The sequence below is a fragment of the Microcaecilia unicolor genome, chromosome 1 (assembly GCF_901765095.1).
Source record: "Microcaecilia unicolor chromosome 1, aMicUni1.1, whole genome shotgun sequence".
NCBI lineage: Eukaryota > Metazoa > Chordata > Amphibia > Gymnophiona > Siphonopidae > Microcaecilia > Microcaecilia unicolor.
In genome coordinates this window covers 6935497-7007585 of record NC_044031.1, presented here as the reverse complement: position 1 = coordinate 7007585, position 72089 = coordinate 6935497, and the positions used below count along the sequence as shown (strand labels likewise).

General features: G+C 44.8%; 2 protein-coding genes and 1 long non-coding RNA gene across 3 annotated transcripts in view; 1 reads left to right on the top strand and 2 right to left on the bottom strand.

The window, feature by feature from the left end:
* LOC115460651 (oocyte zinc finger protein XlCOF6-like) overlaps positions 1-8520 on the bottom strand; it is a 493082-nt gene extending 484562 nt beyond the window's left edge. The window contains exons 1-2 of the mRNA XM_030190417.1: positions 8492-8520; positions 7201-7233 (exon numbers count right to left, since the gene is read on the bottom strand). Of these exons, the coding sequence (XP_030046277.1) occupies positions 7201-7233; positions 8492-8520 (62 nt within the window). The remainder of the gene's footprint in view (positions 1-7200; positions 7234-8491) is intronic.
* A 5732-nt stretch (positions 8521-14252) lies between these two features.
* LOC115462649 lies at positions 14253-36753 on the top strand. Its single transcript, XR_003940912.1, has 4 exons — positions 14253-14449; positions 18153-18155; positions 18758-19362; positions 36687-36753. It is a non-coding gene; the product is annotated as an uncharacterized LOC115462649 (long non-coding RNA).
* Positions 19357-45830, bottom strand: LOC115462601 (zinc finger protein OZF-like). The gene is made up of 4 exons (XM_030192603.1): positions 45795-45830; positions 37875-38928; positions 37470-37697; positions 19357-20226 (listed from the first exon to the last, which is right to left on the bottom strand). Exons 1-4 carry the CDS (start codon positions 45826-45828, stop codon positions 20004-20006), a joined length of 1539 nt encoding a protein of 512 aa, XP_030048463.1. The 5' UTR covers positions 45829-45830; the 3' UTR covers positions 19357-20003.
* Between the last annotated feature and the right edge of the window lie 26259 nt (positions 45831-72089).

The window sequence follows — 72089 nt, the reverse complement described above, 5'->3', positions numbered from 1 at the left end:
GTGTAAGGTCACCGGCTGGAAAAAAATATTTTGGCAGTTGGAGTCAGGCTAAGGTAAAGCCCAGATGTGTGCCTGAATATTGAGATAATTTAATGGGAAATTGTGTGAAAGTAGATTATTTGGGAGGTTTCAATGTTTTGTTTTGGCTACATTTGTACCCTGCGCTTTCCCACTCATGGCAGGCTCAATGTGGCTTACATGGGGCAATGGAGGGTTAAGTGACTTGCCCAGAGTCACAAGGAGCTGCCTGTGCCTGAAGTGGGAATCCAACTCAGTTCCTCAGTTCCCCAGGACCAAAGTCCAACACCCCCTAACCACTAGGCCACTCCTCCACTGTTGCTACTATTGGAGATTCTACATGGAATGTTGCTATTCCACTAGGTCGGCCCTTGCAGATCACCAATGTGGCCGCGCAGGCTTCTGCTTCTGTGAGGTTGACGTCCTGCACGTACGTGAACACGCGTTTTTCCGAGAAGGCCGAAGCCGGGCCCTAAATTTTGGGCCAGGCTTCGGAAGTGTTTTTTGTTTTTGTCTCCGGTTTTGGCTGAGGACATCGGGGACCGGAACCAGGGGAAGTCTACATGTGTGGGGAAAATCTACAATCAGGTAAGGGGTTTTTTAACCCAAAATTTAAATTAGTTTATTTTTAAATTGTATTAATATGGTTTTTGATTTTTAGAAATTAAACGGTTAATGATTTTTAAATTCTGTTTTTGGATTTGGGGTCGGGGGATTTCTGGGGATTTTTGTGGTATGTTAATTTTTGAATTTGAATATTTTAAGGGGATCATTTGGGAGGGGTCTAGTTTAAAGGGGTTAATTAAGGGTTAATTGGTTAAATTCGATGGAGTAGGTTCAGAGGAGAATATTAACATTTTTGAAATAGGTTTTAAATTTTTTGGGAATTTTTACAGGGATTTTTAGAAGATTGTTGCGTGGCGGGGGTTAAATGTTGGGTTTTTTAAATTTAAAAAACACAGATTAACAGAGGATGGGAGGTTTAATTGGCATGGGAAATTTGGGGTAATTTGATGAAAATTTATAGGTGTTTTAAATTAATTGAAGAATTTCCCATTGATTTCTATGGGGATTTTCCAATTAAAATGGGGATTTAGCAATGCTGCTCAACATTCCGCTTGTCAGCAGGAGGATTCGGAATGTTGAGCAGGACTAGGGATTGGCTGGCTGGGTTCGGAATCCCAAGCCAAGCAGCTGTCTCCCAGGTAACGGTCAGTTGGACAGTTGGCAGAGCGCTGGTGACTGTGGAGCTGAAAGGTAGTGTTTTTGTTGGTGTGGCTGATGTGGTGAGTCTGGAGTGGTCTTGAGAAGGTTGGAAGTGGTAGATGGTTGAGTTTGGTGATAGCAGGGGCGTAGCCACGGGTGGGCCTGGGTGGGCCCAGGCCCACCCATTTCTACCCTAGGCCCACCTAAAAACAGTGGATCGCAATCGGGCATCATGCGTGGCCAAGATGAAGCTTTTTTTTTCCCTCCCTCACCCCCACCGCGAAGCGTCTAGTAGTTTAAATTAAGGGCGCTCCGGCGCTGGCCAGCAGAGATTCAGTGAGATCAACTCCGGAGCCTTCCATGATCCGCGTGGTGGCCCGTGGCTGAGGTGAATCAGCTTCTCCCTCCCTCACCCCCGCCAAGCACCTAGTCTAAATTAAGGGCACCAGCCGACAGCGATTCAGAAACGGAGACCCACTCCAGGGCGTTCCCTCTGCCGCGATCCGCCCTCTCGGAAACAGGAAGTTGTAACAGAGAGCGCGGATCGCGGCAGAGGGAACGCCCTGGAGTGGGTCTCCGTTTCTGAATCGCTGTCGGCTGGTGCCCTTAATTTAAACTAGAACTTAGCAGCGCAGAATGAGGGAGGAAAAAGGACAGAGTAGTGCTGACCTGCTGTGGGGCGGGCTGGGAGACAGTGGCTGCACCGAAGGGAAGGGAGAGAGGTTCAGGACTTGCAAGGGGGGGAGAAGGCTAACTGGCTGGAGGGAAGGGATAGGGTTTTGGACCGTGTGTGTGGGTGGTGGTGTGTGTGTGTGTGTCTGTGTATGGGTGGTGGGTTGCCTGCCTGCAGCGAAGGAAGAGAGGTTCTGGACCTGCAAAAAGGGGGGGGGGGGAGTAGCAGACTGGAGGCAAAGCTGGACTTATGGGGCGGGGCCGCTGGAAGCAAGAGAGAGAGAGATGCTGGACCTGTAATAGCAGGAGGGCGATGGAGGGAAGGAAGAGAGGTGTTGGACCTACAAAGGGGAGAGGCTGGAGGAAAGGGAGGAAGTTGCTGGACCTGCAAGGGGGGCAGGCTGGAAGGAAGGGAGAGAGGTGCTAGACCTGGGGGGGAGGGCTAGAGGCTGGAGGGAAGGAACAGAGGTGCTGTACCAGGAGGAGAGATTAGAGGGAAGGGAGAGAGATGACGGGTCAAGGGGATGAAGAAAGAGGGAGACAAATGTTTACCTCACAGTTGAAGAAAGAGCCCAAAGTTGGAAGGAGAGAAGCTGGATAGGTGGGATCGCAGAAGAGAGAGAGACATTGGTGTGGGTGAGGGAGAAAGGGACAATACAGAAACAGATGTGAGATGCTACATGGGGATGACAATGCTTGACCGGGGGGGGGGGGGGTAGGAATTTGGGAATAGAGAGGCTATGATGGTCACTGGGAGGGAGGGGCATATGCACACGGGGGACAGATAGTAGACATAGGGGAGAATAGGAACTCAGAAGGGAGGTACTGGACATGGGAGGGCAAAGGGACACAAGGGATGATGCTGGACACAGGGGTAGGGGATAAAAGGGTGATGGATGCAGGAATTTGAACATAGTGGAGATACTGGACGAGGAACCATGGGGACACAGAGAAGGGAGATGGATGGTGGACATGGAGAGAAAAGACATGACAAATAGACAGAAGACTCTGGTGAGTAAGTTAAGACAGAGGAAAGAAGAGACTAGGACCAAGCTGATTTGAAAAGTAAAATAGCCACACAACAAAAGGTAGAAAAAAATTTATTTTCTATCTTCTGATTAGAATATGTCAGATTTGGAATGTACATCTTGCCAGAGCTGGTGTTAGACATGGCTGGAGCCCAGGCCATAAATTTGGGAGGGAACCCCAAAGCCAATCACCAGGCTTTACTGCCTTCACCTTCCATCATGCTTGTGGCTCTCTGGTCAGGGGACCAACAGCAATTGCTCCAGTTGCACTCCTCTAACACCATCCCTGGCACGTACTACCTCTATATTTTGCGCAGGAGGAAATGCATTTCATTCTGTTTTTCTGGTATTGTATTGCATGCAAGGTCTGACTTCCTGGGGTTTTGGTTATTTTTATAATTTGTAGTCAATTATTCTATATTTAGCATTTTTGTTCCATGTGTGTGATCGAGGTATTCTGTTAGCATGAATTTTCTATGTAGCCTTCTTGTAGTAAGTTTGGTTTGTTCAGTTTTCCCAATAGATGTATTGATATTTTAGGGCCCCTCCGTAATATGTAAGGCAATGCCTTTTTCATTGGTAGGATCCTTGTTTTGGATGTTAGTGCTGGCATCTTAAATTTGCTCTAGGTTATGTGACATTTTGTTTTAAAGATTGTTTTATTTACTATATGGTGGCTGTTGAGATTACGGTGAGTTTTATGGGGAAATGTCCTAACTCTGCTCTGCACCCATTGGGGGAAAGCCAGGGGGTTCTAGGGATGCAGAATTTATTTGCAGAATTTAATACTAGAGTAGACTATACTTTTTGGCATCATTTCTACAGCGTGTAACTGGAGAGATATGCTGAAAAGTGTTTGGTCTTGCTATACAGGCTAAGTATGTGTGTTAGGGGACCAAGGCTGAAGAGTGCAATCTCTTGTACTTCCCTCTAGCCCTCAATGTGGCCTGCAGTCACTGAAGCCTGCACTGCTACCCTCATTGAAGTTATTGGCAGTGGGGTAGAGGTGGGGCATCAGGTGGCAAGTTTCCACCCATCTGACCTGTTGGCCCACCCAAAAATTGCCTTCTGGCTACGCCACTGGGTGATAGGAGGGCATTGTGTGAGGTTGGATGCTGGGGAGTGGTGAGTTGGAAGTATTTTGTGTTTTTTTGGTGGAATGTGGAAGGTGTAAGGAGGTGTATATATGTTAGTGCTCATTAGTTTAGGGGAAAATAAGTAAGGTTAGGGGGTTTTAGCGAGGGTATAGTTATTTTAATTTTCTTAGTTAAGTGTTGCCCGGTGTTTTAAACTGTATATATTTAAGTCATTTAGTGTGGGAAAGGGGTTTGTTAGGAAGATAGGGTTTTCCTTCCAGTTATTTTTGTTAAGAGCGAGGTGTAGGGTGACAGTGACAAGGAATCCTAGAAAACACCTGGGCCCCTACGAAAGAAAGACCGCGGAGGATACTGCACCAGAATCAACCGCAGCTAAGTGACAACACAGTGACAGGACAGAGTAACACAGTAACATAGTAAATGATGGCAGAAAAAGACCTGCATGGTTCATCCAGTCTGCCCAACAAGACAAACTCATAAGTGCTACTTTTTGTGTATACCCTACTTTGATTTGTACCTGTCCTCTTCAGGGCACAGACCGTATAAGTCTGTCCAGCACTATCCCCGCCTCCCAACCACCAGCCCCGCCTTCCACCACTGGCTCTGGCACAGACCGTATAAGTCTGCCCAGCACTATCCTCACCTCCCACCACCGGCTAGCTCTGCCACCCAATCTCGGCTAAGCTCCTTAGGATCCATTCCTTCTGAATAGGATTCCTTTATGTTTATCCCACGCGTGTTTGAATTCTGTTACCGTTTTCATTTCCACCACCTCCCGCGGGAGGGCATTCCAAGCATCCACCACTCTCTCCGTGAAAAAATACTTCCTGACATTTTTCTTGAGTCTGCCCCCCTTCAATCTCATTTCATGCCCTCTCGTTCTACTGCCTTCGCACCTCCGGAAAAGGTTAGTTTGCGGATTAATACTTTTCAAATATTTGAACGTCTGTATCATATCACCCCTGTTTCTCCTTTCTTCCAGAGTATACATGTTCAGGTCATCAAGTCTCTCCTCATACGTCTTGTAACGCAAATCCCTTACCATTCTCGTAGCTTTTCTTTGCACCGCTTCAATTCTTTTTACATCCTTCGCAAGGTACAGCCTCCAAAACTGAACACAATACTCTAGGTGGGGCCTCACCAACGACTTATGCAGGGGCATCAACACCTCCTTTCTTCTGCTGATCACACCTCTCTCTATACAGCCTAACAACCTTCTAGCTACGGCCACCGCCTTGTCACACTGTTTCGTCGCCTTCAGATCCTCAGATACTATCACCCCAAGATCCCTCTCCCCGTCCGTACCTATCAGATTCTTCCCGCCTAACACATACATCTCCCGAGGGTTTCTATTCCCTAAGTGCATCACTTTGCATTTCTTCGCATTGAATTTTAATTTCCAAACCTTAGACCATTCTTCTAGCTTCCTCAGATCCTTTTTCATGTTTTCCACTCTCTCCCGGGTGTCCACTCTGTTGCAGATCTTAGTATCATCCGCAAATAGGCAAACTTTACCTTCTAACCCTTCGGCAATGTCACTCACAAATATATTGAACAGAATCGGTCCCAGCACCAATCCCTGAGGCACACCACTACTCACCTTTCCCTCCTCCGAGCGAATTCCATTCACCACCACCCTCTGGCTTCTGTCCGTCAACCAATTCCTAATCCAGTTCACCACTTCGGGTCCTATCTTCAGCCCTTCCAGTTTATTTAAGAGCCTCCTGTGGGGAACCGTGTCAAAAGCTTTGCTGAAATCTAAGTAGATTACGTCCATAGCTCGTCCCTGATTCAATTCTCCTGTCACCCAATCAAAGAACTCAATGAGATTCATTTGGCACGATTTCCCTTTGGTAAAACCATGTTGTCTCGGATCTTGCAACTTATTGGCTTCCAGGAAATTCACTATCCTTTCCTTCAGCATCGCTTCCATTACTTTTCCAATAATCGAAGTGAGGCTTACCAGCCTGTAGTTTCCAGCTTCTTCCCTATCACCACTCTTGTGAAGAGGGACCACCTCCGCCGTTCTCCAATCCCTCGGAACCTCTCCCGTCTGCAAGGATATATTAAACAAATCTTTAAGAGGACCCGCCAGAACCTCTCTGAGCTCCCTCAATATCCTGGGGTGGATCCCATCCGGTCCCATGGCTTTATCCACCTTTAGCTTTTCAAGCTGTTCATACACACTCTCTTCCGTGAACGGTGCTCTATCCACTTCAATCTCATTTATACTTTTTGAAGTCCATCGCGGTCCTTCTCCAGGATTTTCTTCTGTGAAAACAGAACAAAAGAATCTATTTAGCATATTTGCTTTTTCTTCATCATTATCCACATAGCGGTTCGCAGTATCTTTTAGTCTCACAATTCCCTTTTTAGTCATTCTCCTTTCACTTATATACCTGAAGAAATTTTTGACACCCCTCCTTACATTTCTAGCCATTTGTTCTTCCGCTTGCGCTTTCGCCAGACGTATCTCTCTCTTGGCTTCTTTACTTTCCTTACATAAAGGTTTGTGGCCCTATTTATAGCTTCTTTCAGCCTGGACCACTGACCTTCCACTTCTCGTACTTCCTCCCAGCCCATCATCTCCTTCCTCAGGTATTCCCCCATTTTACTAAAGTCAGCACGCTTGAAATCCAGAACTTTGAGTTTTGAGTGGCCGCTCTCCACTTTAGCTATACTATCAAACCAAACCGTTTGATGGTCACTGCTGCCCAGGTGGGCACCCACTCGGATATTTGACACGCTATCCGCATTTGTGAGCACCAGATCCAGCGTCGCTCCCTCCCTCGTGGGTTCCGTCACCATTTGTATGAGCAAACCGCTTTGTAAAGCATCCACGATCTCTCTACTTCTTTCCGATTCCGCAGACGGAACCTTCCAATCTACATCCGGCAGATTGAAATCTCCCAGCAACAGCACCTCTCTCTTGTTTCCCAACTTTTGAATATCTGCGATCAGGTCTTTATCTAGTTCCTCCAATTGTTTCGGAGGTCTGTAGACAACACCCACGTGTATAGAGGTTCTATCCTCTCTTTTTAAGGTGATCCATATCGCTTCTTCCTTTCCCCAGGTCCCTGTCATTTCGGTCGCCGTGATATCATTTCTCACATATAGAGCTACTCCTCCACCTTTACGACTCTCTCTATCCTTCCTAAACAGAACTAATTCATACTTACCTGAGTTGGGTTACTGGGGTTGCCACCGAGGTCCTGTGTGAAAAGGGAAAAAAAACACAAAATATCAATTCTTTAAAGTTAAGATATAACGGAAAGTTAAGAAAGAAATTAGTTAAAAAGAAAGGTTTAAACCAAATACTTATCTGATAAAAGTCTTGGTATCGATACCAGTAGAATTCTGAAAGAGAGAAAAGAGTTATATAATTGTAAAATAAATTTGTCATTGCACTTAAATATAAAGATTTAGCTATTGTTGAAAGTTGGGAAGATTGGGATATTAGAAAGGGGTCATATTATTGCATTTAAATGTTGGTATTTTGATGGGTTATGGACTGATAGTAATTGATTAATGTTTATCTTATTTATTCTGAATAAAAATATCGTATTTGTTAATCATTATCTTGTTTGGTTCATTCAAAGGCAGGATTAATCCAAAATTAGTTTATTTTTCCCCTCATTTTCTTTGAGAATATGAGGCGAGGTTAGTGAACTGTCTGCTTCTCCCGTTCTTGGTGAGGTGGACCTGGATGCCGAAAGTAATTTTGGGTATTCAGAGACACTGCGCAGTAAAGCACGAGGGGGAAGTAACGACAATAGTCTTTAGGATTCCGGAATCTTGCTACTCTTTGGGATTCCACATAGAATCTTGCTACTGTGGGATTCTGGAATCTTCGTACTCTTTGGGATTCCACACAGAATCTTGTTACTCTTTGGGATTCCAGAATCTTGCTACTCTTTGTCCTTTTCCCTTATTTGTCCTGTTTGTCTGTCCTAATTAGACTGTAAGCTCTGTCGAGCAGGGACTGTCTCTTCATGTTCAAGTGTACAGCGCTGCGTACGTCTAGTAGCACTATAGAAATGATAAGTAGTAGTAGTAGTAGATTTAGCATCTGCTTTTGATTGGTTGACCAGTGTTGTAGTGATATCAGAACTCAAGGTGATGCTGGTTGAACGGTTAGATTTGATAGGATTTTCATATGTTCCAAAGTTCTATAAACATCACAAAAAATCGCACATGCAAATATGAGCCTGTGCCCTCTTTGCATGTGCAATTTAATTGAACGAGTGTGTTAGCATCAATAGTTGGATTCTTAAGCAATAATTGTCACTAATATACACATGTAAATATGGACGCGGGATCCGTGCCTAAATTTTACACACGAGTTAAAAAAAAAGGGGGGGGGGGTGCGAAAATGGGAGGGTCATGGACAGAATGGGGGCATTCCTACCATTTATGCTCGTAGTTATAGAACAAGGGGGTTATGCACCTAATGTAGGCTCGAGGATTTACATCACGTTCCATTTGGTGCAAATGGCCATGCTTAAAGTTAGACGCGATTCCTGGGCATAAGCGCTATTCTATAAACCACGCCTACATTTAAGCACAGTTTATAGAACAGTGCTTTTATGGGCACCATATATTTATTTGTTACATTTGTATCCCACATTGTCCCACCTATTTGCAGGCTCAATGCGGCTTACATAGTACCGTAAACGCGTTCGCCAATTCCAGTGTAAACAGTTACACGGTGATGCTATGGTAGAATCAGTTTCAAGTAGAACAACATATTAGGAATCGTATAGTAAACATAGTAGAAGACGGCAGAAAAAGACCTGCACGGTCCATCCAGTCTGCCCAAGAAGATAAATTCATATGTGCTACTTTTTTATTTGTACTGTCCTCTTCAGGGCACAGACCGTATAAGTCTGGCCAGCCCTATCCCCGCCTCCCAACCACCAACCCCGCCTCCCAACCACCAGCTGTGGCACAGACCCTATAAGTCTGCCCAGCACTATCCCTGCCTCCCACCACCGGCTCTGGCACAGACCTTATAAGTCTGCCCAGCACTAGTCCCGCCTCCCACCACCGGCTCTGGCACAGACCTTATAAGTCTGCCCAGCACTAGTCCCGCCTCCCAACCACCAGCCCCAGCACAGACCGTATAAGTCTGCCCAGCACTGGCCCCGCCTCCCAACCAGCTCTGCCATTTATGCGGGATGCAAGGAACAACTCATAAACTTCAGACCGCTCAAAACATGGTAGCCAAACTTATATTTGGAAAAACACGATTCAAATGGTCCGTATAGAGGAAGAGTTACCTTGTGTCCATTACGTTCTTTGGTTTCGTAGTGTTGCAGTGTACAGGTATTTAAGTAGGGTCGGTAGGGTATGCCTTTTTGAACAGGTATGTTTTTAGTGATTTCCGGAAGTTTAGGTGATCATAAGTTGTTTTCACGGCTTTTGGTAGTGCGTTCCATAGTTGTGTGCTTATGTAGGAGAAGCTGAATGCATCAGTTGTTTTGTATTTGAGTCCTCTGCAGCTTGGGTAGTGGAGGTTTAGATATGTTCGTGTTGATCTGGATGTATTTCTTATTGGGAGGTCGATGAGGTCCGTCATGTATCCCGGGGCCTCGCCGTAGATAATCTTATGAACCAGGGTGCAGATTTTGAAAGCTACACGTTCTTTGATTGGGAGCCAGGCAGTTTTTAATGGAGGGGTTTGGTGCTTTCGAATCGTGTTTTTCCAAATATAAGTCTGGCTACTGTGTTTTGAGCAGTCTGAATTTTCTTTATGAGTTGTTCCTTGCATCCCGCATAAATTCCATTGCAGTAATCTAGGTGGCTTAGTACCATGATGTTCATATTTATCTGCCTTGGAAGGAGGAGGAAGAAGAGTTACTTATCCTATATAATAATTTGTACCTCCAACGTTCTCTGGCTGGCTTCCATTCCACTCGTAACATCCTGACGTCAGCTCGCCTCCAGCGTTCCCTTCCCTCTCACTGTCCCGCCCTCGTGTAATGACGTAATGACGTCAGAGGAGGGCGGAACAGTGAGAGGGAAGGGACCGCTGGAGGCGAGCTGACGTCAGGATGTTACGAGTGGAATGGAAGCCAGCCAGCCAGAGAACGTTCAGGTACAAATCACTGGACATGGGAGGGGAGGAGAGAATCGCGGGACATCAAGGGGAGGGGAGGGCAGGGCAGAGGAGAATCAATGGACATGGATGGGATGGGAGAGGAGAGAATTGCGGGACATGGATGGGAGGGCAGGGAAGAGGAGAATCGCTGGACATGGAGGGGATGGGAGGGGAGGGAAGAATCGCTGGACATGGAGGGGAGGGCAGAGGGAGAGAAAAAAACACTTACACAAGAGCCTTCCTAGGGCCCATTTCATTGTTGACGAAACGGGCTTGGTTCCACTAGTGAAGAAATAAATGATAGCTTCCAAGCTATTGAACATAGTAACATAACATAGAAACATAGTAGATGACGGCAGAAAAAGACCTGCACGGTCCATCCAGTCTGCCCAACAAGATAAACTCATATGTGCTACTTTTTGTGTATACCTTACCTTGATTTGTACCTGTCCTTTTCAGGGCACAGACCGTATAAGTCCGGCCAGCACTATCCCCACCTCCCAACCACCAGTCCCGCCTCCCACCACCGACTCTGGCACAGACCGTATAAGTCTGCCCAGCACCATCCCCGCCTCCCACCACTGGCTCTGCCACCCAATCTCGGCTAAGCTCCTTAGGATCCATTCCTTCTGAACAGGATTCCTTTATGTTTATCCCACGTATGTTTGAATTCCGTTACCGTTTTCATTTCCACCACCTCCCGCGGGAGGGCATTCCAAGCATCCACCACTCTCTCTGTGAAAAAATACTTCCTGACATTTTTCTTGAGTCTGCCCCCCTTCAATCTCATTTCATGTCCTCTCGTTCTACTGCCTTCGCATCTCCGGAAAAGGTTCAATGAACAATGACTATGTGACAATAGTTTGGTTCTCAATACACAAAAAAACAAAAACAGATTTTTTTTCATGTCAGTTATATATTTAGATACCTGTACTGGGACTGTCCCTACTGGGCTTAATGTCTAAGTAGAATATTTTTCTGTTGTACCTGGGGCAATGGAGGGTTAATTGAGTTGCCCAGGGTCACACGGAGCTGCAGAGGGAATTGAACCTGGTTCCCCAGGATCTCAACCCACTGCAGGCCCTCAGGCAGCACTGGGAACTGAACCCAGTTTCTCAGGTCCACAACCATTGGGCCACTCCTGATAATAGGAGGGGAGATTCCCCGGGATCCCTGTGTGATTTCTTCAGAAGTAAGAGATTTGGGCTGGTTGCGGGATTGGTCTTTCATGGGAGAAAGTCAGGTAACCTGCACAGTTAAGAGCAATATTTTGCAGATTGAAAAACTTTGCATAGGTTACTGCCATCTCCACGGTTGATTTATTTAAATTAGTATCTCAGCTTTCTGTTTTCCCAAGACCGGATTGGATTTATTGACTTTAAATGCTGCATTTATGCTTAGTGTCAAAGCAGTTTACAAATTAATGACACGGACTACAATAGAAACGTAGAAAAACATAGGAAGATAAAGACCAGTCTGCCCATCCATGCCATCTACTCTCCCTATCAGAGATCCTATGTACTTACTACTACTACTACTACTTAGCATTTCTATAGCGTTGCCAGGGTTACGCTGCGCTGTACAAGTTTAAACATGGGGAAGGACGGTCCATGCTCAAAAGAGCTTACAATCTAAAGGTTACAAACTATGTAGTCAGTGTAGGTAACATGAATGGAGAAGGTGGTTAGGCGCCAAAAGCAAGGGAGAAGAGATGGGCTTTGAGTAAGGACTTGAAGATAGGCAGGGAGGGCGCATGGCGTATGGGCTCGGGAAGTCTGTTCCAGGCATAAGGTGATGCAAGGCAGAAGGGGCGGAGTCTGGAGTTAGCGGTGGTGGAGAAGGGTACAGATAGGAGTGATTTGTCCTGAGAGCGGAGGTTACGGCTGGGAACATACGGGGAGAGGAGGGTAGAGAGGTAATGGGGGGCTGCAGATTGAGTGCACTTGAAGGTACTTATCCCAAGCTCTCTTGAATTCGGGTACTGTTTTCATGTCCACCACTTCTACTGGGAGCCCGTTCCACGAATTCACCACCCTTTCGTGCAGAAGTATTTCCTCAGGTTATTTCCGAGTCTATCCCCTTTCAACTTCATCCTATGCCCCCTGGTTCCAGAGCTTCCTTTCAATTGAAAGAGACTCACCTCCTGTGCATTTATGCCACGTGGAGGGGCATAATCGAACGTCGCCGGCGATCTATTTTGTGGGCGGCGCTACAGCTGGCCAGAACCGTATTATCGAAAAAGATGGCCGGCCATCTTTTTTTTCGATAATACGGTTTAGCCCGGCCAAATGGTTGAGATGGCCAGTTTTGTTTTTCAGCGATAATGGAAAAAAATGCCGGCCATCTCCAACCCGGCAACATCCAAGGCATTTGGTCGTGGGAGGAGCCAGCATTTGTAGTGCACTGGTCCCCCTCACATGCCAGGACACCAACTGGGCACCCTAGGGATCAGTGCGGTGGACTTCAGAAAACGCTCCCACATGCATAGCTCCCTTGCTTTGGGTGCTGAGCCCCAAAACCCACTACCCACACATGTACAACACTACCCTAGCTCTTAGGGGTGAAGGGGCAACTACATGTGGGTACAGTGGGTTTTGGAGGGCTCCCATTACCAGCACAAGTGTTACAGGTAGGGGGGGATGGGCCTGGGTCCGCCTGCCTTAAGTGCACTGCGGTACCCACTAAAAGTGCTCCAGGGACCTGCATACACGCAGGCCTCTAGGACTTGTTGCTGCTGTATAACCTTGGCACACCAGTTGACACCTGAAGACTAATCTCTTTGAAAAAGTCCTTTATTTGAATAAGCACGTTTACTCACAGTTAACTGCAGATCAGAGGTTGTGCCCCACTGGCAAAGAGTCTCCCTGGTACTGAGATTAGCAGTAGGTCAGAGCTGGCAGAATGGTGTACAATGCCCTCTTTCAGCACCATTCAAGGTAAGAACTAAGGTCTATAACGTGGGTAACACATGAAAGGGATCTAAAACTGGCTTACAAAAATGGCCACTACCTCATGGACTACCAGAAACAAAACAGGGCACGCTCTGACCCAGTTACAGGGGGAAAAGCACCATGGGAGTACAGCCCACTACCCTACACCCACCACAATGCATTGCTGATGTGACTCTGCAGTGCACCTAACAGAAAAGGTGTCACACTCACCCGAGAGCCACATCACAACCAGGGAAAGGCTATCAAAGGATAGAACACATTCTGCTGTCATGGAGGTGGGTACAGCATTTGAGGCTGGCAAAATATGTTTATAATTGTGTTGTTTTTTTAGTGTGGGAGGGGGTTGGTGACCACTGGGGGAATACGGGGAGGTCATCCCTGATTCCCTCCGGTGGTCATCTGGTGGAGTTGGGGCACCTTTTTGAGGCTTGGTCGTGAAAATAAAAGGACCAAGTAAACCCGGCGAAATACTGCTTAATGCCGCTTTTTTTTTCCATTATCGGCGAAAGCCGGCCATCTGGTAGCCACGCCTATGCCTGCCCATGTCCCGCCTTTGCTAAGCTACCGACATGCCCCCTTGAACTTTCCGAAGCGACGGGAAAGCGGCGATGCTGTAAAAAATGCCGCTTTCGATTATACCGATTTCACCGCTTTTAAGAAATTGCCGGCCATCTCCTGATTTATGTCGGGAAATGGCCAGCGATCACTTTCGAAATTAAGCTGGATAGGTATTTAAATGTCCATATCATATTTCCCCTATCTCGTCTTTCTTCCAACGTATACACATTGAAATCTTTAAGGCTGTCCCCATATGCTTTATGAGACCACTGAGCATTTTAGTAGCCGCCCTCTGGACTGACTCCATCCTGTTTAGATCTTTCTGAAGGTCTCCAGACTTGTACACAATATTCTAATGAGGTCTCACCAGAGTTTTATACAGGGGCATCATCACCTCCTTTTTCCTACCAGCCATTCCAATGAAAATACAATTCCATAAAATAGCATATCAGAAGACATTCATTAAATCTCACCTCCCCTAATTCCCCAGGAGGGATCTTAGGCGGAAGGCTGCAAGGGCTAAACCTTCGGGGTGTTTCTCCCCGGATAAACTCTCAACAATTTCACAGGAAAACTCATAACGAACATCACTCCAGTTTTTTTTAGAATTTCAAATGCTTTTATTAAAATCATATTACTGGGAGATTAAAAATAGAACAAGATGCCTCTCTAGCCCAACTAAAGGTAATGATTAGTTTTCCTGTGAGAAGAAGTTGAAAGCAGACAGCTGCAAGACCTTAAGCCTGACTACTGACATAGTTCATACAAACTTTTATACAGTTTCGCTTAGCATCAGCCTGTTTTTTATTGAAAAATTTTGTGAAAATAATATTTTTATTTATTTGTTTGTTACATTTGTAAACCACATTTTCCCACCTTTTTGCAGGCTCAATGTGCGATTCCGGTCTGAACAAATACATGGTGTGGATTAATTCAAGGCGGTTTTGTGGTAGAATGAGGTACATATGTGGTAGTACAGCTGGGGGAGCTTAGAGAGGGAAAGGGTAGGAAGGGTCTGGTAATGTCCAATACGGTCTTTGGGTCCATTGTGTCATAAGTGTCCAGGTATTTTATATTGGATCGGTGGGGTATGCTCTTTTGAACAGTTCTGTCTTTAGTGCTTTCCGGAAATTTAGGTGGTTGAGCGTAGTTTTTACTGCTTTTGGCAGTGCGTTCCACAGTTGTGCGCTTAAGTAGGAAAAACTGGATGCATAGGTGGATTTGTATTTGAGTCCCTTGTTGCTTGGGCAATGGAGGTTTAGGTATGATCGTGTAGATTTTATGGCTTTCCTGGTTGGCAGGTCTATGAGGTCTGTCATGTAACCCGGTGCTTCGCCATAAATAATTTTATGAACAGTCGTGCAGATTTTGAAAGTGATACGTTCTTTTATTGGTAGCCAACGAAGCTTTTCTCAGAGTGGTTTGGCACTGTCAAAACGTGTTTTCCCAAATATAAGCCTGGCTGCTGTATTTTGGGCAGTCTAAAGTTTCTTTATGATTTGATCTTTGCATCCCGCATAGATTCCATTACAGTAATCTACGTGGCTCAGTACCATTGACTGTATCAGGCCACGAAATATTTCCCTCGGGAAGAATGGTTTCACGCGTTTTGAGTTTCCACATTGAGAAAAACATTTTCTTTATGGTGGATTTCGCTTGGGACTCTAGTGATAGGTTTCGGTCGATTGTAACTCTGAGGATTTATAGGCTGTCTGAGAATGGGATGGTGTATCCTGGGGTGTTGATGCTTGTGGGATTGTATGTATTGTATTGGGATGAGATGATGAAAGAAGCCAAGAGAGAGATACGTCTGGCGAAAGCGCAAGCGGAAGAACAAATGGCTAGAAAGGTAAGGAGGGGTGACAAAAATTTCTTCAGGTATATTAGTGAAAGGAGAATGACTAAAGAGGGAATTGTGAGACTAAAAGATACTGCAAACCGCTATGTAGATAATGATGAAGAAAAGGCAAATTTGCTAAATAGATACTTTTGTTCTGTTTTTACTGAAGAAAATCCGGGAGATGGACCACGATGGACTGGCAAAAGTTCATTTCAGAATGGAGTGGATATAGCACCGTTCACGGAAGAGAGTGTGTATCAACAACTAGAAAAACTAAAGGTGGACAAAGCCATGGGACCGGATGGGATCCACCCCAGGATATTGAGGGAGCTCAGAGAGGTTCTGGCGGGTCCTCTTAAAGATTTGTTTAATAAATCCTTAGAAATGGGAGAGGTTCCGAGGGATTGGAGAACGGCGGAGGTGGTCCCTCTTCACAAAAGTGGTGATAGGGAAGAAGCTGGAAACTACAGGCCGGTAAGCCTCACTTCGATTATTGAAAAAAAGTAATGGAAGCGATGCTGAAGGAAAGGATAGTGAATTTCCTGGAAGAAATGAGTTGCAAGATCCGAGACAACATGGTTTTACCAAAGGGAAATCGTGCCAAACAAATCTCATTGAATTCTTTGATTGGGTGACCGGAGAATTGAACCATGGACATGCTATAGACGTAATCTACTTAGATTTCGGCAAGGCTTTTGACACGGTTCCCCACAGGAGGCTCTTAAATAAACTGGATGGGCTGAAGATAGGACCCAAAGTGGTGAACTGGATTAAGAACTGGTTGACGGACAAGCGCCAGAGGGTGGTGGTGAATGGAGTTCACTCGGAGGAGGGAAAGGTGAGTAGTGGAGTGCCTCAGGGATCGGTGCTGGGGCCTATTCTGTTTAATATATTTGTGAGTGACATTGCCGAAGGGTTAGAAGGTAAAGTTTGCCTATTTGCGGATGATACTAAGATCTGCAACAGAGTGGACACCCGGGAGAGAGTGGAAAACATGAAAAAGGATCTGAGGAAGCTAGAAGAATGGTCTAAGGTTTGGTAATTAAAATTCAATGCGAAGAAATGCAAAGTGATGCACTTAGGGAGTAGAAATCCAAGAGAGGCATATGTGTTAGGCGGTGAGAGTCTGCTAGGTACGGATGGGGAGAGGGATCTTGGGGTGATAATATCTGAGGATCTGAAGGCGATGAAACAGTGTGGCAAGGCGGTGGCCGTAGCTAGAAGGTTACTAGGCTGTATAGAGAGAGGTGTGACCAGCAGAAGAAAAGAGGTGTTGATGCCCCTGTACAAGTCGTTGGTGAGGCCCTACCTGGAGTATTGTGTTCAGTTTTGGAGGCCGTATCTTGCTAAGGATGTAAAAAGAATTGAAGCAGTGCAAAGAAAAGCTACGAGGATGGTATGGGATTTGCGTTACAAGACGTATGAGGAGAGACTTGCGGACCTGAACATGTATACCCTGGAGGAAAGGAGGAACAGGGGTGATATGATACAGACGTTCAAATATTTGAAAGGTATTAATCCGCAAACGAACCTTTTCCGGAGATGGGAAGGCAGTAGAACGAGAGGGCATGAAATGAGATTGAAGGGGGGCAGACTCAAGAAGAATGTCAGGAAGTATTTTTTCACGGAGAGGGTGGTGGATGCTTGGAATGCCCTCCCGCGGGAGGTGGTGGAGATGAAAACGGTAACGGAATTCAAACATGCGTGGGATAAACAAAAAGGAATCCTGTGCAGAAGGAAGGGATCCTCAGGAGCTTAGCCTAGAATGGGTGGCAGAGCTGGTGGTTGGGAGGCGAGGCTAGTGCTGGGCAGACATATACGGTCTGTGCTGGGGCTGGTGGTTGGGAGGCGGGACTAGTGCTGGGCAGACATATACGGTCTGTGCTGGGGCTGGTGGTTGGGAGGCGGGACTAGTGCTGGGCAGACTTATACGGTCTGTGCCGGGGCTGGTGGTTGGGCGGCGGGGATAGTGCTGGGCAGAATTATACGGTTTGTGCCAGAGCCGGTGGTGGGAGGCAGGGATAGTGCTGGGCAGACTTATACGGTCTGTGCCAGAGCTGGTGGTTGGGAGGCGGGGATAGGGCTGGCCAGACTTATACGGTCTGTGCACTGAAGAGGACAGTACAAATAAAAAAAAGTAGCACATATGAATTTATCTTCTTGGGCAGACTGGATGGACCGTGAGGTCTTTTTCTGCCGTCATCTACTATGTTACTATGTTTTTTTCTGTATTGAGTTTTAGTTGGAATGCATTTGCCCATGAGTTCATGATGTTTAAGCTGAGCTTGATTTCACTGGTGATTTCTGCCAGATCATGTTTGTAGGGGATATATAATGTCACATCATCAGCGTAGATAAATGGGTTAAGGCCTTGGGTGGATAGGGTCTTAGCTAGTGGAGTCATCATGAGATTGAATAGGATTGGTGATAATGGTGATCCTTCTGGTACACCGCAGCCTGGTTTCCACGGTGACAATATGTTTGTTTTTGATTTCACTTGACATGTTCTTGTGGTTAGAAAACCCTTAATCCAATTGAGAGTGCCCCCACTGATTCCGAAGCATTCTAGGAGTCTTAGCAGTATGTTATGGTTAACCATGTCGAACGCACTTGACATGTCAAATTGGAGGAGGAGAATGCTCTTGCCTAGTGCTATTTCCTGCTTGAATTTGGTTAGGAGAGTGAGTAGTACTGTTTCCATGCTGTATAGAGGTCGGAATCCTGATTGTGATTGGTGTAATATAGTGAATTTGTTTATCTAGTCGTTGAGTTGTTTGGTCACCAGTCCTTCCATTAGTTTGACTACTAATGGGATAGAGGCTACTGGGCGGTAGTTGGTGATGTCATTTCTTTTTTTCTTGGTGTCTTTTGGTATTGGGGTGAGCAGGATGTTGCCTTTTTCTTTAGGGTAGATACCCTGCTGAAGCATGAAGTTTAAGTGGGATGTGAGGTCTGTTATGAAGCGATCGGGGGCAGATTGTATTAGGTAGTTGGGACAGATGTTCAGTTGACAGTGGCTGTTGGAGTTTTTTTTATCGCTTGAGTAACTGTGTCGGTGCTGAGGAGATCGAAATTTGACCATATTTGGTCAGCAGGGTGTTCTCCAGGGGTTGGGTCTAGCCCATTAATGACGTTTTCAATGTCCATGCTATTCTGAGGTAGAGTTTTGCGTAGGTTTACTATTTTTCCATTGAAATAATTGGTGAGGTTGTCTGAAGATGGGATGTCAGTGTTGGTTGTGGTGATCGGTGTTGTGTCTAGTACAATCAAGCTATATACAATCAAAGCTAAAAAATCAGAACATAGGCTAGACAATAGTAACGCTATTCAGTCCCATCCCCCCTCCCATCCAAACAGAGCCCTGTCCCCCTTCTTCAGAAAGCTTATGAACCCGCTAAGAAATCAGTTGTGGAGCTTTAAGATCTATTCCTGAGCGGGATCTCCACGTGGTATATTTCTCCCACTGCATATGGAATTGTATGATTTGTCCAGCTCAGATAGCAGTCAATTTAGACATCTGGTATAGATGGTCCATCTTGTGAATGATTTTATCGTTGGAAGTGGGGAGGAGCTTTTCCAGGCAGATGCCAACGTAAGTTTTCCCGCTACAAACAGAAGTGAAGCTAAACGGTGTATAGCAGGTTAAATCCCCGCGGGTCTGAAGTGCAGGAGGCAAGATTCCCCTGTTGCTGGATATCGGTTGCCAATTATCTGGTACAGTATGTCTCTATCTTGGGACAAGACCACCAGATATGGATCATGCCCCCCACCTCTGTACATCCCTCCAACATCGGCCGGATCCCTGGTTATACATTGTTGCTAATCTAATACCATTGGTAAAGCACTTTATATCCATTTTAGCATCAGCTTATGTTAAGTTTTGTTTTACATAGTTAAGTCTCTTTTTCCTACTCCAGTCTGGTTTTTTTCACATGCACAGAGCCCGATCCCCCCTCGCTTTAGTTTTTTCCTTACAATTTCTTATCTTACATCCTCCCAGCTGCATCTGGTTCCCATTGTTCATCTTCTCACCTCTGAAGTCAGGAGCGACCTTCCTAGTGGACATGCTAAATGCCTTGGCGCGACCTCACTAGTGGTGACCATAGCAGTCTTCATTTCCTTGTTTCATCCTGTCATACTGCACAATACCCTACAGCCTTTCTTCTGTTCCTTCCTAGTGGCTGTTGCTGTAGAACTGGTCAGCAGATGCAACCTGCAAGTCTCAGCTCTGCAAGATCCTCTTTCAGGGTTGGTTTTATGGGAAGGAGTGTGAAAAGCCGGTCAAGGACCTGGGAGAGTCCGGACTTCAGAGCCTCCCTGAAGACAAGGTGTGATCAGCAGCTAGATGCATGGAGAGCCAGTTCTACTCAGCGATGTACAACGCCTAGGGCTCAAAAGAGACAGTCCTTTTGAGGGGCTAGGAGGACTATAGGTCCTTCTTCCTTCTATTCCTGTGCTGCAAATGTCTACAGCGAGGAGCAGTGGGCTCTGTCCATAGGGGTGTAGGTGGGGTGTTCAGTCCATCTAACAGGTCTAGGCAACCGATCCAGTGTGAAACAATTGATGGTTTTTTAAACTGCTCTTTTGACTAAATTGTCTCCCACACTCAGTACATCTGAATGGCTTCTCTCCTGTGTGGATTCTGAGATGGCAATTTAGTGCTGATTGTTGGGAAAATCTTTTATAACACTCAGTACATTGGAATGGTTTCTCTCCCGTATGGCACCTCTGGTGGTATTTTAGCTGTGATATTACACAAAACATTTTATCACACTCAGTACATTGAAATCTCTTCTCCTTTGACTTCAGTGGCTCTTTGTGATTTGTTTGGTGTAATACCAACAGATCTTTGCGACTAAAGCTTTTCCCACATTCGGTACACGGAAAAGGTTTTTCACCAGTGTGAGTTCGCAGGTGTTTTGTCAGGCAATCCCGGCGTGTGAAGCTCTTCTTGCATTCGCTGCAGGGAAACGGTCTTTCATTTTCGTGGCTTCTCTGATGTGTCCGTAGGGATTTCGCATGTGTGAAATCTTTCCCACATTCTGAGCATGAAAAGATTCTCTCTCCCGTGTGGCTCCTCTGGTGCGATATTAGACTACTCCTTCGTGTGAAGCTTTTATTGCATTCACTACACGGAAAGGGTTTTTCTTTCAGGTGAATTTCCTGGTGTTGTCTTAGTGTAGCTTTTGAGCTTAAACATTTTCCACATTCAGTGCAAGGAAATGTTCTTTCACATATGTGGCTATTCTGATGTAATCTTAGGCTACATTTCCACCAGAAACATTTCCCACATTCAGCACATTTAAAGGGGTTTTCTCCCGTTTGGCTTCTATGATGACTCTCTAGTTGTTCTTTCAAAACAAAACATTTCCCACATTCAGTGCATTGAAACGTTTTCTCACACTCAGTACATGGACAGCGTCTCTCTTGTGTGTGTGTTTTCAGGTGCTGTATTAGGTGACCCTTACGATTGAAACATTTGTCACACTCAGTACATGGAAATCGTCTCTCTTTTGTGTGTGTTTTCAGGTGTTGTGATAAGTGTTCCTCGTGTGTAAAAGATTTCTCACATTCTTCTCGCTTCTCCTCTCTCTCCTTTTCTTGTGTGATCTCGTCACCTAGTGGAGGTTGAGAAAGGCATTAATCATGGAGGTTGAGAAAGGCATTAATCATATATTCCTGACTGTAAAAATATTTCTGCATTTCTGATCCTGGGTTGTGAGCCCTTGGGCCACTGCTGAGGAGCGGCAGCGGCAGGCAAAACCACCCTACACCAGAGACAGGGCAAAATTCTGACAAACAGTTAGGCTTCACCTGCATATAGCCACCTTTCACCAGGAGTTGAGCCCCTGGCTGCTGGTGGCCGGCAGGACTTACTGGACAGGGCAGGAACAGAATACCCACTAGGCTGAACAGGAGCTGAGGGTCAGACGGGAAAGGGATGAACATGGGCCGCAAGGCAGGAAACTGGGCAAGGACACACAGACAGACAAAACTACACAAATCAGGAGAAGGGCCACTGCTGAGGTAGGGTGGTTTTGCCTGCTGCTGCCGCTCCTCAGCAGTTACCCAAGGGCTCACAACCCAGTTTTCTGCTTTGAAAACGTGACAAGGACTCCTGCTCAGCCTAGGACTCGCGTGTGGATGGGGTGGAGTTGAACAATCTCCTGTGTGAACCTTGAACCCAGCACCCAAGGGTCCATGGCCAGATCTTCAGCATTCAGCCCCCATTCCGCTCTGTGGGTTCATTATATACTGTTAATTGATAAATACAATATACAGCCCGCAGTGGCCCCTCCTTACATTTCTAGTCATTTGTTCTTCCACTTGCGCTTTCGAAAGAAGCCAAGAGAGAGATTCGTCTGGCGAAAGCGCATGCGGAAGAACAAATGGCTAGAAATGTAAGGAGGGGCGACAAAAATTTCTTCAGGTATATTAGTGAAAGGAGGAAGACTAAAAAAGGAATTGTGAGACTGAAAGATGCTGTGAACCGCTATGTAGATAATGATGAAGAAAAAGCAAATTTGCTAAACAGATACGGACCACGATTGACTGGCAAAAGTACATATGAGAATGGAGTGGATATAGCACCGTTCATAGAAGAGTGTATGAACAACTTGGAAAGCTAAAGGTGGACAAAGCCATGGGACCGGACGGGATCCATCCCAGGATACTGAGGGAGCTCAGAGAGGTTCTGGTGGGTCCTCTTAAAGATTTGTTTAATAAATCCTTGGAGACGGGAGAGGTTCTGTGGGATTGGAGAAGAGCAAAAGTGGTGGCAGGGAAGAAGCTGGAAACTACAAGCCGGTAAGTCTCACTTCGGTTATTGGAAAAGTAATGGAAGCGATGCTGAAGGAAAGGATAGTGAATTTCCTGGAAGCCAATAAGTTGAAAGACCCAAGACAACAACATGGTTTTACCAATGGTAAATTGTGCCAAACAAACGAATCTCATTGAATTCTTTGACTGGGTGACCAGAGAATTGAATCAAGGATGTGCTACTTAGATTTCAGAAAAGCTAGAAAAGCTTTCAACACAGTTCCCCACAGGAGGCTCCTGAATAAACTTGACAGGCTGAAGATAGGACCCGACGTGGTGAACTGGATTAGGAACTGGTTGACAGACAGACGCCAGAGGGTGGTAGTTAATGGAATTCACTCGGAAGAGGGAAAGGTGAGTAGTGCAGGGCCTCAGGGATCGGGGCTGGGGCCGATTCTGTTCAATATATTTGTGAGGGCATTGCCGAAGGGTTAGAAGGTAAAGTTTGCCTTTTTGCGGATGATACCAAGATTTGTAGCAGAGTGGACACCCCGGAGGGAGTGGAAAACATGAAAAAAGACCTGCAGATGCTAGAAGAATGGTCTAATGTTTGGCAATTAAAATTCAATACGAAGAAATGCAAAGTGATGCACTTAAGAGTAGAAATCCATGGGAGACATATGTGTTAGGTGGAGAGAGTCTGATATGTACAGACAGGGAGAGGGATCTTGGGGTGATAGTATCTGAGACCGTATCTTGCTAAGGATGTGAAAAGAATTGAAGCGGTGCAAAGAAAAGCTACAAAAATGGTATGGGATTTGCGTTACAAGAAGTATGAGGAGAGACTTGCTGACCTGAACATGTATACCCTGGAGGAAAGGAGAAACGGGGCAGACTCAAGAAAAATGTCAGGAAGTATTTTTTCACGGAGAGAGTGGTGGATGCTTGGAATGCCCTCCTGCGGGAGGTGGTGGAAATGAAAACGGTAACGGAATTCAAACATGCGTGGGATAAGCATAAAGGAATCCTGTTCAGAAGGAATGGATCCTAAGGAGCTTAGCCGAGATTGGGTGGCAGAGTCGGTGGTGGGAGGCGGGGCTAGTGCTGGGCAGACTTCTATGGTCTGTGCCCTGAATATGGCAGATAAAAATCAAGGTCAGGTATACACATAAAGTAGCACATATGAGTTTATCTTGTTAGGCAGACTGGATGGACCGTACAGGTCGTTCTCTGCCGTCATCTACTATGTTACTATGTAAGTACAGTCATGGGCTGGGCTGAACTGACACCAGATATGCAATGTTGTGGCATGTGTTTCTCCAGGCATTCAATATCTGTCCACCAGCGATCACCGCCTGTCTGCCTCTAAAGTAACCGGTTGGATATTAGACCTACATGTGTATACAGAATGATGTGTTTTCATTTTTAGGACGTGTCCTCGCTTTGGAACCATAAGAAATCAGCCCCTCTGTCTTCTAAAAATGCAGATAATGCAATCCTTACCTAGAGACATCAGGATCTCATAATTCTCCTTCATCACCTCCCTGTGAAGCTCCTTCTGCCCTTCATCTAAATACTCCCACTCCTCCTGGGAGAAAGAGACAGTGATGTCTTCAAACGTCACCCGCATCTGAAACACAAACCAGAAGCACACTCAGGGACACAGGCTCAGAATGAATTAGATTCCAGTTGGATTTATTCTCCTAACATATCAACATGGAAGAGGGGAGTCCAGGATCCTTCTCCTGCAGGACTTGTTCCTGTTTGAAAAATGATACCAGCAGAAGGTTACATAACAACAAAAATTATCCTTCAAGATCTGTCTAGCCCAGTACCCTGTTTCCAACAATGGCTAGTGGTTAGTGCAGTGGACTTTGATCCTGGAGAACTGAGTTGGATTCCCACTGCAGCTCCTTGTGACTCTGGGCAAGTCACTTAACCCTCCATTGCCCCTGGTACAAAATAAGTACTGAATATATGTAAACCACTTTGAATGTAGTTGCAAAAAGCTCAGAAAGGCGGTATATCAAGTCCCATTTCCCTTTCCCTAATCCTGGTCAAACGTACCTGGCAGGATCCCAAAAAGTAGAAAGATTCCATATTACTTAACCCAGAGATAAGCAGTGACTTTCCACAGGTCATAGTAACATAGTAGATGACGGCAGAAAAAGACCTGCACGGTCCATCCAGTCTGCCCAACAAGATAAAACTCATATATGCTACTTTTTGTGTATACCTGACCTTGATTTGTACCTGTCCTCTTCAGGGCACAGACCGTAGAAGTCTGCTCAGCACTATCCCCGCCTCCCAACCACCAGCCCCGCCTCCCACCATTGGCTCTGCCACCCAATCTCTGCTAAGCTCCTGAGGATCCATTTCTTCTGAACAGGATTCCTTTATGTTTATCCCACGCGTGTTTGAATTCTGCTACCGTTTTCATTTCCACCACCTCCCGCGGGAGAGCACGACCTTAAAAATGGTTCATGGACTTTACCTCCAGGAATTTGTCCAAACCTTTCTAAAACAGAACAACATAAATCTCAGTAAACCTGGATCTGATGGTATATTATTTATTTATTTGTTACATGTGTATCCCAAATTTTCCCACCTATTTGTAGGCTCAATGTGGCTTACATACTATCAGAGAGGCCTTTGCAGGCTCTGGTGCGAACAAATACAGGGTGATGTTGTGGTAAGATCAAGTTCATGTGGGAATCGGAGAACGGAAGAGTTGTGTTATGTCCATTATGTGCTTTAGTTTGGTTGTGTTGCAGAGATTAGGCATTTAAGTAGGATCGGTAGGGTATGCCTTTTTAAACAGGTTGGTTTTTAGTGATTTCCGGAAGTTTAGGTGGTCGTACGTCGTTTTCAAGGCTTTTCCCCAAGTATGATGGAACCACAAAATAAACTTGCAGAGCTATTATTGGTGATATCTTATCTCAAGCATGTTACCGGAATATTAATGGATAGCCAATGTACTACAAGAGATTACAGAAAGAGGAAGACAGGCTACAATATCTAGAAAAGCTACGAGAAGTCGGTAAAGTAGTCAGGAAAGGAAAGATGCAAATGGAAGAAAAAAATAGCCAAAACGTTAAAATGGGGGGACAAGACCTTTTAGATATGTTAGTGATAGAAGGAAGTGCCAAAGCAGCATTGTGAGACTCGAAGGTGAAGGGGTGAAATATGTAGAAGCTGATAATGTGGAATGAGAAATATTTTTGTTCTGTGTTCACAGCTGAAGGGCCAGGAGCAGGACCCAGAAGAGAAGCATAAAGTGGTGATCAGGGTTGCCAGGTGGAAAATTTTTTTCCCACCCAATCCAGCCTAAAAACAGCCCAAACCCCGCCCCTGACACCCCCGCCCCCGCGTCATCACCCTCGCCCCCGCCGTCATCAACCCTGCCCCCGCCGTCACCGGCCCCGCCTCCCCCGTCATCGGCCCCGCCCAGACCGTCACTAACCCCGCCCAAAATGTCACTAACCCCGCCCCCAGCGGCCGAAAAAACCGCCCGAAAACCGCAGAAAAGAAAAAAAAGAAGCCCAAAAAAACCGCGACCCGCCGCGGGCAAAAATTTCCCGCGGCAGGTCGCGGAAAACCGCCCTATTGGGCGGTAAAACTGCCCACCTGGCAACACTGGTGGTGATAGGGAAGAAGCTGGGACGTGTGCTGCAGGCTCCCCCCTTCATTAGTGCTGGCTGTTGTAAAAAACAGTGAAGGGGAGTAGGGACAGACCCAGTTTCAGGGTTCTTTAAGCTTTGTTTTTGCTTTTGTTTCAGTTGTTCCCGCCCTCATTTCCTGTTTGCAAGGCAGCCTGAAGCTGCGTCCCTGCATGTTCCCCTTCACTGTTTTTAACAACAGCCAGCATTAATGAAGGGGAGAGGCTGCAGCACACCTCCCCCTTCAGATAAACCGGATATCTCTGGCGCCTCAAGTTTCCGGCTTGAGGCTTCTTTGGAACGTTAGCGGTGCCTTTTATATACATAGAAGATGTCACAGCATATATACTCTACTGCTTAAGGCTATGTTAACCCAAGAGGTGATGGTGTTAGAAAGAAAAACTGACTTTGAAATATTTAATGACTTTATTCTGAGCATCAAATTAGAGAGAATCACAAGAAAGTAATTTATGGTACAAAAGTTAAATATGTAGAAAGACAGGAAGACGTTTAAACACCTTTTCTATCTTACTGTATTCTTTGTACTTTTCTGTCACCGAGAATTGCAACTGAGAGAAACAGAACTAGAAGGATTTTCACCCACCCTGATTCTCTCTCTTTCTCTCTCTGGTACGGACTCTGCTCTCAGGCTGCGTAATCAGGTTGCCTTTGGTGTCCCTTATACAGGGGTAATCAGATTAATCACCCCCTGACCTTCTATCGTTTTACCTCCGATTCCACATAACGGACCTTAATGAGAAGTCCCACTCGCTGTTCCCTGTGGCGGGGGCTGGGGTTTACTCAGATACCTTGCCATTTCCGCCATTGGGGTTTTACAAGTCTCGTAAATTATTCAATAACAGTATGGGCTGTTGATCCTACTAGGGTAATCTAATACAGCAAAAAAAAACTGAGAAACAGCCAACCACAATCTCAAAAGGTCATGTGAAAAAGAATGCACAGCAATGACTAACTGGTGGGAAATACCCTCAGAAACCAAGGTCCTGAACACCAGGACACTGGTATCTACATGAGATTTTTTTGTGCCTGTGATCTTGTCTCTTTCATAGGGTCAGTGGCGTTCCTAGCTTGGATTGCACCCGGGGCGGATCGCCAATGCGCCCCCCCCCCCCTGGGTGCAGCGCACCCCCCCCCCTCCGCCTGTGAAATTACACCTCCCCCCCCAGCGAAATGATACCCCCCCAGGGTGCACGCCACTGGGGGGAGTGCTGCGGCGCGCGCAGGTGGGCTCTGACTTCGCTAACTTCCCTCGTTCACTGCAGCTCCCTCTGCCCCGGAACAGGTTACTTCCTGTTCCGGGGCAGAGGGAGCTGCAGCGAACGACGGAAGTTAGCGAAGTTGGAGCCCACAGGCACACGCCGCAGCACCCCCCCCAGCAGCGTGCACCCAGGGCGGACCGCCCCCACCTTGGTACGCCACTGCATAGGGTATACTCTCCCATCTGTTATCAATCAAGACTGTTCACATTGCTGAATATAAAAAATCTTTCCAAGCTACAGCATTGCTTTCTCAGAGCTGGCTTGGTAACCCCACAATCCAACTGTTAATTTTCATCCGTTCAATGGGGGCCCAGATCGTTTCACCCTCATGGCTTCATCAGGAACCACAGTTTAAGCATGGTTACAGGGGTATAAATCAGGCTTGCTTTCCTCTCTGTCCGATTTCATCTTGAAGATTGTGCCTGTGCTCCGGGTGACAGCTGCAGACTGCTCTGTCACAGTCTGTCCGGATTCCTCCCAGCAATGCAGGAAGTACTGTTTGTTTTACAAATTAACAGTTGGATTGTGGGGTTACTAAGCCAGCTCTGAGAAAGCTAAGTTCAATGCTGTAGCTTGGAAAGATTTTTTTATATTCAGCAATGTTTTGAATTATTGGTTCTATTGTGAACAGTCTTGATTGATAACAGATGGGAGAGCAGTGGCGTACCAAGGGGGGGGGCGGTCCGCCCCGGGTGCATGCCGCTTGGGGGGGTGCTGCGCGCCGGTCAGCGTCGTTCGTTTCCATGCTCCCTCTGCTCCGGAACAGGAAGTAACCTGTTCCAGGGAAAAGGGAGCATGGAAACGAACGACGCTGACCAGTGCTCGGCCCCCCCCCAGTGGCGTGCACCCTGGGGGGGGGGGTTCTTTCACCGGGGTGGGGGGTGTCCTTTCGCCTCGCACTGCACGGAGGGGGGGCGGGGCGCATCGGCGATCCGCCCCGGTTGTCAGCGCCCCTAGGAACGCCACTGTGGGAGAGTATACCCTATGAAAGAGACAAGATCACAGGCACACAAAAAATCTCATGTAGATACCAGTGTCCTGGTGTTCAGACCTTGGTTTCTGAGGGTATTTCCCACCAGTTAGTCATTGCTGTGCATTCTTTTTCACGTGACCACATCACACAGTCCCTTTCTGTGAGCAATTCATTTCTCCAGATCATTAGCTTATCTGGGTCACTCTGAGCCAGTAATCCTTATTTTCTGTATTTCCAAACATGCCCTGGGCCAATTTAAACGTTTCAGAAGGAGAAAACTTTCCCTTTAACTTCCACTTCAAAATCTATTAGCCTATGGTTCCCCTTTTATCGCAATGAAGTACCTATAAATCTTCATTCCTAACAGTCACCGTATCTCAAAAAAGATAGAGCAGAATTAGAAAAGGTTCAAAGAAGAGCGACCAAAATGATAAAGGGGATGGAACTCCTCTCGTATGAGGAAAGGCTAAGGAGGTTAGGGCTCGTCAGCTTGGAAAAGAGATGGATGAAGGGAGCTATGACTGACGTCTACAAAATCCAGAGTGCTGTAGAACAAGTAGAAGTAAATCGATTTTTTTACTCGTTCCAAAAGTACAAAGACTAGGGGACATTCGAGAAAGTTACATGGAAATACTTTTAAAACAAATAGGAGGAAATATTTTTTCACTCAATGAATAGTTAACCTCTGGAACTCAGAGGAACAGCGGTTACATATCTGGGTTTAAAAAAGGTTTGGACAAGTTCCTGGAGGAAAAGTCCATAGTCTATTAGAGATGGACATGGGGGGAGTCACTGCTTGCCCTGGGATTTGTAGCATGGAATGTTGCCATGATTTGGGTTTCTGCCAGGTACTTCTGACCTGGATTGGCCATAGCTGGAAGCAGGATACTGGGCTAGATGGACCATTGGTCCGACCCAGTATGGCTATTCTTATGTGTCAAAACTGGCCACTTGCTAGATGGTTTTCTGCTCTGTTCGTCTATTCTTTTGGACCATAAAAAAAAAAAGTCTAAGAGAAAAATGCACAAAATCAAGCCATTGGGATGTAGAAGGAGCCAGTGTTCTCAGTAGACTGGCCACAAAAACATCCCAGCAGGGCAGAGGGGCACCCTAGGGGGCGCTGTAGTGGACTCCTCATAAAAGCTCCCAGGTACACATCTCACCATAAGCACTCTCCTTGCCTTTCCTCAGACTGCCCCACTGATTTTCACGTGGGAATCTCCTCTTTGCTGAAGCCCCGCCCCCAACTGATATCAGAGGGGCTTTCCCCTAGCCGATTGGCTGTCTGCTTGTTTCTCCACTCTCTCCAAGCTGACATCATAGGGTTAAACAGCCAATCGGGGTGGGGGAAAGCTGTTATGATGTCAGCTTCGGGGGGGAGGGGAGAGAGAAACATGCAGACAGCCAATTGGCTGGGGAAAGTCCCTATGATGTCATGATTGAAACAGGTCTAGACAAAAACATCTAACTTTTAGTCCCAGGTATTTTTGCTTTCTTCCATTATGGCAGAAAAAGGTCCAAGTTCTTGGAATGCCCAGATCACACCCCCAACACGGCCTCCTTGTGATCTTACGAACTGTATAGAAAAATGTTTTCTAACACTTTGTGCCACTTTTTCGATGTTTTTCTCTTTTAACAATGAGTTCTATTGTGTATCTGGATTTTCAAAAGGCGTTTGACAAAGTACCTCATGAAAGACTCCAGAGGAAATTGGAGAGTCATGGGATAGGAGGTAGTGTCCTATTGTGGATTAAAAACTGGTTAAAAGATAGAAAACAGAGAGTAGGGTTAAATGGTCAGTATTCTCAATGGAGAAGGGTAGTTAGTGGGGTTCCCCAGGGGTCTGTGCTGGGACCGCTGCTTTTTAACATATTTACAGTGGTGGAAATAAGTATTTGATCCCTTGCTGATTTTGTAAGTTTGCCCACTGACAAAGACATGAGCAGCCCATAATTGAAGGGTAGGTTATTGGTAACAGTGAGAGATAGCACATCACAAATTAAATCCGGAAAATCACATTGTGGAAAGTATATGAATTTATTTGCATTCTGCAGAGGGAAATAAGTATTTGATCCCCCACCAACCAGTAAGAGATCTGGCCCCTACAGACCAGGTAGATGCTCCAAATCAACTCGTTACCTGCATGACAGACAGCTGTCGGCAATGGTCACCTGTATGAAAGACACCTGTCCACAGACTCAGTGAATCAGTCAGACTCTAACCTCTACAAAATGGCCAAGAGCAAGGAGCTGTCTAAGGATGTCAGGGACAAGATCATACACCTGCACAAGGCTGGAATGGGCTACAAAACCATCAGTAAGACGCTGGGCGAGAAGGAGACAACTGTTGGTGCCATAGTAAGAAAATGGAAGAAGTACAAAATGACTGTCAATCGACAAAGATCTGGGGCTCCACGCAAAATCTCACCTCGTGGGGTATCCTTGATCATGAGGAAGGTTAGAAATCAGCCTACAACTACAAGGGGGGAACTTGTCAATGATCTCAAGGCAGCTGGGACCACTGTCACCACTGTAAACCATTGGTAACACATTACGACATAACGGATTGCAATCCTGCAGTGCCCGCAAGGTCCCCCTGCTCCGGAAGGCACATGTGACGGCCCGTCTGAAGTTTGCCAGTGAACACCTGGATGATGCCGAGAGTGATTGGGAGAAGGTGCTGTGGTCAGATGAGACAAAAATTGAGCTCTTTGGCATGAACTCAACTCGCCGTGTTTGGAGGAAGAGAAATGCTGCCTATGACCCAAAGAACACCGTCCCCACTGTCAAGCATGGAGGTGGAAATGTTATGTTTTGGGGGTGTTTCTCTGCTAAGGGCACAGGACTACTTCACCGCATCAATGGGAGAATGGATGGGGCCATGTACCGTACAATTCTGAGTGACAACCTCCTTCCCTCCGCCAGGGCCTTAAAAATGGGTCGTGGCTGGGTCTTCCAGCACGACAATGACCCAAAACATACAGCCAAGGCAACAAAGGAGTGGCTCAGGAAGAAGCACATTAGGGTCATGGAGTGGCCTAGCCAGTCACCAGACCTTAATCCCATTGAAAACTTATGGAGGGAGCTGAAGCTGCGAGTTGCCAAGCGACAGCCCAGAACTCTTAATGATTTAGAGATGATCTGCAAAAAGGAGTGGACCAAAATTCCTCCTGACATGTGTGCAAACCTCATCATCAACTACAGAAGACGTCTGACCGCTGTGCTTGCCAACAAGGGTTTTGCCACCAAGTATTAGGTCTTGTTTGCCAGAGGGATTAAATACTTATTTCCCTCTGCAGAATGCAAATAAATTCATATACTTTCCACAATGTGATTTTCCGGATTTAATTTGTGATGTGCTATCTCTCACTGTTACCAATAACCTACCCTTCAATTATGGGCTGCTCATGTCTTTGTCAGTGGGCAAACTTACAAAATCAGCAAGGGATCAAATACTTATTTCCACCACTGTATAAATGACCTAGAGATGGGAGTAACTAGTGAGGTAAATTTTCTGATGACACAAAGTTATTTGTGATGACACAAAGTTATTCAAAGTCGTTAAATCGCGGGAGGATTGTGAAAAATTACAAGAGGACCTTACGAGACTGGGAGACTGGGCATCTAAATGGAAGATGACGTTCAATGTGAGCAAGTGCAAAGTGATGCATGTGGGAAAGAGGAACCCGAATTATAGCTACTTCATGCAAGGTTCCACATTAGGAGTCACGGACCAAGAAAGGGATCTAGGTGTCATCGTTGATGATACGTTGAAACCTTCTGCTCAGTGTGCTGCTGCGGCTAAGAAAGCAAATAGAATGTTAGGTATTATTAGGAAAGGAATGGAAAACAAAAATGAGGACATTATAATGCCTTTGTATTGCACCATGATGCGACCGCACCTTGAATATTGTGTTCAATTCTGGTCGCCGTATCTCAAAAAAGATATAGTGGAATTAGAAAAGGTACAGATAAGGGCGCCGAAAATGATAAAGGAGATGGGATGACTTCCCTATGAGGAAAGATTAAAGCGTCTAGGGCTCTTCAGCTTGGAGAAAAGGTGGCTGAGGGGAGATATGATAGAGATCTATAAAATAATGAGAGGCAGATGTACAAAAATTACTGAGCCAGAACTGTGTTTTTTTTATGGTATTCAACATGTGATGCACAAACGTGTTCTGCAGGCAGCCAACGGAAATCACATGCAAATGAATGCCAGACAAGCTGATTAGTATTTAGATGTGCATTCCACCAGATGAACAGCTGTTTACGAGTGATGCACGGCTAGGTCTGTCTACCTTTAACAAAGAACATTTATCAGAAGGTCAGGAGCAGCTGTCTTGCAACTCCACACAGCACAGCCGACTCTCATGTTGATATGTTGGGATCAACGGCAGCCCTTGCTGAAGTCTGTCAGCGCCTTCCCAGATTTAAGCTCCCCATAAAATCAGCCCTTTCAACATTATTTAAAAAAACTGGAGCCGTCAGCCGCCCTCCTCCCTCTTTCTCCTGCGGGCTCCTGTGACATCCTGCCCAGAAGGACCACTGCTGTCCATGTACACATGGCTTTCATACATGCAGCTTGTATGTGTGTATGAAAACCGTAGCTTAGCAATAGGCTGTTCTGTACATGCTCAGCTGACCGATTGGCTTCCCTCCTACCGGGCTGCTTGCTGTTTTTTACAAGCAGCTCATTTACATGCAATTTGCTTTATGTATCGCTCGGTATTTCCAGCTTGGTAATTTTCACAGAGGTGGAAATACCAGGTGGTACATTCCGGGGACCTCTGTGCATCTCCCTGTAAGTGGAGTTGTACGGGTAGACGTGAATCACTTGTTTACTCTTTCCAAAAATACTAGGACTAGGGGGCACGCAATGAAGGTTCTAAGTAGTAAATTTTTCTTCACTCAATGTGTAATTAAACTCTGGAATTCGTTGCAAGACAATGTGGTAAAAGCAGTTAGCATAGCGGGGTTTAAAAAAGGTTTGGCTAGTGTCTTAAAAGAAAAGTCTGTAAGTCATTATTAAGATGGACTTGGGGGAAATCCACTGCTTATTTCTAGGATAAGCAGCATAAAATCTGTTTTACTCTTGGGATCTTGTCAGGGACTTGTGACCTGAATTGGCCACTGTTGAAAACAGGATGCTGGGCTTGACGGACCTTCTGTCTGTCCAGTATGGCAGTGCTTATGTTCTTCTAAGAGGGAGAGAGAAAGGAAAATGTAAAGAGATGTCAGGAAGTTGAGTCTGGTAAAGCAGAAGGAGCAGCTGTTGTGTGAGGGGAGGAGAATGAGGAAGAAGAGCCTGAGGGGCTACAGCAGGGAATGGATTGAGCAGTGCCAGGCTCATTTCTTCTTGTGCGTGTGTGGCATTGCCTGGCACTGCATCCCCTGCTGCCCACCTCCTGCCAGTCTCCTACCTGCTCCATCCTCCTGCCCTTGTCCAGCTCCAGTCCAGGCTCCTGTGTGAATGTCTCCTGGACTGCAGGGATGGGTTTCTCTGGATGCCAGTGATCAGCTTCTTTACCAAATGCTGCTGAAACAGGAAGTCTGCATTGAACAAAGGAAGAGAAACTGAGACTGAGAGACCTCCCTCCAGCCCTGTGCAGGGTTTGCAATATGAGACTGGGGCTGGGCTAATGTTGTGTTATTTAATGATTCATTTGCAGGATCAAGGAGGAGTCAGTAAGATCCTGGCAGAGAAATAGAAGAGGCCAGTGAACTGCGCTGCACATTTTCACCCCTGACTGGCTCAGTGTCCCCATAATTAAAAAAAGAAGAAAACGTCAGTTTGTGTAGGACAGAGTGGGTGTGTCACACTGCACTCTGGGAGCTATAGTCCTTCCGAGAAGGGCTTACTGTATGAGAGATCACAGTGCACTCTGGGAGTTGTAGTCCTTTCTAGGAGAGTCCCAGTGCACTCCGAGAGCTGTAGTCATTCCTCAGAGGGATTCCTGTATGACTGTTCAGTGCACTCTGGGAGCTGTAGTCCTTCCTAGAAGGGATTACTGTGTGACAGATCACAGTGCACTCTGGGAGCTGTAGTCCTTCCTTGGAGCAGGGGCGTAGCCAGACATCCAATTTTGGGTGGGCCTGAGTCCAAGGTGGGTGGGCATGGAATTCATGCCCTCCCCCTGTCCTTAGCCCCCCTCTGCTCAGCTCTTCATCCCTCCCTCCACCTTCAAGCCCATAATATTAAATACCTGAGCAGGAGGGGATATACAAACCCCGCCAGATGAAGATTTCCTCCTGCTCTTCCAAACAAGCCAGCAGCACTTTCCTTGAGCTGATGCCACGGCCAGCAGGCTGTGCATGCATGAAAACTAAGCATGTGAAGAGGGGCTGGTGTTGGTTTCAGCTCGAGGCAAGTGCTGCCAGCTGCCGTTTGAAAGAGCACCGGCTGCCTGAGAAGGAGGAAATCTTCAGCTGACGGGGTTTGAGGACCTCTGCAAGCCATAGCAAGAGTGCACAATTTTGGGTGGGCCAGAGTCCAAATAGGGTGGGCCCTGGCCCACCCATGGCTACGCCACTGCCTTGGAGGGATAACTGTGTGACAGATCATAGTGCACTCTGGGAGCTGTAGTCTTTCCTAGGAGGAATTACTGTGTGGGAATGTCACAGTGCACTCTGGGAGCTGTAGTCCTAAGCAAGTATTACTGTGTGTCAAAGTGCATTCTGGGATCTGTAGTCCTTCCTTGGAGGGATTACTATGTAAGACTTCACAGTGCACTCTGGGAGGTGTATTTCTTCCTAGGAGGGATTACTGTGTGGGAGTGTCACAATGCCTGCGAGCTGTAGTCCTTTGTATTTGGGATTACTGTGTGGGAATGTCACAGTGCACTCTGGGAGCTGCTTATATACTAAAATTGACAAGCTAACAATTCATTTACTTCTGCAAGTTATTTTCCACTTTTACTAGGTACTTTCCACAGAGGTCCATACAGTTCTCTTTTTCCCAGGATCTATTTCCCTTATGTTATTCCCCTTTAGGTTGTTAAACCACGTTATCTTGTTTTTGAGGTTTTTATGACTTTTCTTTTCTCTGAAATGCCTGCACCCTTTTAGTACTTCTCTTTTCCAAGAACAAAGGGTGTCTTCAGCATGTCATAAGTTTCTAAGTCGCACAAGCTAGTTAACTGTTTATTCTTTTAGGTCCTGGTCTTTGAGGTCCATGGCTGTGCCCATATTCTACAGGGGGGGGGGGGGGGGTTCTTGTACCATGCCAAATATCCATTTATCCAAGGATGTACTGTACTTTTGGGGATTCTGCTTGTGACCTAATTAGCTACTGTTCGAAATATGATATTTGATCTGACCCAGTAGGGCAACTGTTACATGTGAGTGAGATGAGGGATTCTGCTGTCACCTAGGTTCTGTCCAGCTTATTTGGCTTTTCCAGGAGGAAGAGTATAACATAGATTTTTAAAATGTAGGCAGATAAAGACCATATGGCCCATCCAGTCTGTCCATTCATACCATCTACCCTCCCTATCCTTCCCTAAGAGATCCTATGTACTTGTCCCATGCTATTTTGGATTCAGGTACTGTTTTCATCTCCACCACTTCAACCAGGAGGCCATTCCACGAATTCACCACCCTTTCCAAGAGGAAGATTTTCCTCAGGTTACTTCTGAGTCTATCCCCTTTCACCTTTAACCTGCGGCCCCTCGTTCCAGAGCTTCCTTTCAATTGAAAGAGACTCACCTCCTGTGCATTTATGCCATGTAGATATTTAAGTATCTCTATCATATCTCCCCTCTCCCACCTTTCTTCCAAAGTATACAGAGTATTTGTTTCTCTACTGGAGACGGTGAACGCCTCTACGGTACAATGTAAGCCACATTGAGCCTGCAAATAGGTGGGAAAATGTGGGATACAAATGTAACAAATAAATAAATAAATATTGTGATCTTTAAGTCTGTCCCCATGCATTTTATGACAAAAACCACTGACCATTTTAGTAGCTTCCCTCTGGACTGACTCCATCCTGTTTAGATCTTTCTGAAGGTCTCCAGACTTGTACACAATATTCTAAATGAGGTCTCACCAGAGTCTTATCCAGGGGCATCATCACCTCCTTTTTCCTACCAGCCATTCCAATGAACATACAATTCTATAAAATAGCATATCAGAAGACATTCATTAAAACGAGGTGAAAATAGGTAGGGAATTCCTGAGTGAAGGTGCGTTAATCCCCCTCCCCTAATTCCCCGGGAGGGATCTTAGGCTGCAAGGGCTAAACCTTCGGGGTGCTTCTCCCCGGATAAACTCTCAACAATTTCACAGGAAAACTCATAACGAACGTCACTCCAGTTTTTTTTTTTAGAATTTCAAATGCTTTTATTAAAATCATATTACTGGGAGATTAAAAATAGAACAAGATGCCTCTCTAGCCCAACTAAAGGTAATGATTAGTTTTCCTGTGAGAAGAAGTTGAAAGCAGACAGCTGCAAGACCTTAAGCCTGACTACTGACATAGTTCATACAAACTTTTATACAGTTTCGCTTAGCATCAGCCTGTTTTTGTTTTGTTTTGCTTTACATAGTTTAAGTCTCTTTTTCCTACTCCATTCTGTTTTTTTTCACATGCACAGAGCCCGGCCCGACCCCCCCCCCTCCCCCCGCTTTAGTATTTCCTTACAATTTCTTATCTTACATCTTCCCAGCTGCATCTGGTTCCCATTGTTCATCTTCTCCTCACCTCTGGAGTCAGAAGCGACCTTCCTAGTGGTGACCATAGCAGTCTTCATTTCCTTGTTTCATCCTGTCATACTGCACAATACCCTACAGCCTTTCTTCTGTTCCTTCCTGGTTGCTGTGGCTGTAGAACTGGTCAGCAGATGCAACCTGCAAGTCTCAGCTCTGCAAGATCCTCTTTCAGGGTTGGTTGTATGGGAAGGAGCATGAAAAGCTGGTCAAGAACCTGGGAGAGTCCGGGCTTCAGAGCCTCCCTGAAGACAAGTCTTGCTCAGCAGCTAGATGCATGGAGAGCCAGTCCTATGTGAGAAACTGGGAGGGCAGTTCTACTCAGCGAAGTGCAATACCTAGAACTCAAAAGAGACAGTCCTTTTGAGGGGCTAGGAGGACTATAGGTCCTTCCTCCTGTTCCTCTGCTGCAAACGTCTACAGTGAGGAGCAGTGGGCTCTGTCTATAGGGGTGTGGGTGGGGTGTTCAGTCCATCTAACAGGTCTAGGCAACCGATCCAGTGTGAAACAATTGATGGGTTTTTTAACTGCTCTTGTGACTAAATCGTCTCCCACACTCAGTACATTGGAATGGTTTCTCTCCTGTGCGGCTTCTCAGATGGTAATTTAGTCCTGATTGCTCGTAAAATCTTTTATCACACTCAGTACATTGGAACAGTTTCTCTCCCGTATGGCGCCTCTGGTGGTATTTTAGCTGTGATATTACACAGAACATTTTATCACACTCAGTACACTGAAATCTCTTCTTCTTTGACTTCAGTGGCTCTTTATGATTTGTTTGGTGTAATACTAAGAAATCTTTGCGACTAATCCTTTTCCCACATTCGGTACACGGAAAAGGTTTTTCCCCAGTGTGAGTTCGCAGGTGTTTTATCAGGCAATCCTGGCATGTGAAGCTCTTCTAGTATTCGCTGCAGGGAAATGGTCTTTCATTTTTGTGGCTTCTCTGGTGTCTCCATAGGGATTTCGCATGTTTGAAATCTTTCCCACATTCTGAGCACGAAAAGATTCTTTGGGTTCTCTCTCCGGTGTGGGTTATTTGATGTATTACTAGACAACTCCTTCGTGTGAAGCTTTTATTGCATTCGCTACACGGAAAGGGTTTTTCTTTAAGGTGAATTATCTGGTGCCGTGTTAGTGCATCCTTTGAACTCAAACATTTTCCACATTTACTGCACGGAAATGGTCTCTCACCGGTGTGGATATTCTGATGTAATATTACGCTACTTTTCTTACAGTAACATTTCCCACATTCAGCACATTTAAAGGGTTTTTCTCCCGTGTGGCTTCTATGATGATTCTCTAGTTGTCCTTTGAAAAGAAAACATTTCCCACATTCAGTGCATTGAAATGGTTTCTCACGCTCAGTATATGGACAGCGTCTCTCTTGTGTGTGTGTTTTCTGGTGTTGTATTAGGTGATCCTTACGAATGAAACATTTGTCACACTCAGCACATGAAAAGCGTCTCTCTTTTGTGTGTATTTTCAAGTGTTTTATTAGGTGATCCTTACGATTGAAACATTTGTCACACTCAGTACATGGAAAGCGTCTCTCTTGTGTGTGTGTTTTCAGGTGTTGTGTTAGGTGATCCTTACGATGAAAACATTTGTCACACTCAGTATATGGACAGCGTCTCTCTTGTGTGTGTGTTTTCAGGTGTTGTGTTAGGTGATCCTTACGATGGAAACATTTGTCACACTCAGTACATGGAAAGCGTCTCTCTTGTGTGTGTGTTTTCAGGTGTCGTATTAGACAATCCTTACGATTGAAACATTTGTCACACTCAGGGCATGGAAAGCGTCTCTCTTGTGTGTGTGTTTTCAGGTGTTGTGTTAAGTGATCCTTACGATGGAAGCATTTGTCACACTCTGTATATGGACAGCGTCTCTCTTGTGTGTGTGTTTTCAGGTGCTGTATTAGGTGACCCTTACGATTGAAACATTTGTCACACTCAGTACATGGAAATCGTCTCGTTTTTGTGTGTGGTTTCAGGTCTTGTGATAAGTGTTCCTCGTGTGTAAAAGATTTCTCACGTTCTTCTCGCTTCTCCTCTCTCTCCTTTTCTTGTGTGATCTCGTCACCTAGTGGAGGTTGAGAAAGGCATTAATCATATATTCCTGACTGTAAAAATATTTCTGCATTTCTGATCCTATAATCACTGCTCTGAGATTATCAGACACTATTAAGTTGCTTACGGGAGTTCATATTTCTTCTGGATTTATTTACCCAATACGTAATAGAACATTTGAACAGACAGTGAAGGGTATAGAAAAGATGGAACCTATAGATAGGTAAGAGAGTAAGAGGAGTTGGAAAATAAGGCGACTAATTTAAAGAAAGTTGCACATGAGGTCAGAGAGACGGTTAAATATTATCTCAGCTAGGGTAGCAGTGGATGAACATGTCAGTCAGCTACCGTAACAAATTTAAAATTCTTCTTTTCACACACATCCCACATCCTCTGTTAGCAGCGATTGTTCAGGACTATGGGATAAGCAGTTATTTATATGCTGATGACATCGTATTGGTAGCTAAAACCTCACCGCCATCTCTGGACCTTAACCAAGTGCAAACATGTTTGAATGCAGTCACAGCTTAGCTACAGAGTCATCAGTTGGTTTTTAATGTCACTAAGACTATGGCATGTTGGGTGTCTGGACATTGTGTCCAGCTCACATTAACTCCAATCTCATTGGGAGGATCAGGTGGCTAAGGTATTGCAAAGAGGTTTTTTCTTTGTTTTCTTCTTGGGTACATTGCGATACCTTTATTAAAGAGGGGACCCTTCATACATTGATACATATCTACGATAAAATAAGGGTTCTGAACAAGTGAATAAGGGTTAGGAGTTAAAAGCAGCATCAAAAAGGTGGGCTTTTAGCTTAGATTTGAAGACGGCCAGAGATGGAGCTTGACGTACCGGCTCAGGAAGTCTATTCCAGGCATATAGTGCAGCAAGATAAAAGGAACGGAGTCTGGAGTTAGCAGTGGAGGAAAAGGGTGCAGATAAGAGAGATTTACCAAGGGCTTTTTTTTGAGGAGGTACTTGGGGGTACTGACTACTGGCACCTTTTCCATTGTCTGTTAAAATTGACCCATGGACCCCAAGTTTTAATGATAGAGCTCAGGCTCTACACACCAAGTCTGCCTTGTCATAGATTCTGTGACTGGTTGTAGGAGGCCTGGCTATTGTAGGGTGGGTCCCTCAGTGATCACCCCACCCCTGAAGGGTGGCCTGGCATTTGAGTACCGGCACCTTTTTCGCTAGAAAAAATGCGCTGGATTTACCCAGTGAACAGAGTTCCCAGGGAGGAGTGTAGGGAGAGATGAGAGTGGAGAGGTATTGAGGAGCTGCATCCTGTTCTACCGACCACCCGGCAACTGGAACAAATGTCAATCTCGCTTTATGGACTTCATCTCTAACTCTTGCGTAATCACTACAAACATACTAATACTAGGGGACATAAACCTGCACCTAGAAGACCCAAATTCTACCAACACACGTGAATGTAAAGAATTCTTCAATTCCTGGGATCTCATATGGCCACACATGCATGCTACCCACATCAAAGGACATACACTAGACCTCTTCTCATACAAACTGTCCACTGACCACAACATACAAGTAACAGACACTAAATGGGCAGCAACACCTTGGACCGACCATTACAAACTAAACCTATCGTTAACTTGGCGGAAGAAGGGATCATACAGCACACAAAAACCCACAACATATAGCACAAGAGGCAAAATAGACCCAGCAGAATTCTGGCAAAAGATATACGAGAATGAACGGACAGCACGAGCGGACTCCACACACTACTTAGCTGACTGGGAAGAAAAATGCAGAAGCATACTAGATGATATAGCACCCTTAAGAACAAGAACTACAAAAAGACAAAACTCAATCCCATGGTTCAATTACGAACTAAAAAAGCTCAAAACACAAACCAGAAGACTCGAGAGAGCATGGAGAAAAGTGAAAGATGAACACACACTCAACGCATGGAGACAAACACAGAAAAAATACAAATACACAATAAGACAAAAGATCATACTACAAAACCAAAATAGGATGAGATTACAAAGACACACACAAATCTTTTCAAATCGTGAATAAACTACTTGACACCACACCAGTCACCACAACTAACACAGACACCCCATCAGCAGAAAACCTTGCTAAATTTTTCAATGAAAAAATTATAAAGCTCCTAGCCACATTACCAACCAATACCACCGATCATGAAAATTTCATTGATTGCCTGGACCCAACCTCCAATGAATATCCAGCAGACCGAACCTGGACAAACTTCGCATTACTCACGGATGAAACCATCACCCAAGCGATCAACAGATTCACCAAATCCCACTGCAAACTGGACAAATGCCCTATCACCCTAATAAAATCTGCCCCCCAACGCTTCGTAACAGACCTCACGTTGCACCTAAACTACATGCTACAAAATTGACTCTTCCCTAATGACAAAGGAAACATACTGCTCACACCAATACCCAAGGATTCAAAGAAAAAAACATACGACATAACCAACTACCGCCCAGTAGCATCGATTCCCCTAACTACCAAACTAACAGAAAGCATGGTAACCAAGCAACTCACCGAATACTTAAACAAATTCTCTATACTACACGAATCACAATCAGGATTCCGGACCAACCACAGCACCGAAACAGTACTAATCACCCTCCTAACCAAATTCAAGCAAGCAATAGCAACTGGCAACAACATACTCCTTCTACAATTCGACATGTCGAGCGCGTTCGATATGGTAAACCACAAAATACTACTAAACATACTAGATTACTTCGGAATTGGGGGAAACGTACTTAACTGGTTCAGAGGCTTCCTGACCACTAGAACGTACCAAGTAACAGCCAAGTCGACCATATCCTCACCATGGAAACCAGAATGTGGAGTGCCCCAAGGATCACCGCTCTCACCAACTTTGTTCAACCTAATGATGACACCTCTAGCCAAATCACTATACAACCGAGGCCTAAATCCTTACATCTACGCAGATGATGTTACGATCTACATCCCATTCAAACGTGATCTAACAGAAATCATAGAGGAAATCAACCACAGTTTCCAAATCATGAACTCATGGGCAGACGCATTCAAATTAAAACTCAACGCAGAAAAAACACAATGTCTCATCCTCTCATCACAATACAACACATATAAACCTACCACTATAAACACCCCAGACTTCTCCCTTCCGGTCTCAGACAACCTGAAAATTCTCGGAGTAACAATTGACAGAAATCTCACTCTAGAAAACCATGTGAAAAACACAACAAAGAAAATGTTCCACACAATGTGGAAACTCAAAAGAATAAAACCTTTCTTCCCAAGGGAAGTATTCCGCAGCTTGGTACAATCAACGGTGTTAAGTCACCTAGACTACTGCAACGCAATTTATGCCGGAAGCAAAGAGCAAATCATCAAGAAACTCCAGACTGCCCAAAACATAGCAGCCAGACTCATACTTGGAAAAACAAAATTCGAAAGCGCCAGACCCCTAAGAGAGAAATTACACTGGCTCCCACTCAGGGAACGCATTACATTCAAGATCTGCACTATAGTCCACAAGATCATTCACGGCGAGGCCCCAGCCTACCTGTCAGACCTCTTAGACCTACCACACAGGAATACAAAAAACTCATCATGCACATTCCTGAATCTCCATTACCCCAGCTGCAAAGGACTAAAATATAAATCATCACTTACGTCAAGCTTCTCCTACATATGCACACAACGATGGAATGCGATACCACTGGCCACAAAAACAATGCATAACCTAACCAACTTCCGAAAACTACTAAAAAGCAATTTGTTCTACAAGGCATACCACAATGACCCATCCTAAATCCCAATCAACGACATATATACAAGATCTGCTCTGCCTGTTGTGATTTGATTGTTGTTGTTTCTAACTGGTTTATTGATTTCAGATTTCAAAACTGCTAGCAAGTATTAGAACTTTTTTCCTTTCCTGGAGATAGGTTTTAAACAAACACATTCCACAGGTTTTAAACTTTAAGCCCCCCCCCCACCCTGCCCCTCAACCCACCCACCCCTAGACTGACACTTCCTAAATAAATTTCCTAACTATTCTACTTATTACAAATTAACTCCACCCAAATTACAACTGCCTCTGGTGGCCTATGTATGGCTGAGGAGTAAAGTTAATCTTGCACAGTATTAACCCCATCATAGCATACCTGTTCATTCCCATTCCAACAAACAGGATGACTTTTATTCTCTGTAATAATTGTGGTGTTTCAGTTTCAAGGCCAATTATCTGGAGACTTAAGGCTAGTCCTGTCTGTCATCAGCTTGCTAGTTTAAAACAGGAGCTCAGTAAGGTAAAACAGGAATTAGATGCACTTAAAGCAGCTTCTAAGACTACACAAAACCATGCAGCACAGAATCAAGCCAAATTCACACCACTGCCTCCAAGGATAAAACCACCTAGGAATAGATGGTTCACAGTAGGCTCAGGCAGACTTCGTTATGTGACACAGAGGCATCCGCCCTCACAAGTGTTGCCCCTACAGAATTCTTTTGCCCCATTACAGCACGGTGATGATCCTGAAAATAGACCTGAGGCAGAAGAGAAAGAAATGAAGTTGGAACAAAAGGATATGAAGGTACCCAAAGAGAAAAGACAACCCCAAATCACAAATGCTGAAGCACATACCAGGAAATGTACATGGCAAGCGATGGCCACAAATGCTCGCAGTCTAAGCAATAAAGTTCATGACCTTCAAGCCCTGATGTTGGAGGCAGACTTAGACATGGTTGCAATCACGGAGACGTGGCTAAATGGTTCCCATGAATGGGATGCAAACATACCAGGCTAGTGGAGGAGTGGCCTATTGGTTAGGGTGGTGGACTTTGGTCCTGGGGAACTGAGGAACTGAGTTCGATTCCTGGCACAGGCAGCTCCTTGTGACTCTGTGCAAGTCACTTAACCTTCCATTGCCTGCCGCATTGAGCCTGCCATGAGTGGGAAAGTGCGGGGTACAAATGTAACAAAAATAAATAAAAAAATAATCTGTTTAGGAAGGATAGAGAGAGTCGTAAAGGTGGAGGAGTAGCTCTATAAGTGAGAAATGATATCAGGCGGCCGAAATGACAGGGACCTGGGGAAAGGAAGAAGCAATATGGATCACCTTAAAAAGAGAGGCTAGAACCTCTATACACGTGGGTGTTGTCTACAGACCTCCGAAACATTTGGAGGAATTAGATAAAGACCTGATTGCAGATATTCAAACGTTGGGAAACAAGAGAGAGGTGCTGTTGCTGGGAGATTTCAATCTGCCGGATGTAGATTGGAAGGTTCCGTCTGCGGAATCGGAAAGAAGTAGAGAGATCGTGGATGCTTTACAAAGCGGTTTGCTCAGACAAATGGTGACGGAACCCACGAGGGAGGGAGCGACGCTGGATCTGGTGCTTACAAATGGGGATAGCGTGTCAAATATCCGAGTGGGTGCCCACCTGGGCAGCAGTGACCATCAAACGGTTTGGTTTGATAGTACAGCTAAAGTGGAGAGCGGCCACTCAAAACTCAAAGTCCTGGACTTCAAGCGTGCTGACTTTAGTAAAATGGGGGAATACCTGAGGAAGGAGCTGATGGGCTGGGAGGAAATACAAGAAGTGGAAGGACAGTGGTCCAGGCTGAAAGAAGCTGTAAATAGGGCTACAAACCTTTATGTAAGGAAAGTAAATAAAAGCAAGAGAAAAAGGAAACCGATATGGTTCTCCAAGCAAGTGGCTGAGAAAATAAAGGCTAAAGAGTTTGGCATTCCAGAAATACACAAAAACTCAAGAAAAGGAACACGAGGAGCAATACAGGATGAAACTGAAAGAAGCCAAGAGAGAGATACGTCTGGCGAAAGCGCAAGCGGAAGAACAAATGGCTAGAAATGTAAGGAGGGGTGACAAAAATTTCTTCAGGTATATAAGTGAAAGGAGAATGACTAAAAAGGGAATTGTGAGACTAAAAGATACTGCGAACCGCTATGTGTATAATGATGAAGAAAAAGCAAATTTGCTAAATAGATACTTTTTGTTCTGTTTTCACAGAAGAAAATCCTGGAGAAGGACCGCGATGGACTGCAAAAAGTACAAATGAGATTGAAGTGGATGGAGCACCGTTCACGGAAGAGAGTGTGTATGAACAGCTTGAAAAGCTAAAGGTGGACAAAGCCATGGGACCGGATGGGATCCACCCCAGGATATTGAGGGAGCTCAGAGAGGTTCTGGCGGGTCCTCTTAAAGATTTGTTTAATATATCCTTGCAGACGGGAGAGGTTCCGAGGGATTGGACAACGGCGGAGGTGGTCCCTCTTCACAAGAGTGGTGATAGGGAAGAAGCTGGAAACTACAGGCTGGTAAGCCTCACTTCGATTATTGGAAAAGTAATGGAAGCGATGCTGAAGGAAAGGATAGTGAATTTCCTGGAAGCCAATAAGTTGCAAGATCCGAGACAACATGGTTTTACCAAAGGGAAATCGTGCCAAACGAATCTCATTGAGTTCTTTGATTGGGTGACAGGAGAATTGAATCAGGGACGAGCTATGGACGTAATCTACTTAGATTTCAGCAAAGCTTTTGACACTGTTCCCCACAGGAGGCTCTTAAATAAACTGGATGGGCTGAAGATAGGACCCGAAGTGGTGAACTGGATTAGGAACTGGTTGACGGACAGAAGCCAATATTAAGACCACTGCCTGATTAACCTTAGTAAATAGAGTTAAGACAGACTTTTTGCTGCCTGCCAGTCTGCCTCTAAACTAATTAGACCTAAATGTGTATACAGACTGTTGTGTGATTTCATTTTCAGGAAGTGTCCTCGCTTTGAAACCATAAGAAATCAGCCCCTCTGTCTTCTAAAAATGCAGATAATGCAATCCTTACCTAGAGACATCAGGATCTCATAATTCTCCTTCATCACCTCCCTGTGAAGCTCCTTCTGCCCTTCATCTAAATACTCCCACTCCTCTTGGGAGAAAGAGACAGTGATGTCTTCAAACGTCACCCGCATCTGAAACACAAACCAGAAGCACACTCAGGGACACAGGGAGGTGCTCAGAATGAATTAGATTCCAGTTGGATTTACTCTCCTAACATATCAACATGGAAGAGGGGAGTCCAGGATCCTTCTCCTCCAGGACTTGTTCCTGTTTGAAAAATGATACCAGCAGAAGACTACATAAAAACATAGAAATTATCCTTCAAGATCCGTCTAGCCCAGTATCCTGTTTCCAACAATGGCTAATCCTGGTCAAAAGTACCTGGCAGGATCCCAAAAAGTAGAAAGATTCCATGTTAGCCAATGTACTACAAGAGAATACAGGAAAAGGAAGACAGGCTACAATATCTAGAAAAGCTACGAGAAGTCGGTAAAGTAGTCAGGAAAGGAAAGATGCAAATGGAAGAAAAAAATAGCCAAAACGTTAAAATAAGGGGACAAGACATTTTAGATATGTTAGTGATAGAAGGAAGTGCCCAAGCGGCATTGTGAGACTCGAAGGTGAAGGGGTGAAATATGTAGAAGCTGATAATATGGAATGAGAAATATTTTTGTTCTGTGTTCACAGCTGAAGGGCCAAGAGCAGGACCTAGAAGAGAAACACAAGTACGAATGGAGATGTGGTAGACCCTAAATGATTTTCAGAGGACTGTGCTTGTGAGGAGCTGGCTAAACTAAAGTTAGACAAAGCAACGTGGCCAGATGGAATCCATTCGAGGGTTCTATACGAACTTAGGGAAGTTCCGTCGGCTCTACTGACTGACCTAGAGGACCAATTTGGAATTTGGCAGCTTAGATTTTGTTTTTAATTATTCTAGTCCTTTTACCACCACCCCAAATTCCTATGCACCAGCCACCCACAATTTGAGGTGATAAAAGACTAGGAAGGCCACGTTTGAGAAAAGCAATTTTTACTACTTACCCAATACAAATACAGTCAATGATTTTCTCATTGGGAGAACGGAATTACTACACAAAAGTGTTGGCTGCCCTTGTTTCTCCAAAGTAATACTCTGATCAAGCTGCTTATATACTAAAATTGACAAGCTAACAATTCATTTACTTCTGCAAGTTATTTTCCACTTTTACTAGGTACTTTCCACAGAGGTCCATACAGTTCTCTTTTTCCCAGGATCTATTTCCCTTATTAAACCACGTTATCTTGTTTATGAGGTTTTTATGACTTCTCTTTTCTCTGAAATGCCTGCACCCTTTTGGTACTTCTCTTTTCCAAGAACAAAGGGTGTCTTCAGCGTCTCATAAGTTTCTAAGTCACACAGGCTAGTTAACTGTTTATTCTTATGGGCCCTGGTCCTGTGAAGGAATCTGTGGCACTGTTACATCATTAAGGAGCAAAAGGGGCACTCAGGGAGGCCAAGCAATAGAGGAGATATTGAATGAATTCTTTGCTTCAGTCTTTATGGGAGAAGATGTACCAGAAATGGTTTTCAAGGGTGACAATGTGGAGGAACTGAAAGAAGTCTTGGTGAACTGAAATCTTGGGTACTGAAAGAACTCAAACGTGAAATTTCTGGTCTGCTGTTAGTGATCCGTAACCTATCATTAAAATCGTCCATAGTATCTGAAGATTGGAGAGTGGTCAGTGTAATGCCGATTTTTGAAAATGGTTTCTGAGCGATCCGGGAAAATTACAGACCAGTAAGCCTGAATTCAGTGCCGGGAAAAATAGTGGAATTTATTATAAAGAATAAAATTACTGAACATGTAGACAAACATGGTTTAATGGAACAGAGTCAGCATGGGTTCAGCCAAGGGAGATTTTGCACCAATTTGCTTCATTTCATTGAAGGCATGGATAAACATGTGGATAAAGGTGAGCCGGTTGATTGTAGTATATCTGGATTTTCAGAAAGCTTTTGATAAATTTCCTGATGAGAGACTCCTGAGAAAATTAAAGAGCCATGAGATAGGAGGCAAGGTTCTGGTGTGGATTAGGAATTGGTTATTGGACAGAAAACAGAGGGTAGAGTTAAATTGTCATTTCTCTCAATGGAGGAGGGTGAACAGTGGAGTGCCGCAGGGATCTGTACTGGGACTGGTGCTATTCAATATATTTATAAATGAAATGGAAATCGGAACTACGAGTGAGGTGATTAATTTGCAGATGACACAAAAGTATGCAAGGTTGTTAAAACACGTCTGAACTGTGAAATATTGCAGAAAGACCTTAGGAAACTGGAAGACTGGGCATCCCAATGGCAGATGAAATTTAATGTGGACAAATGCAAAGTGATGCACATTAGGAAGAACAACCCAAATCATAGTTACCTGATGCTAAGGTCCACCTTAGGAGTCAGCACCCAAGAAAAAAAAGATCTAGGTGGAACTGTAGACAATACGCTGAAATCTCCTGCTCAGTGTGCGGCAGTGGCCAAAAAAGCTAATAGGATGCTAGGAATTATTAGGAAAGGGATGGTGAATAAGACCGAAAATACTATAATGCCTCTATATCCGCTCTATAATGCGACCTCACCTTGAGTATTGTGTTCAGTTCTGGTTACGGGAATTGTAATAAATGTCACAGCATATATACTCTACTGCTTAAGGCTATGTTAACCCAAGAGGTGATTGTGTTAGAAAGAAAAACTGACTTTGAAATATTTAATGACTTTATTCTGAGCATCAAATTAGAAAGAATCACAAGAAAGTAATTTATGGTACAAAAGTTAAATATGTAGAAAGAGAGGAAAGAAACTTGAAGACGTTTAAACACATTTTCTATCTTACTGTATTCCTTGTACTTTTCTGTCACCGAGAATTGCAACTGAGAGAAACAGAAAGAAGGATTTTCACCCACCCTGATTCTCTCTCTCTCTCTTTCTCTCTCTCTCTGGTATGGACCCTGTTTTATCTTTTTGCCCTCCCCAAGTAATAAACTACTAATTACCCATGGACTAGAGTGTCCACCACTCCAGACAATAATGTACTTATCACCCACTAAGTGAGGAGACAAAAAGATTCAGAAGGCTACGGATATATGAGAATAATTTATTTCACTTACCAAGGAAGGATACAGGATATAATCAGATAGGCTGAGTAATACGATCAATTCTCATATGAGAGACTAACCGGGACACAAGCGAGACCACTGACATTAGTTCTCTGGCTACTTTGCTCCATGGCTTTAACTTTTATAACTTCGTGTCCCCTATACGTATTACTGGAAATGCAAAATCATCATGTCATAGCATATTTCATTGGGGTTACAGGTTCATCAAATTATACCATTTTTACTTAACATCAGCAAAGTCATTCTGGTTTGCAAAATCATCTTCCCAGTAACCGTATTTCTGTTTCTCCACCCACCTGCTTCCGTGGTTAACAGAGATTAACGGAAATTTCCCCTTAGATAAGCAAAGTTATAAACCACTAGTAAAATAGGCCCGTTTCGAACAGAAATGAAACCGGCGCTAGCAAGATTCCAGGGCCCCCTCCCTCCCTCTCTCTCTCCTCTGAGTTCCAGGCCCCCTCCCCTCCAAGTTCCATGCCTCCCTCCCTCCCTCCCTCTGAGTTCCATGCCCCCTTACCTGCCTCCCTCCCTGTCCTCCGAGTTCCAGGCACCCCTCCCCTTCGAGTTCCAGGAACCCCTCCCCCCCTGAGTTCCAGGACCCCTCCCCCCTCCCCTTCGAGTTCCAGGACCCCTCCCCTCCCCCTTCGAATTCCAGGACAACCCTACCTCCGTTCGAGTTTGAGGACCCCCTCCCCTTCGAGTTCCAGGACCCACCCCTTCGAGTTCCAGGACCCCCTCCCTCTCCTTCGAGTTCCAGGACCCCCTCCCCTTCGAGTTCCCCGCCCCCCCCTGTCGTTTGAGTTCCACACCCCCGCACCTCCCTCCCTCTCTCTCTCTCTGCCCTCCGAGTGGAAGCATGACCTGTCCTCGCCTTCTTAAGTGCCGGCTGTAATTTTAAAATCTTACCTCGGGGTCTGGCGCTTCAGACAGGCGAGCGGCGCTTCAGACTGCCTTTGCATGTGTCTCAGCTCTGCCTCTGGTCCCACCCTTCCGCCCTTCTTTCATAAGCAGAAAAGGACATGAGATTCTATGTCGCTCTCTTGACCTGTACTGTGAGGCCTAGCTTTACTCATAACTGTCAGGCTACCATCGTAGTCCTGTCCTTTGGGTTCATGTCCAGCATGTCCCATATCTACAACTCTGCTCTCAGGCTGCGTAATCAGGTTGCCTTTGGTGTCCCTTATACAGGGGTAATCAAATTAATCACCTCCCTGTCCTTCTATCATTTTACCTCCGATTCCACATAACGGACCTTAATGAGAAGTCCTACTCGCTGTTCTATGTGGCGGGGGGCTGGGGTTTACTCAGATACCTTGCCATTTCCGCCATTGGGGTTTTACAAGTCTCCCCATCACACAGCCCCTCTCTGTGAGCAATTCATTTCTCCAGCTCATTAGCTTATCTGGGTCACTCTGAGCCAGTTATCCTTATTTTCTGTATTTCCAAATATGCCCTGGTCCAATTTAAACATTTCAGGAGAAAACTTTCCCTTTAACTTCCATTTTAAATCTATTAGCCTATGGTTTCCCTGTTATCCCAATGAAGTACCTATAAATCTTCATTCTTAACAGTCACTGTATCTCAAAAAGGATATAGCGGAATTAGAAATGGTTCAAAGAAGAGCGATCAAAATGATAAAGGGGATGGAACTTCTCTTGTATGAGGAAAGGCTAAAGAGGTTATGAATAGTTAACCTCTGGAACTCATTGCCAGAGGATGTAATATCAGCGATTAGCATATCTGGGTTTATAAAAGGTTTGGACAAGTTCCTGGAGGAAACGTCCATAGTCTATTATTGAGATGGACATGGGGGGAGTATAATGGAAGTGAATTTTAAAAGATTGTTTTTCAACTCTGTCTTTGACCGAAAGTAACTTTTCTTGTAAATATAAAAAACAAGTTGGAATGCAGAAGATAAGAAACAGCTCTAACTAATTTGGTATGCAAAGGGGAGGATGGTTCTTATTTCCCAGGCCCAGCTTGGCCACCTGGACTTGGGAAAGCATGTGACCATGTTCCCACAGACATAAGCAGAGAAGCATTCTGTAATTTCCCATAGAAGCTTTCTGTAACTTTCCTTAGCTCTGGACATGGGCTCAGAGCCTAATAAAAATGGAGGGCTTGTCACAGCGGAGTCGGGGGTTCATCTGTGAGTAACGTACGGACTGCGCAGAGGGTTTGTTCCTGGTCTAAAGCTCCTAGCTCTCGCTGTGAACCGGGCCCCCCCAGCTGATGATAAGAGCCTGGATGATGGAGACCAGTGATGATTGTATGTATAGTGTAATTATTGCTTCTTTTCCTGGTCTAAGAGATGTAGAGACCAGTGATGTAATGATTGTTTTTATATCGCTAATCAAGGTTTCATTTACTTATTATGAATCCAAAAGAATCCACGGTAATTATTGGGTAGTTTGTGTCAGTGAGACAGGCTGTAAATCCATAGCAGTTCAGGGAGTCACTGCTTGCCCTGGGATTTGTAGCATGGAATGTTACCATGATTTCTGTCAGGTACTTGTGACCTGGATTGGCCACTGTTGGAAGCAGGATACTGGGCTAGATGGACCATTGGTCTGGCCACTATGGCTACTCTTATGTATTTATGTTCTTTAAAAAGAGCTGTGGACCTACAGGAGGGAGGCTGCTTGTTTCTCTGCTCCCTCCCAGCTGACATCATAGGGGAAAACAGCCAATCGGGGTGGGGGAAAGCTGTTACGATGTCAGCTTCGGGGGGGGGGGGGGGGGAGAAACATGCAGACAGCCAATTGCCTGTGGAAAGTCCCTATGATGTCAGTTGGGATGGCGGAGAAATAATCATGACTGAAACGGGTCTAGACAAAAACATCTAACTTTTAGACCCAGACGTTTTTGCTTTGTTCCATTATGGCAGAAAAAGGTCCAAGTTTTCGGAATGCCCAGATCACACCCCCAACACGGCCTCTGCTGTTCCTTTCCTTCCCTGTTTGTTTCTGCCTCCTCACTAAAAACAAAAAAAAAAAAGAGAACCATAGAATTTGTCTAGACCCAAAACCTGGGGAATACCCAGCTGACCGATCATGGACCAACTTCGACACGATATCGTCAGATGAAATCTCACAATAGCTCGGAAAATACGCCAAATCACAATGCAAATTAGATGTTTGCCCTACTAGCCTAATAAGATCTGCCCCCAAACAATTCAAAAAAGACCTCATGAACCATATAAACCACAGACTTCAAAATGGTCTCTTTCCCACAGATAAAGGAAACATCCTACTCACTCCGCTGCCAAAGATACTAAAAAAAGCACAATGGACATAACCAATTATCGCCCAGTAGCATCTATTCCGCGCATAACCAAACTCATGGAGGGCATAGTGACGAAACAACTTACTGAATACCTAAATAAACATTCAATTCTGCATGAGTCTCAATCAGGATTCCGGTCAAATCACAGCACCGAAACTGTACTAGTGTCCATTCAAACAAGCAATTGCAACTGGTAACAACATACTCCTCCTACAATTCGACATGTCCAGCGCCTTCGACATGGTTAATCATGGAATACTATTACATATACCAGAATACTTCGGAGTAGGAGGCACAGTTCTCAAATGGTTCAAGGGATTCCTGACCACAAGATCATACCAAGTAACAACGAACGCGGACAGATCACCCCCATGGAAACCTGAATGTGGAGCTCCCCAAGGATCCCCCCTCTCACCAACTCTCTTCAATCTAATGATGATACCTTTAGCCAAACTTCTAGCCAATCAAAACCTCAACCCCTACATATACGCAGACGATGTCACGATTTCCATCCCGTTCAAACATGATCTAAACGAAATCACCAACGAGATCAACCAAAGCCTCCAAACCATGCATTCCTGGGTGGAAGCATTCCAGCTAAAACTCAACGCAGAAAAAACACAATGTCTTGTACTCACCTCACAACACAAACAACTACTCCACCATAATCACACCCGTCTCACAAAATCTGAAAATTCTTGGAGTTACCATCGATCGAAACCTCACACTCGATGCCCACGTGAAGAATACGAAAAAAATGATGTTCCACTCCATGTGGAAACTCAAAAGAATAAAATTTTTCTTCCCGAGATACATCTTCCGAACCCTGGTACAGTCAATGGTAATAAGTCATCTAGACTACTGCAACGCACTATACGCTGGCTGCAAAGAACAGACTATAAAAAAACTCCAAACAGCCCAGAATACCGCAGCCAGACTCATATTGGAAAAACCAAATATGAAAGTGCAAAACTCTTAAGAGAGAAACTCCACTGGCTCCCACTCAAGGAACGAATTGCGTTCAAGATCTGCACGACTGTACACAAAATCATTCACGCAGACGCCCCAATCTATATGCTAAACCTCGTGGCCCTGCTCCCAGAAACGCCATAAATCAGCCTGCAAACTTCTCAATCTGCACTTCCCCAGCTGTAAAGGACTGAAATACAAACTGATACACGCCACCACCTTCTCTTACATGAGCACGCAGTTGTGGAATGCACTACCTACAGCCCTGAAAACTATTGACGAAATAACTAACTTTCGCAAATCTCTGAAGACACATCTCTTCAACAAGGCCTACAAAGATAACCCATAGCCCTACAAACTACCTCACCAACCCATTCAACTATTAAAGTCCACCTTCTATACTATCCTGCCTAATACCTTCCTTCTCTCTTCCCTTACTTAATCTCTGTACATTACCAATTGTATCTGATTGTATCATAACAAAACTCTGTATGCCACATTGAGCCTGCAAATAGGTGGGAAAATGTGGGATACAAATGCAATAAATAATAAAAGAGAACAGAAGCTGTGTCTTATTGTGGACTAAAAACTGGTTAAAAGATAGAAAACAGAGATTAGGTTAAATGGTCAGTATTCTCAATGGAGAAGGGTAGTTAGTGGGGTTCCCCAGGGCTCTGTGCTCGGACCGCTGCTTTTAACATATTTATAAATGACCTAGAGATGGGAGTAACTAGTGAGGTCATTAAATTTGCTGATGACACAAAGTTATTCAAAGTTGTTAAATCGCGGGAGGATTGTGAAAAATTACAAGAGGACCTTACGAGACTGGGAGACTGGGCGTCTAAATGGCAGATGACGTTTAATGTGAGCAAGTGCAAAGTGATGCATGTGGGAAAGAGGAACCCGAAATAGTTATGTCACAGACCAAGAAAGGGATCTAGGTGTTGTGGTTGATGATACGATGAAACCTTCCGCTCAATGTGCTGCTGCGGCTAAGAAAGCAAATAAAATGTTAGGTATTATACAGGGGCGTATCTGATCTCCGGCGGTAGGGGGGGCCAGAGCCAGAGGGAGGGGGCACATTTTAACCCCTCCCCGCCATTGCCAGATCCCCCTCCCTTGCCAGACCCCCCTCCTGCCACCAATGACTCTCTCCACCCACCCCCACCCCCCGCTGCCAACCCTACCCCGCTGCTGTTGCTTACCTTTGCTGGCGGGGGACCCCAACCCCCGCCAGCCGAGGTCCGCTTCCACCTGCCAGTGCCGCTGCCTTTAAAAATATGTCTTCAGCTGGCGGGGGACCCCAACCCCCGCCAGCCGACCCGAGGTCTGTAAAGGTCTTTGTCCTCCGTGGCCGGCCCGTGCTGTATAGCTGTTGAATCCAGTTCGGAGTTTAATTACGCGTTTTGGGTGAAGAAATATTTTCTCCGATTTGTTTTAAATGTACTACACTGTAGTTTCATCGCATGCCCCCTAGTCCTAGTATTTTTGGAAAGCGTGAACAGACGCTTCACATCCACCTGTTCCACTCCACTCATTATTTTATATACCTCTATCATGTCTCCCCTCAGCCGTCTCTTCTCCAAGCTGAAAAGCCCTAGCTTCCTTAGTCTTTCTTCATAGGGAAGTCGTCCCATCCCCGCTATAATTTTAGTCGTCCTTCGCTGCACGTTTTCCAATTCCACTATTTCTATTTTAGGTCTATAAAATAATGAGGGGCAGATGCACAAAAATTACTGAGCCAGAACTGTGTGTTTTTGATTCAACATGTGATGCACAAAAGAGTTCTGTGGGCAGCCAACGGAAATCACATGCAAATACATGCCAAACAAGCTGATTAGTATTTAGATGTGCATTCCATCAGAATGAAAACACACATTAGCATCTGATTCCTGCCTCTAAATTTTATTTATTTATTTGTTGCATTTATATCCCACAGATGAACAGCTGTTTACGAGTGATGCACCGCTAGGTCTGTCTACCTTTAACGCACAACATTTACCAGACGATCTGGAGCAGCTGTAATCTGTGTTCTTCAATTTTGGGCTCTGCCTTGCGGCTCCACACAACACTCTTGTGTTGATATGTCGGGATCAACTGCAGCCTTTGCTTAAGTCTGTCAACAGCTCCCCAGATTTAAGCTCCCCATAAAATCAGCCTTTTCAACAGTATTTAAAAAAACTGGAGCTGTCAGCCGCCCTCCTCCCTCTTTCTTCTGCGGGCTCCTGTGACATCCTGCCCAGAAGGACCACTGCTGTCCATATAGACACGGCTTTCATACACGCAGCTTGTATGTGTGTATGAAAACCGTAGCTTAGCAATAGGCTGTTCTGTACATGCTCAGCTGACCGATTGGCTTCCCTCCTACCGAGCTGCTTGCTGTTTTTTACAAGCAGCTCATTTACATGCGATTTGCTTTATGTATCGCTCGGTATTTCCAGCTTGGTAATTTTTACAGAGGTGGAAATACCAGGTGGTACATTCCGGGGACCTCTGTGCATCTCCCTGTAAGTGGAGTTGTACGGGTAGACGTGAATCACTTGTTTACTCTTTCCAAAAATACTAGGACTAGGGGGCACGCAATGAAGGTACTAAGTAGTAAATTTTAAACAAATCAGAGAAACTTTCTTCACTCAATGTGTAATTAACTCTGGAATTTGTTGCAAGACAATGTGGTAAAAGCAGTTAGCATAGCGGGCTTTAAAAAAGGTTTGGCTAGTGTCTTAAAAGAAAAGTCTATAAGCCAATATTAGATGGAGTTGGGGGAAATCCACTGCTTATTTCTAGAATAAGCAGCATAAAATCTGTTTTACTCTTGGGATCTTGTCAGGGACTTGTGACCTGAATTGGCCACTGTTGAAAACAGGATGCTGGGCTTGTCTGTCCCAGTATGCCACTGCTTATGTTCTTCTAAGAGGGAGAGAGGAAAGAGAATGTAAAGAGATGTCAGAAAGTCGAAAGTGAGAGTCTGGTAAAGCAGGAGAAGCAGCTGCTGTGTGAGGGGAGGAGAATCAGGAAGAAGAGCGTGGCACTGCATCCCCGGCTGCCCACCTCCTGCCAGTCTCCTACCTGCTCAGCACAAACCCCTGTAGCCATCCTCCTGCCCTTCTCCAGCTCCTCTGTGAATGTCTCCTGGGCTGCAGGGATGGGTTTCTCTGGATGCCAGTGATCAGCTTCTTTACCACTTGCTTCTAAAACAGGAAGTCTGTGGGTTGAACAAAGGAAGAAAGACTGAGACTGAGAGACCTCCCTCGAGCCCTGTGCAGGGTTTGCAATATGAGACTGGGGCTGGGCTAATGTTGTGTTATTTAATGATTCATTTGCAGGATCCAGGAGGAGTCAGAAGAAGCCAGTGAACTGCACTGCACATTTTCACCCCTGACTGGCTCAGTGTCCCTCATAATAAAAAAAAAAAAAGAAGAAAATGTCAGTTTGTGCAGGACAGAGTGGGTGTGTCACAGTGCACTCTGGGAGGTGTAGTCCTTCCTAGAAGGGATTACTGTGTGAGAGTGTCAGAGTGCATTCTGGGAGTTGTAGTCCTTCTAGGAGGGATTACTACATGAATGTCACAGTGCACTCTGGCAGCTGTAGTCCTTATCAAGGATTACTGTGTGTCAAAGTGCATTCTGGGATCCGTAGTCCTTCCTAGGAGGGATTACTATGTGAGGTGTATTTCTTCCTGGGAGGGATTGAGTGGGAGTGTCATAGTGCATTCTGGGAGCTGTAGTTATTCCTTGGAGGGATTAGTGTGGGACTGTCCCAGTGCAAACTGGGAGTTGTAGTCCTTTCTTGGAGGAATTACTGTGTGGGAGTGTCATAGTCTACTCTGGGTAGTCTACTCTGGGAGCTGTATTCATTCCTAGGGGAATTACTGTGTGGTAGAGTCACAGTGCACGCTGGGAGCTGTAGTCTTTCCTAGGAGAAATTACTGTGTGGGAGTGTCACAGTGCACTCTGGGAGCTGTAGTCCTTAGCAAGGATTACTGTGTGACACAGTGTACTCTGGGAGCTGTAGTCTTTCCTTGGAGGAATTACTATGTGGAGTGTCACAGAGCACTCTGGGAGCTGTAGTTCTTCCTAGGAGGGATTACTGTGTGGGAGTGTCATAGTGCACTCTGGGAGCTGTAGTCCTTCCTTGGAGGGACTACTGTGTGGGAGAGTGTCAAAGGCAGGGCTTTTTTGAGGGGGTACTTGGGGGTACTGAGTACCGGCAACCTTTTCATTTGTCGTTAGGAGTTACGGATCAAGAAAGGGATCTGGGTGTCGTCGTCGATGATACGCTGAAACCTTCTGCTCAGTGTGCTGCTGCGGCTAGGAAAGCGAATAGAATGTTGGGTGTTATTAGGAAGGGTATGGAGTCCAGGTGTGCGGATGTTATAATGCCGTTGTATCGCTCCATGGTGCGACCGCACCTGGAGTATTGTGTTCAGTACTGGTCTCCGTATCTCAAAAAAGATATAGTAGAATTGGAAAAGGTACAGCGAAGGGCGACGAAAATGATAGTGGGGATGGGACGACTTTCCTATGAAGAGAGGCTGAGAAGGCTAGGGCTTTTCAGCTTGGAGAAGAGACGGCTGAGGGGAGATATGATAGAAGTGTATAAAATAATGAGTGGAATGGATCGGTGTGGATGTGAAGCGACTGTTCACGCTATCCAAAAATACTAGGACTAGAGGGCATGAGTTGAAGCTACAGTGTGGTAAATTTAAAACGCATCGGAGAAAATTTTTCTTCACCCAACGTGTAATTAGACTCTGGAATTCGTTGCCGGAGAACGTGGTATGGGCGGTTAGCTTGACGGAGTTTAAAAAGGGGTTAGATAGATTCCTAAAGGACAAGTCCATAGACCGCTATTAAATGGACTTGGAAAAATTCCGCATTTTTAGGTATAACTTGTCTGGAATGTTTTTACGTTTGGGGAGCGTGCCAGGTGCCCTTGACCTGGATTGGCCACTGTCGGTGACAGGATGCTGGGCTAGATGGACCTTTGGTCTTTCCCAGTATGGCACTACTTATGTACTTATGTACTTATGCTAAAATTGACCCATGGTCCTTAAGTTTTAATGAAAGAGCTCAGGCTCTACACACCAATTTTGCCTTGTCATAGATTCTTTGACTGGTTGCAGGGGGCCTGGCTATTGTGGGGTGGATCCCTCAGTGACCACTCCATCCCTGAAGGGTGGCCTGGCATTTTGAGTACCGGCACCTTTTTCGCTAGGAAAACTGCACTGGTCAAAGGATACTATTGAAAAGGGCATTTAGGGAATCCCAATAGAGAGGTTTCAATAATGGTGAAAGAGAGGTGTGGTAGCTGTGTTAGTCCACTTTTAAAGGTAATCAATAAAACAAAACAAAATAAAACATGAAAAAGAAAATAAGGTGATACCATTCAGTGGATGGGTGAGACAGGGGGATATGCATGGAGACAGGAGAGTGACAAACAAAGCAATATAATTTACCATTTATGGCTTATATGGGCCTAGAAAGCCCAGATCTTTGTTAAGTCCTGTCTGGTGGGTGTCAAAATATTTAATCATTCTGACTTCAAGTGTGGATTATTTGTAGTAAATAATTAGCAGATTTTATACACACAGCTTCAGCTTTAGAAATGTTAATTTCTTTTCTTTCATCTCTCTCACATACACCCCAGAATAATTCACTTGCTGAGTCACTTTAAAGTTGAAGTAACAAAACATCTGTTTACTCACAGTTTTAGTCAGATTGATATTCAGACAGGCTTATATAAACATAATACTATACATTTGGATTATCAGCTCTTTCCATGTGCTTAGATGGTAATGGATGCTCACGCCATAGATCCTCAGGTTAGGAGAGATCATGAGCTCCATGTGCTGTGTCTAACCCCCACAGGAAGTTGCATGGGTGTGACCTCTCTAGGTAATTCACATCAGAGGTCACAGAGTAATCACAGAGAAAAAATTGCTGACAGGCAATGCATGTAAAATACAATACATTATTCCAACAAACCCCTTCTCATGCATACTGTCATGCAATTATAATTCATAGAAAGTCCAAGCTTTATTCGCCAGATTCTCAAAATGTTCTCTGGGTAACGGTTTGGTCATGATGGTCAGCTGTCATCTCACTGGTGTGACAATCGTCTAGACTGATGACCCCTTCTTTCGCCAGCTCTCGCACGTTGTGGTATTTCGTTGCGATGTGCTTGGTGCGTGACTGAACCTTGTCATTCTGTGACAGTCTGATGCAGCTCTGATTATCTTCCATTATCTGGATTGGTCTCTGTTCAGCTATTCCAAAATCCAGCAAAAGTTTTTCAATCCACATCAGTTTTCTGCATGCTTCTGATACAGCCACATATTCAGCTTCTGTAGAAGACAGACTCACAATACTTTGTTTATGACTGGCCCAAGAAATTTGTACATTTCCATACATAAACACATATCCACTTGTGGATTTATAATCAGAATGATCCCCTGCCCAATCTGAATCACAGTAACATATTAGTTTTGGATTACTATTGGCTGAAATCTTTAATTTACAATCAATGGTACCTTTTAAATACCTTACCATCCTTTTAACTGCAGTCCAATCTGATTTGGTAGGTGAGCTGACCCTTCTGCTCAAAATTCCTACTGCATTTGCTATATCAGCCCTGTATGTGGTAGTCAGATATAAAAGCTTACCTATGGCTGATCTATATTGGATGTTATCTGGTAAAGGTTCTCTTACTGTTTCATCCTTCAGAAAATCGTGATCATGGGAGTGCTTACAACTTGGGCATCTTGCATACCTAAACTTTCAATAAGCTCATTATTTTCTGCTTCTGGCTTAGAAGATAAGAACCATCATTTTGTTTCTCAATTTCTATACCAAGATAGTATGACACATTACCAAGTTCTTTTATCTCAACATTCAGGTTTAAATATTTTACAATGTCCTTGTACTCTTGCTCACTTTCGCTTGCAATGAGCAGATCATCAACAAAAGCTAAAATGTATGCATATTGTCCATTTCTGCACCTAGTGTACAAGCATTTATCTGCTTCACCTTGCTTAAATCCTAAATTTGTCAATATTTCATGCAATTTGTCATTCCAACATTTTGCACTTTGCTTTAATCCATAAAGACCTTTGTTTAATTTACACACTAGCTGTCTTTGTTTTGTATTTATGAAACCTGTTGGCTGTTCCATGTACAAGTCTTCAGTTATATCTCCATGAAGAAATGCTGTTTTCACATCAATGTGGTTGACTTGCATGCCTTTTGAGACTGCAATGCTCAGAAGTGTTTCTAATTGTCGTGTGTTTCACTACAGGTGCAAACACTTCATCAAAATCTTCTCCATATTTTTGAAGATATCCCTTTGCGACTAATCTGGCTTATACCTTTCCACTTTTCCTTGTGCATTCCTTTTTAACTTGAATACCCCATTTGCATCCTATAGCTTTCTTGCCAGGAGGTAATTTTGTAAGAATCACAAGTCTTATTTTTATCCAATGCATCAATTTCTTCTTGTGCAGCTTTACGCCATTCAGCAGCTCTTCTGCTAGGCATTTTCTCAATCTCATCCCATGTTAAGGGCTCTTGAGCGTTCTGCTGACTTTGTTAGGTAAGACAGTCTTGGGGGTGGAACACCTTTGTTTTCCCTGGATGAGCGTCTGACAACAGGTTGGTCTGACCTTTCCGCATCCTCTAATCTGAGAGTCCTTCTCCAATTGATTCCCCTTCTCCAACTGTACTGTCTCCTGCAATGATCCTTTCTGTGTCTGCTTCCTCTGCCTGTTCCTCGTTAGATACAGATGAGTTGCTTTCAGACATCTGCCTTGGTATGGCATTTATATACACTGGCATGTCTATTATGGTTCTAGTTTCATATTCTGGATGATAAGGCTCATCTGGGATAATCCAGCCTTTATCAACCCTTTTGTTTTCATCAAAATATGTAACATGTCTTATGCCAACAATGCCAGTTTTCAGATTTAAATTCTATATCCTTTGTGTCCTGGAGCATAGCCAACTAAAATGCCCCTTTCTGTTGTGGAATCCAGCTTATGCCTTCTTTGCTTTGGTACATGAGCATATGCTGTACTTCCAATGTTCTTATGTGTGACAGGTTTGGCTTCCTACCATGCCATGTCTCATGTGGTGTGCGCTCAGCGCCTTTAGTTGGCATCTGTTTTGTAGTACACTGCCTGTGAGAATGGCTTCCCCCATAGTCTTTTAGGGAGGATTGCTATCTGACAGCATACATCTGGTCATTTCCACAAGTGACCTAAATTTTCTCTCTGCAACAGAATTTTTGCTCTGGTGTATCAAGCTACTGTTGTGCATATGCTGAATGCCTTCTTTTTTTTTATATATATTTTTATTCACGCAATAACAAGTTGTAAATGCAAGTACAAACATCACTGTCCCCTGTACATTCCAACGTCACCAGTCCATATTTATATTCAACAGTTATATCTATCTGAAAATCTTTGGTACAACCAGCATTGCATTTTGATACTTAATCCCCCCCATTCATAGTGCCTTACACTCCATCAAATATTCCAGTCCACTTCAACTTTTCATACCCTCCCTCCCCCCCCCCTCATTCATCCCTACATTCTCCTTCTCCTAGTATCCCTTCATGTGAGTAATTGTAAGCATGTCTCCCACAGCGCGACATACCTGCGGATCTCTGGTTTGCTAGCCTTAGAATAAATTCGCTTCTCGTGTGTGCCTACCTCCCTCATTTTCATTTTCCATGCCGCTCCTAATGCACCCTCTACAGTGCCCCAGAACTGTAGTATTGTTTTTTTTACCAACAAGAGGGAAACATATACCAGCCTCCTATATGGTTGAGTTAGACCCTGCCCAATTAAGAGTGATTGTTCTCCAAGCAGCAGGGTTGCATAATCCCAGGTCAGAGTTTTCTGCACCACATTATTAAGCAGCTGTATAGCCTCATTCCACAACACCAGCGCCGGGCACTCCAAAAAAGAGTGTAGCAGCGTCCCCTCCGCCCCCTGGCATTTAATACAGCGATTATCAGTCCATAATCCCATCTTTGCCCCTTTTGCCCTGGATATGTGCGCCCTGTGTAAGATCTTGTATTGCGTCTCCTGCAAGTCAGCAGCCTTAACCATGTCATACAATGTTGTAAATAGTTTCTGGAATGTTTGCTCAGTATATTTGGTACCCAATTCTGCATTCCATTTAACTATCAATATCCTTATTTCCTCCTCCCGCCGGTGTTCATTTAGCACTCTATACCAGGTCGACAAACTATTTAGTTGGTATGGAATCTTAAGGAGGATTCTGTCTAGCGGGCCCCATGTCCATGCTTCCCCATACTTTGATTTGATGGTAGCCCAGTAATGTCTGATTTGAAAATATTGTAACAGATTTTTGTTCGTCAGGTCCCATTTCTCCTTTACCCTATCAAATGTGTCAAAAGTATCTGTGTCACTTTCCAGTAGTTGTCCCAAGATCCTACATCCATTATCTCTCCACTTTGTGAATGCTGTTCTACCCATCCCAGGTGGGAATGCCTCATTGCCCACTAGGCTCATAAAGGGTGAGACATCAGGCGTTCTCTGCTGACGCTTCCTCCACCACCCCCAAGCTCTTCGCATAGGTCCCAGAAGCTCTCTCCTATCAGTGATATTGATGTCGCCACTGGCGCCCCCATGAATTAAGTTAGTAAATGACCAGGGTCTACTCCAGATCTCCATCCCCCGCTCTGGTAGGTACCTCTGCTGCCCTATAATGCCCTCGTAGATGAAGCGCATTAGCGCTGCGACATTATACATACGGAGGTCTGGGAGGCCTAGCCCACCCTTCTCCTTCCTTAGTGAGAGTTTAGTCTGACTTATTCTTGCCCCTTTCCCTCTCCAAATGAAGCTCCTAATAATTGACCGAAACAGTCGTTCTTCTTTTCTTAGTACCCATATAGGTGCTGCCTGTATAGGGTAAAGAATTTTTGGGAGAAGAATCATTTTTACCAAAGCTATTCTGCCCATCAGGGAGAGTGGTAGGTCTTTCCATTTATCGCACAATTGTCTGATGTTTTCTATCTGATTAATCACGTTTTTCTTGTAGAAAAGTTTTGTATTGGTGCTAAGAAAAACCCCCAGATATCTCATCGCCCCCTTGACTGGTGTTATGGGTAGTCCCTCCATCCCGGGATCACCCTCTATTCCTGATAGCGGGAGTAACTCGGATTTGGCACAGTTCACTCTCAGTCCTGATACATCTCCAAAGTCCCTAATTAACTCAAGGGCCCTAGGCAGATCTCTGGGGCCATTTGCCAAATATAATAAGATATCATCAGCAAATAAGTTCAGCCGATACTCCTTATTTCTCACTTGGATGCCCCGTATCTGCGTTGTGCTACGGATTTTTATGGCCAATGGCTCGATTGCCAATAGAAAGAGAAGTGGGGAGAGGGGACATCCCTGTCTGGTACCCCTGCCCAGAGAAAACCGCTCAGTAAGCTTCCCGTTTACCATCAGTCGGGCCATAGGGCTTCTATAGAGGGCTTCAATCCAAGATACTACCGGGCCCGACATTCCGAATTGACCCAAGGTCTCAAATAGGTAGCGCCAAGATATACTGTCAAAGGCCTTCTCCATATCAAGCCCAGCTATAACTTCTAGCCCCCCCTCTCCCCGGAATTTGTGAATGGCCATCATAGCTCGCACTATGTTCATAGAGCCATGACGACCTGGCACAAAGCCCACCTGGTCCTCATGAATTAACTCGGGTAGTACCTGATTCAACCGCCTAGCCAGTATGGCCGCTAAAATCTTTATATCTTGGTTTAACAAGGATATTGGTCGGTATGAACCCACCTGTTCCACATCCTTGCCAGGTTTCGGTAATAACACCACATGCGCCTCATTATGCTGTATAGTCAAACCCTCTCCCACAATTCCATTAAACCATGCCTTCAGTGGAGGAGCCACCAGGTCACTCAATATTCGATAATATTCAGGGCCAAACCCATCGGGCCCTGGTGCCTTAGTAAGTTTTAGCATTTTTATACCTGTCCGTATTTCTTTCTCCGTCATAGGCCCATTTAAAGAATCCAATTGCGGCCCTGTCAGTTTTGGTATCTGTAACCCCTGAAAAAAGGCTGTTGTCTGAACAGCATCATATTCCCGCTCCTGGTACAGAGAGCCATAATATTGAATGAACTGCTGCCTAATTTGATGTTCATTAGTGAATACCTCTCCCCGAGCATTCTTTATAGAAAAGATTAATTGCCTTTTACGTGGGGGTCTCACCAGATTTGCCAGTAGCCTTCCCGCTTTACTGCCCCATTTAAACAGTTTAAACCGCTGGTAGTAGATATCCCTCTCTGCTCTTGCCTGTAATATGACATCAATCTGTTTTTTAAGATGGGTCAGCTGCACCTTGTGCGTGTCATTTATATTCTGCATATGTGCCCTCCTGATATGATGGTATTCTTGTGAGAGCCGCAACAAATCCGCCTCTCTTTTTTTCTTCTTGCCTGCCACATATGCAATGATGTACCCCCTCATAACAGCTTTGGATGCCTCCCAATAGGTGCTAGCATTGACCTCTGGCGTGTTGTTATGTGTTTGATAGTCTAACCATTTAAGGCGCAGAAATTCTCTAAACTCCTTATCCTGGTAAAGGTAGGGTGGGAGCCGCCACACCTTTTCGCCCGGCTCCGCTGCAAAAGATACCGCCATCGAAACTGCCGAGTGATCGCTAAGTGCGCTATCTGCTATTTCTGCTTTCACAATTTTTGGTACCAGGGAAGGTGCCACCAATAAGTAGTCCAGTCTCGAATATACCTTATGTGGGTGTGAGTAAAACGTATACTCCCCATCTTGGGGGTGCAACAGCCGCCAGATGTCTACCAACCCTAGCTGGGATGTCACAAAGGGGATCCCTCTATCTTCCCAGCTCCGCACCCTCATTTTCATAGGTTTGCAGTCATTGGTGGGGTCTGCTACTATATTAAAATCCCCTCCCATTACAATCTGGTAATTAGAGTAAGGTATTATTCTTGCCACAAGGTCTGAAAAGAATCTATGGGAGTATACATTGGGTCCATATATGTTACAAAAGAGAATTTGTTGTCCCCATAATTCACCCATGGCTAACACATATCTGCCTTCTTTATCTTGGATCACCTTATGACAGTGAAATGGGATTTGTTTATGTATTAGAATTGCCACCCCCCGCTGCCTGGAATTATATGCTGAGTAACTAATTTCTCCAACCCATCCCCTCTTTAGCTTTTGATGTTCTGAGGCTGTAAGGTGGGTTTCTTGGAGATATGCAATATCAGCTTTTTCTCTTTTTAACCAAGAAAGGATTTTGGTGCGTTTAATAGGGGAGTGTATGCCATCCACGTTAAGTGTTATAATTTTAAGACTACCCATATCCCAGACACAGATGCCTATTGACCTGAGTGTCATTTTGACATACCTTGTCAGCCTCCCAGCCGGGCCCGCAAGGTCGGAAACTGTGTGTGCCAGCCTCCCAGATGGTGTTCCCATATCTTTGCTGCTTCCACAATGCAGTCACCCTGTGCCCCACATGTCTCACAGTTTCAATCATCAAAATCCTTCTCCAACCCTCTATCCTCCTTTCCCCTCTGACATCCAATACATTCATACCCTTAGTACCATACAATTTCCCATCCCACCCCTTCCTCCCTTGTCCCTCCCCCCCTTCCTCTTCCCCTTCCCCCTTATTATTGGTCCTCATCCTTCACCTACCCAGTACAGCCCAAAGAGGACTCAACCCCCACCCCCCCGTCTTTCCTTATTATCCAAGTATTCATGCAAAACTGGATGTTATAAACATTAATACCTAGGAACTTTCTCTATACAACTATTTGTTTCTCCAACTACTGTCAACAGTTAGTATCTAAGTAGCATATACATATTATTAACCAACACATGTTTTTTTTTTTTTTGTTTTTTTTTGGTGTTTTTTGTCGTTTTTGTTCCATATTTATCTGCCCACTGGCTCTCTCCGCTCCAAACTCCCAAATTTAAGGCAGTAAAGTAATGCTTTACCCTGCAGCTTCGAGTCCACGATGTGCTGGCTGAGCAGAGCAGTAGGGCCCAGTAGTTTCTCCTACATTACTGTGATATAAGAACTCCCTGTGGGCATCCATTTCTACCACTCCGTCTGCTTCCATTGGCTCTTAATTAAGCAGTGGGACTTCGATTTTAGCTGTTCATTTTTAGGTCTAAGTAATGTTCCGCCATTCAACTCCAAGTCCACGATGCCCCGTTAAGGCCTCTCATTTAGATTCGATGGTCTCCTCTCCCGTTTTCTCCTTCCCCTTCCGCTCTCTGTTCCGGCTCGTGTTGGGCCCGGTTTTTGGTTTGCTTGCAGGTCTCCAGGAAGGCCTTCGCCTCTGCCGCTTCCGATAGTACCAGGACCTTGCCCTCATACCATATTCGTAGCTTAGCTGGGTATTGCAAGGCGAATTTTACTCCTTGTTTATAAAGCGCGGAACACGTGGGCGCCATTGCCTTCCGCATAAGTGCCACTCTGGCAGAGTAGTCGTTAAACAGCAGCAGCCGATGCCCTTCATATTCCAGTGCCTCCCTTGTTCTGGACGCTTTCAAAATACGCTCTTTTGCCTGCCAGCTCGTATAGTGAGCGATCGCTGTGTGGGGCCTAGCAATGTTCTCTCCCCTTGGTCCAACTCGATGCGCTCTATCACAGCAGTAGGGGCCTTCCTGAATATCCAATCCCAGTCGCTCTGGGAGCCATCTAGCAAAAAAATCATAGAGGCTCTGATCTTTTACCGTTTCTGGTAGCCCTATGACCCGCAGGTTGTTTCTGCGAGAGCGGTTTTCCTGCTCTTCCACCCGCTCCCGCATAGCATCCATTTCCTTCTGGAGAGCAGCCATCTGCACAGCGGTATTCCGTGCTTCATCTTCCCGTGCAGAGATTCGTTGCTCCACCTCGCTGATACGGGCCGCATGTGTGTCGAACTTTTCATTTATTTCATCGACCGCCGACTGTAGCTTGTTCAGTTTGTCCGCCAAGGCAGCAGACACCGAACGAGAGATCTCCTGAGTCCATTCCGGCAGGAGCGCTGAAGTCGTTGGTATTTGATGTTGCGGTTCCGCCATTTTAGACACGCTGCTCTTCGGGATGTTCGGCGGTTTTTTTTTGTGCTTTTGAGGGCATGCCTTAGATAGCCACCTTGTTATGGATTCCTAGTGGCTCTAGCCTTAGTCCCCAGCACTTTTCCCCCGTTCAGAGCTATCCAGTTTTGCTTAAATTGCTGATATTAGCAGGTAGGGTGCGGAGCCTCCTCGTTTTGCTGCCGCTTAGGTAGCAGGCATCACGTGACCCCCGCTGAATGCCTTCTTGTTCTAGAAATGTGCGCATGCTTTGTGAAGTGAACTCACCACCATTGTCGGTCTGAAGAACCTTTGGTTTTCTTTCAAATTTATTGCTCACCATGGCTACGTATTTCTTCAGCATGTCTGTGACTTGACTTTTTTCTTTCAGCAAATAGGCCACACAGTATCTAGAGAAATCATCCAAGAATATTAGCACAAATCTGTTATTTCCCAATGATGGGATATTAAACGGTCCACATAAGTCACTGTGTATTAAGTCCAGTACTTTATTACTCCTATTTCCTGTGTATGCAGGAAATGAGGGTCTCACACCTTTTTGAGTAACACAGTCTATGCATTTCTCCATTTTACCAGTATCTGCACTTATCTGAATGCCTGTGGCTAGTTGCCCACTGTGAAGATCCTGGATCACCTTAAAATCACGATGTCCCAGGCGGCGGTGCCAGATTTCCAGACTACATTTACCATCATTCTTCCTTACTTGCGCCATATGTGAGGCTTCAACTGAAATGCTCAGTTTATAAACATCATTATGCATAAAAGCTTCAGCATACACTTCATCATTTTTAGAGATCGTGCACTTATTGTTTTCAAAATGAATCGCAAATCCCTTCTTATCTAATGTAGATACACTAAGCATATTGCAAACTGCTTGGGGAATATACAAGACATCACTTACAGGAATTTCTTTAACTTCATTAGACACTTTGCATTTTAAGAATCCAATGCCTTTTGCTTGGATCTGAGTAGTCCCTGCGTTTGCAGTATGAAGAATACCTTCTTCTGGACACATTTCCTGAAAGAAATCCTTACAATTGGTTAAATGGCATGTGCTCCCCGAATCCAAAATCCAAGTACTTTCATTTGAATTATTATTTACCATAGTCAAAGATTTTTCTACCATTAGAAAGCCCTTATGTTTATCATTGTCTTTCATACATTTTCTGCTTGGAAAATTCTTTAGTTCCATTGGCTTAGGTGAGCTAGAGGGGGTGTTTTGTGTTTCCTTACACCATTTAGATACATGTTCCTCCTTTCCACATGAATAGCAAATCAGCTTGCCCTTGGGTGGAGTTTTCCCATAGCTCCGCCTTCCTCTGTTCTTTGCCAAGAAATTTGTTTCATTTCTCTCTGACTTGCTTTGAGAACACATCTCCTCAGAATCATTAATTATGCATTCCTGCCTCAGTTTTGATGCTGCCTGTTCAAAAGATTGCCCTTCAATGGCTTCATTTACAGACCTAAAAACATCAAACTTCTTTGATAGTGAGGTAAAAGAAATGCTCTTTTCAATGCATCACACATGGGAATTCCAGAAAGTTCTAACTTTTGAAATGAAGACATAAGATGCATAATGTGATCATTACATTTACTTTTATCCCTTAATTTGGTCTCACTTAACTCTGCTAACCAAATTGGTTGCTGTTTTGCATATGTAGTTGCATACATAGTTCTTAGTTTATATAAAATTTCGTTTGCTGTATCTTTTGCTTCCACCAATATGGCTTGTTTCTCTGAGAGAGCTTCCAAAAACATGCACTTCACATAATAGTTTGCATTGTCCCATTCAGCCATATTTTCAGCTGTTCTGTTTTGGTCTAAACATATACTTAATTTCTTTGCTTGACGGAGACATCTGAATCTTAGCTCCCATTGCTGATAATTAAATTCAGTTAATTTAGGCACCTTGAGAGAGTAGAAAAATGGTGAATTTCCTCCCTCAGCCATTTCTTAGCCTTGCCTTCTGTTTGGTGTGTGGGGGGAGAGAGAGACAGACTGAATCTTTCTTTTAAAACTTTAGAGAAAAAAATTTGGCTTTTTCACTGCCTGGTAATATTTCTCCCTTTTTCAATTCCTGGGCTGGGCCCATAACCCTTTTGTTGGATTATTTGTAGTAAATAATTAGCAGATTTTATACACACAGCTTCAGCTTTAGAAATGTTAATTTCTTTTCTTCATCTCTCTCACATACACCCCAGAATAATTCACTGCTGAGTCACTTTAAAGTTGAAGTAACAAAACATCTGTTTACTCACAGTTTTAGTCAGATTGATATTCAGACAGGCTTATATAAACATAATACTATACATTTGGATTATCAGCTCTTTCCATGTGCTTAGATGGTAATGGATGCTCACACCATAGATCCTCAGGTTGGGAGAGATCATGAGCTCCATGTGCTGTGCAGGGTTGCCAGGTGGAAAATTTTTTTCCAGCCTAAAGGAGCCCAAAATCCAGCCCAAAACCCGCCCAAACTCAAACCCCGCCCCTGACACCCCCGCCCCCGCGTCATCACCCCGCCCCCGCCGTCATCAACCCCGCCCCCGCCGTCATCGGCCCCGCCTCCCCGTCACTAACCCCGCCTCCCCCGTCACTAACCCCACCTCCCCCGTCACTAACCCCGCCTCCCACGTCACTAACCCCGCCCAGAAACGTCATTAACCCCGCCCACCGCGGCCGAAAAAAGCCGGCGAAAAAACCGCAAAAGCCGGCGAAAAAACCGCCCCGAAGCCAAAAAGGAGCCCAAAAAACCGCAACCCGCCGCGGGCAAAAATTTCCCGCGGCGGGTCGCGGAAAACCGCCCAATTGGGCGGTAAAACCGCCCACCTGGCAACAGTGGTGCTGTGCCTAATCACCACAGGAAGTTGCATGGCTGTGACCTCTCTAGGCAATTTACATCAGAGGTCACAGAGTAATCACAGAGAAAAACATTGCTGACAGGCAATGCATGTAAAATACAATACATTATTCCAACACAAAGATCTTACGTTCCTGTATTGTTTTAAAGTTACCTTTCAGGATTCTTACTATGAAATCACTAGTACAGTGTTCTGTTTTTGTAAAGTGTTGCCCCACAGGCGTGGCATCCTGGCTGGCAATGGCATTTTTCATGTGATGTCTATGTAAGTTAAATCTTGTTTTTAGCATCTGGCTTGTTTCTCCAATATAGCATCCTAGGTCACATTTTTTACACTGGATGATGTATACCACATTGGAAGATGAGCATGTGAAGGATTCCTTTATGTTGAATATTTTTCCTTTGTGAATGACTGTGGGGTCTTGTGAAATGTTTTGGCATAGTTTGCAGCTGGATATATTGGAGGGATGCCTGCCCTTCTCTTCTTTTTGAGTCTGTGTTGGGAGCTTACTTCTGATTAGCTTGTGTTTTAAGTTGGGTGGCTGTCGGAAGGCCAGCACTGGTGGGGATAAGAATATCTATTTCAATAATTCATCCTCCTGGAGTATAGGTTGTAGGTCTCTTATGATTTTCCTCAGTTTTTCCAGCTCTGGATTGTATGTCACTACAAGGGGGATTCTGTCTGTGGATTTTTTTCTCCTTGTACTGTAGCAGATTCTCCCTGGGTGTTTTGAGGGAGGAGGCAATATTCTTGGAGATTATTTTGGGGTTGTAGCCTTTCTGTTTGAAGGATGCAGTCAGGCTTTTAAGGTGTCTGTCTCTGTCCCCTGGGTCAGAGCAGATACGGTGGTATCTTGTGGCTTGGCTGTAAATGATGGATCTTTTTGTATGTGAAGGATGGAAGCTGGAGTTGTGGAGGTAGCTGCATGTGTCTGTGGGTTTCTTGTATATAGATGTTTGTATACAGCCATCACTGATTGAGACCGTGGTGTCCAAAAAATTGACTTTTTCTGGGGAGTAGTCAATTTTGAATCTGATTGTAGGGTGGTATGTATTGAATGCAGAATAAAATTGTTTCAGAGTTTCTTCACCCTCCGTCCAAATCATAAAAATGTCATCGATGTACCGGTAGTATTTTAGAGGTTTGGTCTGGTGTGTATTCAGAAATGTCTCTTCCAGCTCAGCCATAAAAGGTTGGCATATTGGGGTGCTGTCCTGGTGCCCATCACAGTGCCCATTATGTGCAGATAGATATCATTGTTAAAGCGGAAGTAGTTGTGAGTTAAAATGAATTTGATTAATTTTGTAATAGTGAAAGAAAGCCAAGAGTGTTGAATGGAGAACAGAGGGGATGCAAATTATTCCCATCAACTTCAAAGCAGCTTGTAGATGCAAGAAAAATACACTGAAGTGTCTGTATACAAATGCTAGAAAATAGGCTCTATTCAAACAATGGGGCAGATGTATAGATTAGTTAAAATAATGATTTTTATTGTGAATAGGTGACTCAACACAGCCGTGTTTCGGCGCCGTAGCGCCTTCCTCAGGAGTCTATAAAAACAATACATAAATACTGCATACATATATCATTGTACGTATAAACTAAATGAACATCTCAAAACATATATATGAGTTAAAACCAAATGAACATATATAGATTTAAAAAACAGAGCAAAATTATAACCATAAAAGTAATCTCTAGCAGAGTAAATGCATGCATCAGTAATGCAAAAACGAATGCTTATTCAGGGATGTTTACACAAGAGACAGCAAACACAGGGTTCCAAACAGTATCTGATTGGTTACATACAAGAGTCTGTAGGTGTCCAAAAATTGTTGGCCAGAGAGAGTACAAGGAGTAAAGAAAGTGGGTCTCAACTGACACAAAATGGAGTCTTTTGGAACTGGCGGAATCAAATCAA

What these genes read in the sequence shown, in the direction of transcription:
- LOC115462601 (XM_030192603.1), bottom strand. Translation starts at nt 45,828, where the DNA reads ATGAAGGAGAATTATGAGATCCTGATGTCTCTAG. An exon ending in ATACATCAAATAACCCACAC is followed by an intron (nt 37,698 to 37,874) that starts CGGAGAGAGAAC and finishes GCGAACTCACAC; the next exon opens with TGGGGAAAAACCTTTTCCGT. An exon ending in GAGTGTGATAAAAGATTTTA is followed by an intron (nt 20,227 to 37,469) that starts CGAGCAATCAGG and finishes TAAAATGTTTTG; the next exon opens with TGTAATATCACAGCTAAAAT.